This window comes from Oncorhynchus mykiss, chromosome 11, assembly GCF_013265735.2.
Source record: "Oncorhynchus mykiss isolate Arlee chromosome 11, USDA_OmykA_1.1, whole genome shotgun sequence".
Taxonomy (NCBI): Eukaryota; Metazoa; Chordata; class Actinopteri; order Salmoniformes; family Salmonidae; genus Oncorhynchus; species Oncorhynchus mykiss.
The window spans coordinates 60,856,037-60,927,180 of record NC_048575.1 but is presented as its reverse complement, the minus strand read 5'-3'; the positions used below and the strand labels follow the sequence as shown (position 1 = coordinate 60,927,180).

The following is a 71,144-nucleotide window of genomic DNA, read 5'->3' as shown; positions in this document are numbered from 1 at the left end:
CAGAGGATGAGGTTACAAATCCACCCAATCACCTGTGCCTACCTGAGAGAGAGAGACCACACTGTTGTCTTCATTGATGGATTCATCAACAATCAATCTGTTAGGTCTGGTCTTCTGCTTCAGAATCGCAGTGGAAAGATCATCATTTTTGGATCTGGGTGAAACAAACAAAAGCGATAAGACTGTCTGATATTTCACAGTTACTACATACACATGAGCTCCCAAGTGGCGCAGCGGTCTAAGGCTCTGCACCAGGGTGTCATATAGACACCCTAGTTCGAATCCAGGCTGTATCACAACCGTCCGTGACTGGGAGTCCCACAGGGCAGTGCACAATTGGCCCAGTGTCGTCTTGGTTTGTTCTTAACTGACTTGCCTAATGGTTAAAAATAAATCCTTGTCCTATTGGGAATATTGATTAACAACGTCATTAGCTAACTAGTGACGCTGGCTATAAATGCCGTCTTTGCAAAGCTAGCAAGTTAACATCGCGCAATCACTTGACTTGGCCAATATTGTACACTTTGTTTCATGATTAGCTAAATCCGAAATACTGTTCATTCATCGCCAGCTAATGTTTGCTAACTAGCTACTAGTAGCCAAGCTGCAGGTGACACAGCAAAAGGACACACCTTTTGAGATCCCAAGTAGTCAAGTTACGGCTATTTATTAGCTACACCAGCTAAAACCGAGGTGTAGCTAGTTTGGTAACGTTATTGCATATGCTAGATTGCTAATATGCCATATTCCTAAATGACCTAAACCGTCATTACACTTTGAATGATACGTTTATTAGCTAGCTACCTAAACGGGTAACGTTAGGCTAACATGTTAACGTTAGTTTAGCTAAGCCAGTAAGTAAGTGACATGGCCGGCATTTTCATCCAGCTTTGACAGTTAGCTAGCTACCCAACCACTTACGTTAGTTAACATCAGGTAGCTAGCGAGTTGGCTAACTAACTAACTAACACATTTACATGGTAATGTATTTAAAAAATGTGTCCTGCCTCTAATTCATCATCATGGGTCCTTGGATGAGTTTGTCAAGCCAGAGAGTCACAGGCTAGCTAGTTAGAAACATATGTTAACATTGGTTAGCAAACAGTGCCGGTAGGCCCAGCTAGCTACGTTTTGTCAGGTTAAGTTGCCTAACGTTAGCTAGCTAGATACAAACGCCTGTCAGTCATGTACGGTACTTTTGGACATTCCATTGACTGGTCCCAATTACAGTGTACAACGTTACGGGCTAACGTTAGCTAATACTTGGTTACCTAACTAGCTAGCTAAATTCACTCGTAGTAAGAGTCTTCCTTAAACCGTAATGTTAGTATGGCATGACATCCAATTTGCTAACTAGCTAGCTGAGGTAAAATACCAGAAGAGTCTAGTAGCTAAGCTAGCTAATTCGCTTGTATCTATTTATACTTACTCTCCTCCCGAGGCCATGGTGTTACTCCTCCTGAAATAGCTAATGTGTATAAATAAAAAGTTGCTACTGTAGCTATTTGTTAAGCTTTGTCCGCAAAGTAACTTCACAATGTTCTCTTGAGCTCTTCTTCTTTACATTTGTATTGGCGGATCGCATCCGTGTGGTGCACACACCACCACCTACAGTAGTGGAGTGTGAGGCCATTCAAGGCCTCTTCTTCGTCGATGCGGTTGGCATCCAATAAATGTTGCATTACCACCACCAACTAGACTGGGTTATAACACCCTTATGCTTTACTTGAAAAAAGGAAAATAAATTATCATTTAACCTATCCCTACACTCATTAAAAAAACACCACCCTACTCCACTATTTAAACCTATCTAGCTAGTCTTACCTCATGCCAACAGCCTGAAAGGACGGGACGCCACCAATCAACACTCTCTTTTGACCTCAAATCTCGTACACCCAAATACTTCTCTGCAGCTGCAACCATAACTTCAGTACAGTTGATAACCATTACTATGAATGCTAAAAAGCCAATCTTACTGAAGCATATATCACTCCTTGGCCTATTCCTCTAGTAGATCTGTATCAGTACACTCACATGAATCCTCTAAGGATCCCTCCCCTTGACAGATCTTCCTCAACTTTCTTCACTGCCTCAGCATATGACAACCTCTCCTCTACTCTAACCCTGGTAACCTCAACCTGCCTCTCTCGTGCCGCATTCAAGGCCTCCCTATTCATGTCTTCCTCTTATCTGGTTCTGTGTATGAGTTCATTACACATCGTAGAAAAATTGCCCTACCAACTAAACCTACACCCATTAAAAAACATCCCCACTATTCCACTACTTGGCCCTATCTGATCCTACACCAAGCCGGCAGCCTGGTAATGCGGGACACTATTGCTCAACACGCCTTGTAACTCCTCTGCAGAACAGTTGATAACCATGGCTATGAACGCTAAGAAGCCAACCTTACTGAAGTACAGTTATTTCTATCACTCTCTATTGGCTTCGGCCTACTGACAGGGATCCTCTTAGGCTCCCAGGCCCTGGACCCATCTACCTTTACTACTCTCTTCACTTCCTCAGCGTACGACACCGTATGTACTACTCTGATCTTGGCAAACTCAACCTGCCTTTCTCTCAACGGACACCTCTGGTCTCCAGCACCATGTTTTTTTTCTCACCTTTATTCAACCAGTTGGCCAGTTGAGAACAAGTTCTCATTTACAATTGCGACCTGGTCAAGATAAAGCAAAGCAGTGCGACAAAAATAACAACACAGAGTTACACATGGGATAAACAAACGTACAGTCAATAACACAATAGAAAAGGTCTATGTACAGTGTGTGCAAATGTAGTAAGATTAGGGAGGTAAGGCATTAAATAGGCCATAGAGGTGAAATAATTAATTTAGCATTAACACTGGAGTGATGTGCACATGATAGATGTCCATATGATGATGTGCAAGTAGAGATACTGGGGTGCAAAATAGCAAAAAAACAAAAAAACAATATGGGGATGAGGTAGTTGGGTGTGCTATTTACAGATGGGCTGTGTACAGGTACAGTGATCGGTAAGATGCTCTGACAGCTGATGCTTAAAGTTAGGGAGGTAGATATAAGTCTCCAGCTTCAGTGATTTTTGCAATTCGTTCCAGTCATTGGCAGCAGAGAACAGGAAGGAAAGGCGGCCAAATGAGGTGTTGGCTTTGGGGATGACCAGTGAAATATACCTGCTGGAGAGCGTGCTACTGGTGGGTGTTGCTATGGTGACCAGTGAGCTGAGATAAGGCGGAGCTTTACCGAGCAAAGACTTATAGATGACCTGGAGCCAGTGGGTTTGGCGACGAACATGTAGAGAGGGCAAGCCAACGAGAGCATACAGGTCGCAGTGGTGGGTAGTATATGGGGCTTTGGTGACAAAACGGATGGCACTGTGACAGACTACATCCAATTTGCTGAGTAGAGTGTTGGAGGCTATTTTGTAAATGACATCGCCAAAGTCAAGGATCGGTAGGAAAGTAAATTTTACGAGGTATGTTTGGCAGCATGAGTGAAGAAGGCTTTGTTGCGAAATAGGAGGCTGATTCTAGATTTAATTTTGGATTGGAGATGCTTAATGTGAGTCTGGAAAGAGAGTTTACAGTCTAACCAGACACCTAGGTATTTGTAGTTGTCCACATATTCTAGGACAGAACCGTCCAGAGTAGTGATGCTAGTTGGGCGGGTGCGGGTGTAACAGTATAGACTTTACGTCCGTCCCCTCGCCCCAACCTGGGCGCAAACCAGGGACGCTCTGCACACAGACAACAGTCACCCTCGAAGCATCGTTACCCATCGCTCCACAAAAGCTGCGGCTCTTGCAGAGCAAGGGGAACCACTACTTCCAAGGTCTCAGAGCAAGTGACGTCACCGATTGAAACGCCACTAGCGCTAACTAGCTAGCCATTTCACATCAGCTACACGGGCAGCAATCGGTTGAAGAGCATACATTTAATTTGCTTAGCAGTTAAAAGCAGTTGGAGGCCAGATGTCCAAAGAAGGGCCAGATGTTTACAGAAAGGTGTCTTCTGCGTAGAGGAGGATCAGAGATCACCAGCAGCAAGAGCGACATCATTGATATATACAGAGAAAAGAGTCGTCCCGAGAATTGAACCCTGTGGCACCCCCATAGAAACTGACAGAGGTCCGGACAACATGCCCTCCGATTTGACACACTGAACTCTCTCTGAGAAGTAGTTGGTGAACCAGGCGAGGCAGTCATTTGAGAAACCGAGGCTATTGAGTCTGCCGATAAGAATGAGATGATTGACAGAGTCGAAAGCCTTGGCCAGGTCGATGAAGACAGCTGCACAGTACTGTCTTTAATCGATGGCGGTTATGATATCGTTTAGGACCTTGAGCATGGCTGAGGTGCACCCATGACCAGGTCGGAAATCAGATTGCATAGCGGAGAAGGTACAGTAGGATTCAAAATGGTTTGTGATCTGTTTGTTAAATTGGCTTTAAAATATTTTAGAAAGGCAGGGCAGGATGGATATAGGTCTATAACAGTTTGGGTCTAGAGCTCTTAACCACTAGGCTACAATGTTCAGACTGTTCACAATATTGGGCTGTAGAGAAAAAAACGATTCTCTGTGTCGAGGTAAAAGTGGGGTTGGGATTACTCAGTGGGGCCTGTAGAATCTATATATGGTGTTATTTCATGGGGGAATGTGGTCTAAATACCTAGCAGCACTTTCTACTCCACCCACTTCATTGGTCCCAATGCAATATGTTGTATATGCCTATAAATGACATATTGGCTTTATAGAGAAAAAAATATTCAACGTCGGCTGTCTGGGAACTTGCCTTCCGTGGAGTACACACTTTTGAGCCAGACTGTGTAGTATGCTGAGGTGGGAGGGGACTGAAAGCAGGCTGGACAAGGATTGGCCAGGGAGCAGAGAGGTGGGGCAGACGAGAGGAGGTGGGGCCACAGCAGGCTGAGTGGCAGGTGGCATGTACAGAGCCTGGTACAGAGACAAGATCCCTCACACCTCAGTCAACTGCAGCATCAGACAGATGCCTTTATTCTGTGTGTGTGTGTGTGTCTGTGTGTTACTCACTGAGTGTATCAGGTGTAGAGCCTGGATCTCTGCTTGTGTGTTTCCCTGCTGTCTGTTAACCAGGAGGCTCTGGTGCAGTGCACACACACACACACCATGTCTGTCTCCAAAGCCTTCCTATAGCACAGCACTGACGGGATGACCCTACACATAAACACACGCACACACACCATTGGTCATCGTCCTCTCTCTCACCATGCATCTGAGAGGCTTGTGAGGTGTGTGTGTACCTTGCCACTGAGGCAGAGGCGTATGAGGTTGTGTATCTGGGCCAGCAGGTCTCTTGGGGCCAAGGGGGAGGGGTCTCTCTGAAGAACAGTCAGGGCCTCTGAACACCGCCCCTCAGACAGCAGCTCAGTACCTGGACAGGTAAGGGTTAACCTCTTTACCCTGGACAGGTTAAACTAACCAGCATGGAGAGCTCTAAATGGTCAGCCCTTGAGCGATGAAAGTGCAGATGTGAAGGAGGCCCTTCAGCTCCCTGGGGTGCACTACCACCGCTGGCCTGACTGCACTCATCTCCACATCCCCCTCTCCTGCCCTCTTCCGTACATCCCTCTCTCCTGCCCCCAGTCCCTCAGAGAGAGAAAGCACCTCTTCCTGCAGACAGAAGGAACCAGAAAAACAACATGAACATTTGTGATGAGATGTCAGTGTGTAACTGTCAAAGAGCTATTGTTTCATGACCTCATTCCTGATTACTTTACCATGACCTAATACTATAATCCTGTCCAGTTACATGCGAGGGGTGTCAAACACACACACAGTCTAGTGCAGAGCAGCAGGGTAAACATGAAGCCCAGGGACTTTAGAACTGTACCCCAGAACACTAGGGGGTCGTGAGGAGGGCAATCACAACCTACAGCCCCTAGAGCTGCACAAAGGTTGGGGGGTGAGGTGAGAGAGATGGGGGAAGGAGAGAGACTATTGAAAAGACAGTGTTTTCCTTTCTTCCTCTCCCTCATATTATTTGCATTACATCACTACTACAGCATCAAACCTAGTCATATCACGGTTAAGGTGTCTGGGGTTTCCTACCTCTCCCCAGGCTAGCGTTTTCCAGACCTGGTCCTTGGGACCCCCTAAATCATTGTGTAGGCCTGGGTACCAAGATGGTGTGATTCCAGACCACAATTCGGGCGTCCCCAGCACGAATGAAGCAGCCATGGACCAATGGTGAGGATCAATGGGTGTAACTTGATATATTAAAGATGAGTAGTAAAATGTCCCTAATTGCAGTCTGCAATTACACCCTTCTAATTTGTACAGAAGTATGGAGTTTGGATACTGAGTGTCCATGAGATGGCGCCAGATGAACACAGTGAAGAGAAATTTAGGAGAGTACCAACATAATTCCTCAAATTAGGATGAGGATGAGTTTAGAATTCCAGTTTATGTCATTGTGTGTGTCATGTGTACAGTTATTGCCATCTTTCTCTCTCTGTCTGTCTCTCTCTCTCTCTCTCTCACACACACACACACACACACACACAGGGATGAAACACCTCCCTCTGCAACTGGATCCTGGACTTCATAACGGGACCACCTAGGTGGTGAGGGTAGGCAACAACACATCCACCACGCTGACCCTCAACACTGGAGCCCCTCAGGGATGCGTGCTTAGTTCCCTCCTGTATTCCCTGTTCACCTGCGATTGCGTGGCCTCACACGACTCCAGCATCATCATTTGCAGACAACACAATAGTGGTAGGCTTGATCAGCGATGACGATGATAGCCTACAGGGAGAAGGTCAGAGACCTGGCAGTGTGGTGCCAGGATAACAACCTCTCCCTCGCCTCCCGGGTGGCGCAGTGGTTAAGGGCGCTGTACTGCAGCGCCAGCTGTGCCATCAGAGTCCCTGGGTTCGCGCCCAGGCTCTGTCGTAACCGACCGGGAGGTCCGTGGGGCGACGCACAATTGGCCTAGCATCGTCCGGGTTAGGGAGGGATTGGTCGGTAGGGATCTCCTTGTCTCATCGCGCACCAGCGACTCCTGTGGCGGGCCGGGCGCAGTGCGCGCTAGCCAAGGTTGCCAGGTGCACGGTGTAGCCTCCGACACATTGGTGCGGCTGGCTTCCGGGTTGGATGCGCGCTGTGTTAAGAAGCAGTACGGCTGGTTGGGTTGTGTATCGGAGGACGCATGACATTCAGCCTTCGTCTCTCCCGAGCCCGTACGGGAGTTGTAGCAATGAGACAAGATAGTAGCTACTACAACAATTGGATACCACGAAATGGGGGAGAAAATTGGGGTAAAATAAAAAAAAAACACAAAAAAAACAAACAAAAAAAACCTCTCCCTCAACGTCAGCAAGACAAAGGAGCTGATCGTGAACTACAGGAAATGGAGGGCCGAGCACCCCCCATCCAAAGACACGGGGTTGTTGTGGAACCGCTGTGGAAGAAGTGGAAGAGCTTCAAGTTCCTCTGTGTCCACATCGCTAAGGAACTATCATGGTCCACACACATCAACACAGTCGTGAATAGGGCACGACAACGCTTCTTCCCCCTTAAGAGACTGACAAGATTTGGCATGGGCCCTCAGATCCTCAAGGAGTCCTACAGCTGCACCATTGAGAGCCTCTTGCCTGGCTACATCACCGCTTGGCATCCGACTGCAAGGCACTACAGAGGGTAATGCGTAGGGCCCAGTACATCACTGCCCTCCAGGAACTCTATACCAGGTGGTGTCAGAGGAAGGCCCTAAAAATGGTCAAAGACCCCAGCCACCCAAGTCATAGACTGTTTTCTCTGCTACAGGTATGGCAAGAAGTACTGATGCACCAAGTCTGGAACCGACAGGTCCCTGAAAAGCTTTTACCCCCAAACTATACGACTGCTAAATAGTTAGTTAAACAGTTAACCAATATTTACCTGGAATATCTGTGTTGAACCTTTTTGCTCTAATCTCTTTTGACTCATCACATCCTCTGCTGTTGCTGTTTGTTACCTATCCCATTGCTTAGTCACTGTATCCTTACCTACCTCAATTACCTTGAACTCCTGCACATCGACTCAGTACTGGTACCCCATGTACAGTATGTCACAAAAGTGAGTACACCCCTCACATTTTTGTTACATTTTGAGTATATCTTTCATGTGACAACACTGAAGAAAGGACACTTTGCTACAATGTAAAGTAGTGAGTGTACAGCTTGTATAACAGTGTAAATTTGCTTTCCCCTCAAAATAACTCAACACACAGCCATTCATGTCTAAACCGCTGGCAACAAAAGTGAGTGAAAGTGAAAATGTCCAAATTGGGCCCGAAGTGTCAATATTTTGTGTGGCCACCATCATTTCAGTTCACCAGAGCTTCACAGGTTGCCACTGGAGTCCTCTTCCACTCCTCCATGACGACGTCACAGAGCTGGTGGATGTTAGAGACCTTGCACTCCTCCACCTTCCGTTTGAGGATGCCCCACAGATGCTCAATAGGGTTTAGGTCTGGAGACATGCTTGGCGAGTCCATCACCTTTACCCTCAGCTTCTTGTGCATAATCTTTAGAAGAGGCTTCCTTCTGGGACGACAGCCATGCAGACCAATTTGATGCATTGTACCTCTGCAGCAATGCTGGCAGCACTCATACGTCTATTTCCCAAAGACAACCTCTGGATATGATGTTGAGCACGTGCACTCAACTTCTTTGGTCGACCATGGCGAGGCCTGTTCTGAGTGGAACCTGTCCAGTTAAACCGCTGTATGGTCTTGGCCACCGTGCTGCAGCTTAGTTTCAGGGTCTTGGCAATCTTCTTATAGCCCAGGCCATCTTTATGTAGAGCAACAATTATTTGTTTCAGATCCTCAGAGAGTTCTTTGCCATGAGGTGCCATGTTGAACTTCCAGTGACCAGTCAGTATGAGGGAGTGTGAGAGCGATGACACCAAATTTAACACACCTGCTCCCCATTCACACCTGAGATCTTGTAAAACTAACGAGTCACATGACACCGGGGAGGGAAAATGGCTAATTGGGCCCAATTTGGACATTTTCACTTAGGGGTGTACTCACTTTTGTTGCCAGCTGTATAGACATTAATGGCTGTGTGTTGAGTTATTTTGAGGGGACAGCACATTTACACTGTTATACAAGCTGTACACTCACTACTTTACATAGTAGCAAAGTGTAATTTCTTCAGTGTTGTCACATGAAAAGATATACTCAAATATTAACAAAAATGTGAGGGGTGTACTCACTTTTGTGATATACTGTATATAGCCAAGTTATTAATACTCATTGTGTATTTATTCCTTCTGTTATTATTTTTCTATGTTTTCATAGTTTTTTATTTAATTGTTGGTAAGTAAAGTTAAGACTTTCACGGTTAGTCTACACCTGTTGTTTACGAAGCATGTGACAAATAACATTTGATTTGACAGACAGACAGACAGACAGACAGACATATACATACATACATACATACATACAGGTACAATGTAATACAATCTAAAAGCTTAATTGTATAGAAACTGACTCATCTTCGTGAGGCCTGCCAGTAGAGCTCTGTCTTCCCAAGGTCACTCTCTTCTCTCACCTCTCTTTCTCCTCCTCCTTTTCTCTCTCATTTTCTTTCTCCATCATCTCTCTCCTCCCTCCATGTCCATTAGGTCTCTTTCTTCCTCTCCCTCTCATCTTTACCTTCCCCTCTTTTCATCTCCCTCCTCCTCCCCTCTTCTCTTTCTCTCCCTCTTACATCAACACCTTCCCCTCCCTTCCTCAAACATCAAACTGAGTGACATTTCAAGAACTGAGAATACAGGACTGGCTCCACCCCTCCATTCTGGCTCAGTGATCTCCACTTGCAGTGGCCTCATATATAATGGATGTAGTGAGTAACTGGGACTAGGAGCGTGTTGAGTGTTTATTTCTGGTCTGAATGAGATGCTCTGTCTGTCTGACTGATATGTAATTAGAGAGTTTATGCCTCTGAGGAGGAGAAGGCCATGACAACGTGTGTGTGTGTGTGTTTACTGTCATGTATTCAAAACACTGGAAGACAGAGAGAATGAAGAGCTGCACATGAAAATATTATTCAAGGGCAGATAGGTCAACAAATGTCTATAAAAGATTGTGACAGATCAATATATTGTACTGTATGTGTATATTTATGAAGATATAAATGTGTATATTATATTAACAACTATAAAAAGCAGAGAAAGACTACAAACCTGCTCATTGTGCATCTTAAACAGCTCCCTGTCTGATGGTTGTGCTGACTCACTGTGCTGTGGTCAGTAATGATACCTAGGCCAGTGAGGAGAACTCTGAAGTCAGGGATGACTGTGCTATGTATAAACTGCTGAGAGTATGCAATACAAACTGATGAACTAATAAAGGTTAAAACCAAAATATTTATGTGTGTTGTCATTATTATATTACTCTAATACAAATGCAAAGAGATACTGTATTACTCTGGTGTGAATGATACGGAGGGCTGCTGTGATGGTCTTGACGTTGTCTGATGTTCTCACTTTGAGAGAGAAAAACTAGCTCGCTAAAATAGATAATTTACTGGTACAGTACAGAACTAAACGATGTAAATGCTATAGCTTCTATCATGTTCCTGTGTGTGTGTGTGTGTGTGTGTGTGTGTGTGTGTGTGTGTGTGTGTGTGTGTGTGTGTGTGTGTGTGTGTGTTTGTGTGTATAGATCCTAAAGGAGTTTGATCAATAGGTGCTGTAGGGACAGAATCATCCTCCTCAGACACATTCCTCCAAATCAGCTGACACACACTTACAAGGACTGAACTAAAATAGCAAGTGTGCTTGTGTGTGCGTACTTAATGCTCAGTCATCTCCACTTCCTTTAACAGGGCTATTGACAGAGGTATTTCTGGTCTCAACTATTGCATGGGAGCTGGGCCATTCACTTTTATTCTTTTGGAGCTGGGCCATTCACTTTTATTTCTGAGGATCATGATGAAAACAGATTATGACATTAAACCTCAAACACTCTTACGATGTGTAAAGCTGTCAGTGGGCCAGGTGTGTGTGTGTGTGTGTGTGTGTGTGTGTGTGTGTGTGTGTGTGTGTGTTTGTGTGTGTGTGTGAGCGAAAGAGAGAGAGCGAGAGAGACCCCCTTCCAGCATTTGGGAACATCTCGTACAACAAAATCTATGGGCTAAAAAACCTAGCAAAAAAACATTAGCTGACATGGACTAGTTGATCTTGACATTTCTGACAAGTTATGAATAACTTTCTACGGTATGTAATGACTGACATGCTAAAGTGGCTAAAATGTCAAATGTTCTGCTGATAAGCGGTGTGGTTACCGCTGCAGTGTGAGTCTGCAGATCCACTTCAACCTGTCACACCCTGATCTGTTTCACCTGTCAGGTGTCGCCCATCTTCCCCATTATCCCCAGTGTACTTATACCTGTGTGTTTGTCTGTTGCCAGTTCGTCTCGTTTGTCAAGCTTACCAGTGTTTGTCCTGTCAGCTCCTGTCTTTTTCCAACCTCTCTTTTTCTCTCCCTCCTGGTTTTTGACCCTTGCCTGTCTCGACCCTGAACCCGCCCACCTGACCACTCCGCCTGACCCTGACCCTGAGCCTGCCTGCCGTTTTGTACCTTTGCCTCTGTTCACTGTAATAAACATTGTTACTTCGATACGGTCTGCATCTGGGTCTTACCTTATCCTGATACAACCCACCTGGGACACACACCTGGCCAACTGACAGAACCACACACATTTACACACACTGTAATGTATTCACAGAGCACTGACAGAGAGAATGAAGAGCTCCACATGAAACTTCCAGCCTAGTCCAAACACAATAAAATAATTGAAACCTAAAATGGAAATGTTACAGCAGCTATATTTCTTGAAGTGAACATGGTGTTGTGGATATAATTATGTTGGTCTACTGTAACGAAGATTGCACAATCATATTGATGCATTGTGCACACTCAGACACCTAGCTTCAGACCACAGCTAGGATCTTGTCGGGACATTGGGCTTACACAGATGGATCCTTACACAGATGGATCCTTACACAGATGGATCCTTACACAGATGGATCCTTACACAGATGGATTCTTACACAGATGGATTCTTACACAGATGGATCCTTACCCAGATGGATCCTTACACAGATGGATCCTTACACAGATGGATTCTTACCCAGATGGATCCTTACCCAGATGGATCCTTACACAGATGGATCCTTACACAGATGGATTCTTACATAGGTGGATCCTTACACAGATGGATCCTTACACAGATGAGTCCTTACCCAGATGGATGCTTAAACTAGATATATAGTAGGAACCATCTGCATAAACCCAATGTCCCAACAAGATATTAGACATCATGTGTAAATCATGTAAGTGACTGACTAATGTCAATTGGACATTGGGTAAAAAGTATCATGCGCTGCATCATGCTGTTCTTCTGTAGTTAGTCTGTGTGAGGAAGGAGTGGTGCATGACGATAGCGAAGATGATGTATCCTTAAAGAGAGAGAGTGTCCATGCTGAGTTGTGAGTTCTCCTCCCGCGGTATAAAAGCTCACCTCTCTCCATCCTGCCGCAGTCTGCATTCGGTTTAGAGATGAGCTACCCACTGGACCACCTCTACGGCCACGGCTCCTACCGCAGGGCACCACAGGGCCTCTCTGCCCGGCCTGCCGCTTCCCTCTCCTCCTCCGGCTTCCACTCCCAGCCCTGGACGACCTCTCAGCGCCGCCGCCAGGCCTACAGCCAGACACCCTCCGCCGACAGCTTGGAGATCTTTAACGGCGACATGACTCGGAGGAACGAGAAGGAGATTCTGCAGACACTCAATGACCGTTTCGCCGGCTACATCGACAAGGTGCGGAACCTCGAGCTGATGAACTCGAATCTGGAGCAGGAAGCGGCTGCGCTGCGACAGAGCCAGACCGGGCGCGCTACCGTGGGAGAGCACTATGAGCGCGAGCTGGGGAACCTGAGGGGTCTGGTTCAGCAGCTGACCGGGGAGAAGGCATGCGCACTCTTGGAGCAAGACCACCTGGAAGAGGATATCCAGCATGTGCGGACCAGGCTCGAGGACGAGGCACGCAGCAGGGAGGAGCTGGAAGCCAAGGCACGCCTAATGAACAAGTATGTGGATGAGTCTGGGCTCGCACGGCTAGAGCTGGACAAGAAGCTGAGCGCGCTGCAGGAAGAAGCAGCGTTCCTGAAGAAGAACCACGAGGAGGAGGTGGCGGAGCTGCTAGCACAGATCCAGGGTGCACAGGTGAGCTTCGAGGCTCGAGACACAATCAAGGCGGACGTCACGAACGCCCTGCGGGAGATCCGCGCTCAGCTGGATGGACACGCGACCAAGAGCGCAACGCACGCGGAGGAATGGTTCAAAGGTGAGAGGCGCAACTTTATATCAATCTACCTTTACCTGGTTTTACTCAGCGATGTGTCAGTCAGTATGAGAAAGCCTGGTTAATAGAGTTTTAGGGCTCGGATGTTACGGTGCAGTTTGCTGTCCATGGTGCTGAACTTTGGAGGAGTTGGCTGGATCTCGTTTGTTTTATTATCAAATAGGCTCTTGGTACATAGTGGTGCATGGCCTATAGGCTATTATCAAACCTATTTGGGACATTGATTCGTTGTAAGGTCACCATTTGAAGCTAACTGTATTAGACTCGAGGCTATATATTCAGTTAAATCACTGCATAAACATCATCTAGTACGCACCAATGACTGTAATGACAGCTTGTGTTACCCAAGAGTAGTATCGAATTGAACCATTCATAGTTATGGAATTATAGGCTCTGATTGCATTTGGAAAAATAAAAGATGTGAATAATGTGGTGAAATAGCCTATTGGTTTATTTAATGGAGAGGAGAAAGTGTTCTGTCTGGTGTAAATTTGTGTCTGCTTACAGTCCTGTTTTGAAAGCCTTATTGGTGCTCTGTCTGATCATGCATTCCTGCCGCAGGCAACTATGAGTCAGCACTATTAGGTCCCTAGAAACACTGATGCCGCATTCTAGTGTCCTTGGAAATGTATCTTGCCCCCCCCCCCCCCAATCCCTACATCATAAAATATTAAATGTCTCTCAATCATTCCCGACGTGGCCCTGGTGAATGCACGCATTAACTCCATAATTAGATATATTTTGCAACTCAAAGTCACGTACCTTATCTCACCGTCCTACCTTTTCTTATAACTTGCAGTCTCTTGAGTGTCATGCCATGTTCCTACCACAAGGGGAGCGCTGCTCTGCAGAGTCAGACGCCGCAGGGTGAGATGACATGTATAGGGGGCGTCTGAGTACAGTGTGTATATAGCATGTTAATGTGACCATAGAAATAGAATCAATGGATTATATTTCTATTAATGTGACTGTGGGAGTTTGCCTGTGTTTGGTGATTATGTGTTTGAGGATGTTGTGGCCCTGTGTGTGTGGTTTCCAGTGAGTGTTGTGTATGTTTTCTAACCTTCATAACATTATATTATTTCCTGAGGGCTACTGCCTCTACCTGATAGAAGAGATCAGAGGGCCATAACAATAAGATCAGGGCTAATGCAGGCCTCCACCTCTAGCTCAGCCATCAGGGTCATGACCTGTCCCCATAGATCCACAAGCAATGCTATTGTGTCCTAACTATGTTATGTACCAGTGTTGGTGCTAGAATTAGGATTAGAGACCTTAGTTAAACTCTCTGAATGGATGGATAAATGTTGTGCATGGCTTGATTTGTACTAGTCCACCACCTCCCTGAGTCAACAGTCCTCCTACCAGTGACCATTCCCCCTCTTTGTAGCTCTGAAGCCGACTGTGATGGAGCTGTCCAGCTGACTCTGGCAGCATGTTGTTCAGTGTCCTGTAGCTGAGTCAGACCTCAGACAGACAGACAGACAGACAGGCACTGTCAAGGTTACTCCTGGAGGAGAGGATTTGTGTTCTCAATGACCGACCTCTGTGGTGGTCACGGATGAAAAGAGACAATGAGAGGATACAAGGAAAGGACACTATCTGAGAGTATAGGGTTGTTATAGCCCCTGTCTCTATGACCTCTAAAACCCTGTCTCTGACCCTGTTCCCCAACCTCACACCTCTCCCAAACCCCTGTAGTGCGTATGGAGCGGTTGGCAGATGCAGCTCACTCTAACACAGATGCGATCCGTGGTGCCCAGGATGAGATAGCAGAGTACAGACGGCAGCTGCAGAGCCGCACCATCGAACTGGAGACCCTCAGAGGAACCAAGGACTCCCTGGAGAGACAATGCATGGAGACTGAGGACAGACACCATGGAGATATCCACTCACTACAGGTACGTACACTCTTCTGCCAGTCTGGCTGTCTGTCTGGCTCTTCTCTTTCCCTGCACTTTGGCACGCATTTCTCACCAAAATGTGTGTGTGTAGGAGACTATTCGTCAGCTGGACGGTGAACTGAAGAGTACTAAGTGGGAGATGGCCAGCCAGCTGAGAGAATACCAGGAGCTGCTGAACGTCAAGATGGCTCTGGACATAGAGATAGCAGCCTACAGGTGGGTCAGAGGTTAAGGGTGGGATGTATTGTTTTGTTGGTGCACTCATGCAGACTCAGATCTCTAAATAAACCCTGCTCTTGTGAAAAAAACATGATTATCACAGAATAATTACTGATATGTTTTTGAACAGGAGACTGTATTGACACACACAATTCAGACTGTACTTCCTGTGTTCTTCCCCTAAACAGGAAGTTGCTGGAAGGGGAGGAGACTCGGTTCATACCTGGGCCAAGCCTGTACTCCTACTCCTCTGCCCACCTGAAGCTGAAGGGGGAGGAGCTCTCAGACACAGTCATACTGGAGGAACAGACGGATGAGACACAGGTCACTGAGGTGACAGAAGAAGCAGAAGATGAGGAAGAGGAAAAGGGAGAGGAGACAGAAAAGGAAGAAGAGGAGGAAGAGGAAGAGGGAGAAAAGGAGGAGGAAGAGGATGAGACCAAAGCTGAGGCAGAGGAGGGAGAAGGAAAGGGAGTTGAGGATAAGGGGGAAGAGGAAGAGGAGGCAGGTGAGGAGAAAGAGGATGAGAAGTCTAAGTCACCTGAAAAGGCTGCTTCTTCTCCATCCAAATCTCCCCAATCTCCCCCCAAAACCCCCCAGCCCAAATCACCTGCCCCCAAATCACCTGAATCAAAATCTCCCCTCCCAAAATCACCTGAATCAAAATCTCCCCTCCCCAAATCACCTGCCAAATCTCCCGCCCCCAAATCACCTGAATCCAAATCACCCCAAGCCAAATCTCCCCTCCCCAAATCCCCAGAGTCTAAGTCTCCCCCTCCCAAATCCCCTCTCCCAAAGTCTCCTGAACCCAAGTCCCCCATCCAGGAGAAGGCCAAGCCCCCTGCAGAAGACAAACTGGCCAAGCAGGAGAAGAAAGAGAAGGAACAACCCCAGCCTGTAAAGGAGGAAAAGAAACAAGAGCCAGAACCCAAGGAGAAGGAGAAATGTGAGAGCCAGCCTAAAGAGGAGAAGGTTGAGGAGAAGACAGACAAACCAGATCCCAAGGAGAGCAAGCCAGATGAGAATCCCAAGAAGACTGAGACCCCAACACCTGCCCCCCCTGCTGCCACCCCGGCAAAGCCTGCAGAGGAAAAGCCCGCCCCCGCCAAGGAGAGCCACAGCCCTGCTAAGAGAGAAGAGGAGAAACAAGCCAAAACAGATGACACACCCCAGGTAGAGGTGAAGCCTGCCCCCAAAGAATCACCACAGAAAACAGAGAGCACAAAGGAGAAGAAAGCAGAGCCCAAAGAGGAGGTGAAGAAGGAGGATAAGAAGGAGGACAAGAAGGAGGCCTCTAAAGCATCCGACAGTAAAGAGGCAAAGGATACGAAGGAGGTAGGGAAGGCAGAGAAGGCCAAGAAATCTTCTGGCCCTGAAGTCAAAGACGAGAAATCTTCTAGCACTGAAGTCAAAGACGAGAAATCTTCTAGCACTGAAGTCAAAGACGAGAAATCTTCTAGCACTGAAGTTAAAGACGAGAAATCTTCTAGCACTGAGGTCAAAGACGAGAAATCTTCTAGCACTGAGGTCAAAGACGAGAAATCTTCTAGCACTGAAGTCAAAGACGAGAAATCTTCTAGCACTGAGGTCAAAGACGAGAAAGCCAAGAAGTGAGTCACTAACACACTGCATATGAGCCAGGAGAAGAGAGAGAGATGCCAAAGAACTATCGGGAGGGGATGGGGGAAGGGAAGCTACTGAAGCCCTGAGCAGCCTTTGTAAAGGGAAGCCAAAGCATAGCAGAGCAGAGCAGGAGACAAACAGTAAACAAACAAAGCAATAGCTTTTCTCTAGTTACTATCCCCCGGGTACTCAACCCTGATATGATGCTTCTTCTAATCTATGACTGTAGTGAATGCAGAATGCTCTAAACTCTATCTGAATTGTGTCTATATGACTGCCCGTCAATAATAACAAGTGCATTAAAACAGCAGCATTGCCTTGGCTGGGAGCACAGTACAGGGCCATGCACCTTCTAAAGCCTTCAAGGGTAGCAATGTCAACAAATGTCTATAAAAGATTGTGACAGATCAATATATTGTACTGTATGTGTATATTTATGAAGATATAAATGTGTATATTATATTAACAACTATAAAAAGCAGAGAAAGACTACAAACCTGCTCATTGTGCATCTTAAACAGCTCCCTGTCTGATGGTTGTGCTGACTCACTGTGCTGTGGTCAGTAATGATACCTAGGCCAGTGAGGAGAACTCTGAAGTCAGGGATGACTGTGCTATGTATAAACTGCTGAGAGTATGCAATACAAACTGATGAACTAATAAAGGTTAAAACCAAAATATTTATGTGTGTTGTCATTATTATATTACTCTAATACAAATGCAAAGAGATACTGTATTACTCTGGTGTGAATGATACGGAGGGCTGCTGTGATGGTCTTGATCTGATGTGCTCACTTAGAGAGAGACAAATTAGCTCGCTAAAATAGATCCTTTCCTGGTACAATACTAAGATACTGAACTAAATGACGTAAATGCTGTAGCTTCTGTCATGTTCTTCTCATGTACATTTCAGCATACACACTACGAAGAAAGGAACAGTTCTGAACAGTACACTGTCTGAGTGCTAAGGTGGTATGAAGAGAAGCACAGTGGAGGTGAGGAAGATGAGGTGTGTGTGAGAGGGAGGAAGTTGAGGTGTGAGAGGGGTGTGGGTCTCCTAAAACACTGTGTGTGTGTGTGTTGTGCTGCATTGCGGCTGAGGGGTGCAGTGACTGGTGTTGCAGCACCCTCCCAACATCGCTCTCTCCTCCCCTCCACTCCCTGCTCTGACATCGTCTAACTTGGGCTCAAACATACATCCGGAGGTGGTCTGGAGAATAGAGCTACCTGAACAGAACTGTTCCCCTCTTCCACACAACATCCTAGACCTATAGAATACATCTGCCCCTTCACATCTCTCTCTTCTCCTTTGGTTAGGTCTCTCCTTATCTCACCTCTCCCTTCTTTTACCTCTCTCTCTCTCACACACACACTGTACCTGCTCTACAATGCCAGCCTGCTACAACAGTAACCATAAAGTAGAGATACTGCAGTAACCTACCCAGCCAGGGAAGAATCTACACACGCTAATCTGAATATCTATGCAATTGCTGCAAAAGATAGAGTGCAGTATGAGAAGTGCTTAAAAAAACACCCCCTTTATTTCTGAACAGAAAAAGGTCTATTGTTGACTTTGATATCAGTTTCTCTGTCATTTCCTTGATGTAACACAGTGGTCCATAATCATCATGGAAACAACACTAGTCAACTGCACTGGGGGACAGTGGTTGTGATATGCTGTGTAGTTGCTGACAGGTGTATAAAATTGAGAACACAACCATGCAATCTCCATAGACAAACATTGACAGTAGAATGGCCTTATTGAAGAGCTCAGTGACTTTCAACGTGGCACCGTCATAAGATGCCACCTTTCCAACAAGTTAGTTTGTCAAATTTCTGCCCCGGTCAAGTGCTGTTATTGTGAAGTGGAAACGTCTAGAAGCAACAACGGCTCAGCCGTGAAGTGGTAGGCCACACAAGCTCACAGAACAGGACAGCTCAGTGCTGAAACGCGTAAAATTGTCTGTCCTTTGTTGCAACACTCACTACCAAGTTCCAAACTGCCTCTGGAAGCAACATCAGCACAATAACTGTTCGTTGGGTTTCCATGGCCGAGCAGCCATACACAAGCCTAAGATCACCACACGCAATGCAGAGAGTTGGCTGGAGTGGTGTAAAGCTCACCGCCATTGAACACTGGAGCAGAGGAAGCGCATTCTCTGGAGTGATGAATCATGCTTCACCATCTGGCAGTCCAACGGACAAATCTGGGTTTGGAGGATGCCAGGAGAACGCTACCTGCCCCAATGCATAGTGCCAATTGTAAAGTTTGGTGGAGAATAAATAATGGTCTGGGGATGTTTTTCATGGTTCAGGCTAGGCCCCTAAGTTTCAGTGAAGGGAAATCTTAACGCTACAGCATACATTGACATTCTAGACGATTTTGTGCTTCCAACTTCGTAGCAACAGTTTGGGGAAGGCCCTTTCCTTTTTCAACACAATACCCCCGTGCACAAAGCAAGGCCAATACAGAAATGGTTAGTAGAGATCGGTGTGGAATAACTTGACAGGCCTGCAAAGAGCTCTGATCTCAACCCCATCGAACACCTTTGGGATGAATTGGAACGCCGACTGCGAGCCAGACCTAATCGCCCAACATCAGTGCCCGACCTCACTAACGCTCGTGGCTGAATGAAAGCAAGTCCCCACAGTAATGTTCCAACATTTAGTGGAAAGCCTTCCCAGAAGAGTGGAGGCTGTTATAGCAGAAAGGGGGAGGGGGGGACGGACCAACTCCATTTTAATGCCTCTGACAAACAGGTGTCCAGATACTTTTGGCCATGTGGTGAATCTCCCTGAATTCTGACAGGATATCATCACGCACGTTAAGTTTCTCCTTTAATTATTTCCTGATGATCATTCTCCTTGGTGTTGTAATGTGATCTCTTTATGTCTGATGGATGACTGGGTATCAACAGGAGACACAACCTGCAGCAAAAACATCCTCAGAACATCACTTCCCCTAATGATCACCATGGTATGGAACCCACAAAACACCTCGGCTACATCCTAACAGTGGCAAGCTTGTCCTGGACGAGAGAGCAGTACTGGGGCTCTGTGATGCTGAACTAATGTCAGATTACATCCAGAGCAATAATCAAGTAGTCCTGTATTATTCAACAGCTCTTGCCACACTGCAAGTACAGGATAGGGAACACATTTAATCATCTCTTACTGTAAATACACAGGAAACAATTAATCAGCTCTTATTACACTATAAATACAGAATAGGGAACACATTTCTAAGTGTGTGTGATAGTGTATACACTGTTTTTCCAGGACCCATAGGAATAAGTCATCTTTGAGAAGTGCTGAGCCATGATAATAAAGGACATAACAATGTGATCTGATGCAGAGAGAGAGAGAGAGAGAGAGGAGAAAGAAAAAGGGATGGCAGGGAGAGATGAGGAAATAAATATGTACTAGCTAAAAGAGAGATCATTCATAGTAGAATAAAAGTGAGCATAAATCAGTCAGCAGTGAAGAATAACATTAAAAAAGACAAAGAACTTGCAGATCCAAACAAGATCACTAGCTTTTTATTAACCAACCGACACACAGAATGTGTCAAACAGTGTGTTAAACAAGATATGGGGATATGAGGGCAGGGGGCATGACAGAGGGTAAATTCAGGAGTCCCTGGTGACTGAAGAAGCCTCGAGGTAGGGTAAGAGATCTGGTGTGAGGGGGTCAGGGGTGAAGGGAAAGGGGTAAAGGAGAGGTCAGCGGTGACTAAAGAAGCCCTGGGGGTGGTTGTACTTGAATGGCTTCAGACGGTTCGGACCCCTGAAACACAACCAGAGAGAAACACATTGTCAGAGATATTTTGAGAGAGATATTTTGGAGAGAGAGATATTTTGAGAGAGAGAGAGTCAAATCAAATTTTATTGGTCGCATACACATATTTAGCAGATATTATTGTGGGTGTAGCGAAATGCTTGTGTTCCTAGCTCCAACAGTGCAGTAATATCGAATACACGCACGCACACACACACTACCAGTCAAAAGTTTGGACACATACTCATTCAAGGGTTTTTCTTTATTTTTTTTCTACATTGTAGAATAATAGCGAAGACATCAAAACTCATCCCAAAACATCTCAATTTGGTTGAGGTCGGGTGATTGTGGAGGCCAGGTCATCTGATGCAGCAATCCCATCACTCTCATTCTTGGTCAAGTAGCCCTTACACAGCCTGGAGGTGTGTTGGGTCATTGTGCAGTTGAAAAACAAATAATAGTCCCACTAAGCACAAACCATGGAATGGTGTATCGCTGCAGAATGCTGTGGTAGCCATGCTGGTTAAGTGTGCATTGAATTCTAAATAAATCACAGACGGTGCTTTGCTGGTGAAACTATCACACATGCGGAGAGCACCCGTTCACCCACTCTGCATCTCACAAAGACACAGCAGTTGGAACCAAACATCTCAAACTTGGACTCAGACCAAAAGGACAGATTTCCACCGGTCTAAATGTCCATTGCGTGTGTTCCTTGGCCCAAGCATATTTTTTTTAATTTTACCTTTATGTAACCAGGTAAACTAGTTGATAACAAGTTCTCATTTGCAACTGCGACCTGGACAAGATAAAGCATTGCAGTTCGACACATACAACAACACAGAGTTACACATGGAATGAACAAAACATAGTCAATAATACAGTAGAAAAAAAAGAAAACAAAGTCTATATACAGTGAGTGCAAATAAGGTCAAATAAGGGAGTTAAGGCAATAAATAGGTCATGGTGGCAAAGTAATTACAATATGGCAATTAAACACTGGAATGGTAGATGTGAAAAAGATGGATGTGCAAGTAGAGATACTGTGGTGCAAAGGGAGCAAAATAAATAAATACAGTATGGGAATGAGGTAGATAGATGGGCTGTATACAGATGGGCAATGAACAGGTGCAGTGATCTGTGAGCTGCTCTGACAGCTGGTTCTTAAAGCTAGTGAGGGAGATGGGAATCTCCAGCTTCAGTGATTTTTGCAGTTCGTTCCAGTCAGTGGGTGTAGCCAGTGGGTTTGACAACGAGTATGAAGCGAGGGCCAGCCAACGAGAGCATACAGGTCGCAGTGGTAGGTAGTATATGGGGCTTTGGTGACAAAACGGATGGCAATGTGGACTACGTCCAGTTTGCTGAGTAGAGTGTTGGAGGCTATTCTATAGATGACGTCGCCGAAGTCAAGGATCAGTAGGATGGTCAGTTTTACGAGGATATGTTTGGCAGCATGAGTGAAGGAAGCTTTGTTGCGAAATAGGAAGCTAATTCTAGATTTCATTTTTGATTGGAGATGCTTAATTTGAGTCTGGAAGGAGAGTTTAGTCTAGCCAGACACCTAGGTATTTGTAGTTATCCACGTATTCTAAGTCAGAGCCGTCCAGAGTAGTGATGCTGGATGGGCGGGCAGGTGTGGGCAATGATTGGTTGAATAGCATGCATTTAGTTTTATTTGCGTTTAAGAGCAGTTGGAGGCCACGGAAGGAGAGTTGTATGGCATTGAAGCTCGTCTGGAGGTTAGTTAACACACAGTGTCCAAAGAAGGGCCAGAAGTATACAGAATGGTGTCGTCTGCGTAGAGGTGGATTAGAGAATGACCAGCAGCAAGAGCGACATCATTGATGTATACAGAGAAGAGAGTCGGCCCGAGAATTGAACCCTGTGGCACCCCCATAGAGACTGCCAGAGGTCCGGACAACAGGCCCTCCGATTTGACACACTGAGCTCTATCAGAAAAGTAGTTGGTGAACCAGGCGAGGCAATCATTTAAGAAACCAAGGCTGTTGAGTCTGCCAATAAGAATGTGGTGATTGACAAGAGTCGAAAGCCTTGGCAAGGTCGATGAATACAGCTGCACAGTAATGTCTCTTATCGATGGCGGTTATGATATCGTTAAGGACCTTGAGCGTGGCTGAGGTGCACCCATGACCAGCTCGGAAACCAGATTGCATAGCGGAGAAGGTACGATGTGATTCAAAATGGTCAGTAATCTGTTTGTTAACTTGGCTTTCGAAGACCTTAGAGATGCAGGGTAGGATATATATATAGGTCTGTAGCAGTTTGGGTCTAGAGTGTCACCCCCTTTGAAGAGGGGGATGACCACGGCAGCTTTCCAATCTTTGTGAATCTCAGACGATATTAAAGAGAGGTTGAACAGGCTAGTAATAGGGGTTGCAACAATTTCGGCAGATAATTTAAGAAAGAGAGGGTCCAGATTGTCTAGCCCGGCTGATTTGTAGGGGTCCAGATTTTGCAGGTCTTTCAGAACATCAGCTATCTAGATATGGGTGAAGGAGAAATGGTGGGGGCTTGGGTGGGTTGCTGTGGAGGGTGCCGGGCAGTTGACCGGGGTAGGGGTAGCCAGGTGGAAAGCATGGCCAGCCGTAGAGAAATGCTTATTGACATTATTTTTTTAGTTTGTACTGCAGGATGCATAGCTAGCTTTAGCTTTCCTAACTGCCTGTGTATCCTAACTTCCCTGAAAAGTTGCACATCACGGGGGCTATTCGATGCTAATGCAGAACGCCACAGGATTTTTTTGTGCTGGTCAAGGGCAGACAGGTCTGGAGTGAACCAAGGGCTATATCTATTCCTGGTTCTACATTTTTTTTTTTTACTTTTAAAGAATAACCAGGCATCCTCTACTGTCGGGATGAGGTCTATGTCGTTCCAGGATACCCCGGCCAGGTCGATTAGAAAGGCCTGCTCGCAGAAGTGTTTTAGGGAGCATTTGACAGTGGTGAGGGGTGGTCGTTTGCTCGCAGACCCATTACGGATTCAGGCAATGAGGCAGTGATCACTGAGATCTTGGTTGAAAACAGCAGAGGTGTATTTGGAGGGTGAGTTAGTTAGGATGATATCTCTGAGGGTGCCCGTGTTTACGGATTTGGGGTTATATCTGGTAGGTTCATTGATAAATTGTGTGAGATTGAGGGCATCAAGCTTAGATTGTAGGATGGCCGGGGTGTTAAGCATGTCCCAGTTTAGGTCACCTAGCAGCACGAGCTCAGAAGATAGATGGGGGGCAATCAAATCACATATGGTGTCGAGGGCACAGCTGGAGGCAGAGGGTGGTCTATAGCATGCAGCAACGGTGAGAGACTTGTTTCTAGAAAGGTACATTTTTAGAAGTAGAAGCTCAAATTGTTTGGGTACAGACCTGGATAGTAAGACAGCACTCTGCAGGTTATCTTTGCAGTAAATTGCAACACCGCCCCCTTTGGCAGTTCTATCTTGCCGGAAAATGTTATAGTTAGGAATGGAAATTTCAAGGTTTTTGGTGGTCTCCCTAAGCCAGGATTCAGACACGGCTAGGACATCCGGATTGGTGGAGTGTGCTAGGGCAGTGAATAAAACAAACTTGGGGAGGAGGCTTCTAATGTTAACATATATGAAACCAAGGCTTTTACGGTTGCAGAAATCAACAAATAAGAGAGACTGGGGGATGGGAGTGGAGGTAGACACTGCAGGGCCTGGATTAACCTCTACATCACCAGAGGAACAGAGGAGTAGGATAAGGGTACGGCAAAGGCTAACAGAACTGGACGCCTAGTACGTTCAGAACAGAGAGTAAAAGGGGCAGATTTCTGGGCACGGTAGAATATATTCAAGGCATAATGTACAGACAAAGGTATAGTAGGATGTGAATAGTGGGGGTAAACCTGTGCATATAGTGATAATGAAAGAGATAGTCTCTAGAAATAGCATTTAAACCAGGTGATGTCACTGCGTGTGTGGAGGGGTGGAACTAAATTGTTAGCCGAGGCATGTTGAGCAGTGCTAGAGGCTCTACAGTGAAATAAAACAATAGTTACAAACCAGAACAGCAATCGACACGGCATGGTGACGTTAGGGAAAGGCATGCGTAGCCGGATGATCATACAAGTCCAGTGCGTGGCTTCAGGCAGCTAGCAGCACGGGGCTAGCAGGCTAACAGAAAGGTCTTAGAGGGATGACGCGACGGAGGAAAGTCTGTTGTGGCCTCCGTGCAGTTACATCAGCGGACGGATCAGCAGGGCTCCGTGTGGTAAACCAGGCCAATTGGCAAAATATGTATAGTGGCCGAAGAAATATGTCCGAAGGGCCTCTTAAGCCAGCAGTCCAATGTGCTTTAGATAGCTAGCAGGCCGCAGATTAGCAACTGTGCGTTCAGGGGTCGTTAGCTGCTATAATTCCAGGTGGGAAAAAAATATATCCAGTGAGCAGAGTATTTGATACACTGCCGATTTTGCAGGTTTTCCTACTTACAAAGCATATAGAGAGAGGTCTGTAATTTTTATTATAGGTACACTTCAACTGTGAGAGACGGAATCTAAAACAAAAATCCAGAAAATCACATTGTATGATTTTTAAGTGTCACACCCTGGTCTTAGTATTTTGTGTTTTCTTTATTATTTTGATCAGGCCAGGGTGTGACATGGGTTAATTATGTGGTGTGTTTTTTCTTGTTTTTTTTTTGTAGGTATTGGGATTGTGGTATAGTGGGGTTATCTAGGAAAGTCTATGGTTGCCTGAAGTGGTTCTCAATCAGAGGCAGGTGTTTATCGTTGTCTCTGATTGGGAACCATATTTAGGCAGCCATATTCTTTGAGTGTTTCGTGGGTGATTGTTCCTGTCTCTGTGTTTGTTTGCACCAGATAGGCTGTTTAGGTTTTCACGTTACGTTTGTTGTTTTGTATTGTTCGTGTTTTCATCTTTATTAAAGATGTATACAAATAACCACTCTGCATTTTGGTCCTCCTCTCCTTCACAGAAAGAAAACCGGAACATTAAGTAATTAATTTGCATTTTATTGCATGACATAAGTATTTGATCACCTACCAACCAGTAAGAATTCCGGTTCTCACAGACCTGTTCGTTTTTCTTTAAGAAGCCCTCCTGTTCTCCACTCATTACCTGTATAAAAGACACCTGTCCACACTCTCCACAATGACCAAGACCAGGGAGCTGTGTAAGGACATCAGGGATAAAATTGTAGACCTGCACAAGGCTGGGGATGGGCTACAGGACAATAGGCAAGCAGCTTGGTGAGAAGGCAACAACTGTTGGCCCAATTATTAGAAAATGGAAGAAGTTCAAGATGACAGTCAATCACCCTCGGTCTGGGGCTCCATGCAAGATCTCACCTCGTGGGGCATCAATGATCATGAGGAAGGTGAGGAATCAGCCCAGAACTACACAGCAGGACCTGGTCAATGACCTGAAGAGAGCTGGGACCACAGTCTCAAAGGAAACCATTAGTAACACACTACACCGTCAAGGATTAAAATCCTGCAAAGCACGCAAGGTCCCCCTGCTCAAGCCAGCGCATGTCCAGGCCCGTCTGAAGTTTCCCAATGACCATCTGGATGATCCAGGAGGAACGGGAGAAGGTCATGTTGTCTGATGAGACAAAAATAGCTTTTTTGGTCTAAACTCCCCCCGCCAGGTTTGGAGTAAGAAGAAGGATGAGTACAACCCCAAGAACACCATCCCAACCGTGAAGCATGGAGGTGGAAACATTCTTTGGGGATGCTTTTCTGCAAAGGGGACAGGACGACTGCACCGTATTGAGGGGAGGATGGATGGGGCCATGTATCGCGAGATCTTGGCCAACAACCTCCTTCCCTCAGTAAGAGCATTGAAGATGGGTCGAGGCTGGGTCTTCCAGCATGACAACGACCCGAAACACACAGCCAGGACAACTAAGGAGTGGCTCCGTAAGAAGCACCGCAAGGTCCTGGAATGGCCTAGCCAGTCCTCCCACTCCTCTGTAGGGAGGAGAAATCCCTGCTGCAGTGTGTGCAAACCTGGTCAAGAACTACAGGAAATGTATGATCTCTGTAATTGCAAACAAAGGTTTCTGTAAGTATTAGGTTCTGCTTTTCTGATGTGTCAAATACTTATGTCATGCAATAAAATGCAAATTAATTACTTAAAAATCATGCAATGTGATTTTCTGGATTTTTGTTTTAGATTCCTTCTCTCACAGTTGAAATGTACCTATGATAAAAATGACAGACCTCTACATGCTTTGTAAGTAGAGAAACCTGCAAAATCGGCATATATCAAATTGTATCAAATTCTATCTCCCCATTATTGGTGTCTTTTAGTAGTGGTTTCTATGCAACAATATGACCATGAAGGTCTCCTCTGAACAGTTGATGTTGAGATATGTCTGTTACTTGAACTCTGTGAAGCATTTATTTGGGCTGCAATCTGAGGTGGAATTAACTCGAATGAACGTATCATCCTCTGCAGCAGAGGTAACTCTGGGTCTTCCTTTCCTTCCTTTTCTCATGAGAGCCAGTTTCATCATAGCGCTTGGTTTTTGCGACTGCGCTTGAAGAAACTTTCAAAGTCCTTGAAATTTTCCGATTTGACTGACCATGTCTTAAAGTAATGATGGACTATCGTTTCTCTGTTCTTGCCATAATATGGACTTGATGTTTTACCAAATAGGGCTGTCTTCCGTAAAACCATCCCTACCTTGTCACAACACAACTGATTGTCTGAAAAGCATTAAGGAAAGAAATTTCACAAATTAAATTTTAAAAAAGCACACATGTTAATAGAAATGCATTCCAGGTGACTAACTCATGAAGCTGGTTGAGAGAATGCCAAGAGTGTGCAAAGCTGTCATTTTATTTAACTAGGCAAGTCAATTGACAATAACGTCCTACCAAAAGGCCTCCTTCGTGGACGGGGGCTGAGATTAAATGTTTTTATAAATTAAATAAAAGTCATCAAGGCAAAGGATGGCTACTTTGAAGAATCTCAAATATATATTATATGTTGATTTGTTTAACACTTTTTTTAGTTACTTCATGATTCCATTTGTGTTATTTCATAGTTTTGATGTCTTCACTATTATTCTACAATGTAGAAAAAACCCTTGAATGAGTTGGTGCGTCCAAACTTTAGACTGGTACTGTGTGTGTGTGTGTATATATATACACATAGTGCATTTAGGTACGTATTCAGACCCCTACACTTTTTCCTCATTGTTACGTTACAGCCTTAAAATTGATTAAATTGTTATTTCCCCTCAATCTACACACAATACCTCATAATAACAAAGCAAAAACAGGTTAGAAATGTTTTGCTAATTTATAAAAAAACTACTGAAATGTCACATTTACACAAGTATTCAGACACTTTACTCAATAATTTGTTGAAGCACCTTTGGCAGCATTACAGCCCGAGTCTTCTTGGGTATGACGCTACAAGCTTGGCACACCTGTATTTGGGGAGTTTCTCATTGATCTCTGCAGATCCTCTGTCCGGTTGGATGGGGAATGTCGCTGCACTGCTATTTTCTAGTTTCTCCTGATATGTTCGACTGGTTTCAAGTCCGGGCTCTGGCTGGGCCACTTAAGGACATTCAGAGACTTGTCCCGAAGCCACTCCTGCGTTGTCCTGGCTGTGTGCTTAGGGTCGTTGTCCTGTTGGAAGGTGAACATTTGCCCCAGTCTGTCCTGAGCGCTCTAGAGCAGGTTTTCATCAAGGATCCCTCTGTACTTTGCTCTGTTCATCTTTCCTTTGATCCCGAGTAGTGTCCCAGTCCCTGCCGCTGAAAAACATCCCCACAGCATGATGCTGCCACCACGCTTCACCATAGGGATGGTGCCAGGTTTACTCCCGACGTGACGCATGGCATTCAAGCCAAAGAGTTCAATCTTGGTTTCACCAGACAATTTTGTCCTTTAGGTGCCTTTTGGCAAACTCCAAGCGGGCTGTCATGTTCCTTTTACTGAGGAGTTGCTTCCATCTGGCCACTCTACCATAAAGGCCTGATTGGTGGAGTGCTGCAGAGATGCTTGTCCTTCTGGAAGGTTCTCCAATTTCCATTAAGGAAGGAACTCCGGAGCACTGTCAGAGTGACCATCAGGTTCTTGGTCACCTCCCTGACCAAGGCCCTTTTCCCCGTTTGCCCAGTTATGCCGGGCGGCCAGCTCTAGGAAGAGTCTTGGTGGTTCCAAACTTCTTCCATTTTAAGAATGATGGAGGCCACTGTGTTCTTGGGGACCTTCAATGCTGCAGACACTTTTTGTACCCTTCCCCAGATCTTTGCCGACACAATCCTGTCTCGGAGCTCTACGGACAATTCCTTTGACCTCATGGCTTGGTTTTTGCTCTGACATACACTGTCAACTGTGGGACCTTATATAGACAGTTGTGTGCCTTTCCAAATCATATCCAATTAATTTAACAGGTGGACTCCAATCAAGTTGTAGAAACATCAAGGATGATCAACGGAAACAGGATGCACCCAAGCTTAAATTCGAGTCATATAGCATAGGGTCTGAAACCTTATTTACATATGTAATCTGTTTTTTATTTTTAATACATGTGAAAAATAAAAAAATACAAAACATTTTTTTTCGCTTTGTCATTATGGGGTATTGTGTGTCAATTGATCAAATAAAATTGTATTAGTCACATGCGCAGAATACAACAGGTGTAGACCTTACAGTGAAATGCTTACTTACGAGACCCTAACCGAGAGTACAGTTTCAAAAAATACAGATAGAAGATAAAATTAACAAGTAATTGGCCCCATTACTAAGGTCACCAACACATCTATTGGTCTCGTGGTGTTTCCAAGGAATTGGAGGTAGGCCATAATGACGGCCATCTTTAAATCGGGCGACCCTGCTGACGTGAGTAACTACAGGCCCATTAGTATACTACCTGTGGTGTCAAAGGTTGTTGAAAAGTGTGTAGCAGAACAACTAATTGCCCACCTCAACAGCCCCTTCACATTACACTCCATGCAGTTTGGCTTCAGAACGAAACACTCCACAGAAACGGCCAACTGCTTTCTTCTGGAAAATGTGAAGTCCAAGATGGACAAAAGGGACGTTGTTGGGACTGTGTTTCTGGACCTAAGGAAGGCTTACTGTTAACCATGAGATTCTATTTACAAAATTGTCCAAGATGAACTTTTCCCCCGATGCCTTGAGATGGATGAAATCATACCTTGAAGGCAGAACTCAGTGTGTCAGAGTGAGCAATGAGCTGTCGCCCACTCTTAACACTACTGTAATGGTCCAGGTTACAAAGTGGCTCACTTACTCGTGCTTGCATCTTAATGTGAAAAAAACTGTTTGCATGTTCTTCACAAAGAGGGCAACAGATGCTACTGAACCAGATGTCTATATGTCAGGGGAGAAGCTCCAGGTGGTATCTGATTTTAAGTACCTTGGCATCATACTCGATTCCAACCTCTCTTTTAAAAAGCATGTGAAAAAGGTCATTCAGATAACCAAATTCAACCTAGCTAATTTCCGATTTATACAAAATTGTTTGACTACAGAGGTAGCAAAACTGTACTTCAAATCTATGATACTCCCCCACTTAACATACTGCTTGACTAGTTGGGCCCAAGCTTGCTGTACAACATTAAAACCTATTCAGTCTCTCTACAAACAGGCTCTCAAAGTGCTTGATAGGAAGCCCAATAGCCATCATCACTGTTACATCCTCAGAAAGCATGAGCTCCTGAGTTTGGAAAATCTTGTGCAATACACCAATGCATGTCTTGTATTCAAGATCCTAAATGGCTCCCCTTCCACTCAGTATTTTTGTTAAACAGAAAACCCAAATATATGGCAGCAGATCCAAAAGGTCTGCCATGAGAGGTGACTGTATAGTTCCCTTAAGGAAAAGCACCTTTAGTAAATCAATTTTCTCTGTGAGAGCTTCCCATGTCTGGAATACACTGCCATCAGACACACATAACTGCACCACCTATCACACTTTCACAAAATGTATGAATACATGGCTAAAGGTCAATCAGATGTGTGATCATAATCCCTAGCTGTGTATTGCCACTTTCCATGTTGTCTGTAGCTTGTGAGGTGTGGAAACAATTTTGTCTTGCTGCTTTTTGTTCTACGTTGCTCTGTCTGTATGTTACGTCTTGCTTGTCCTATGTTGCTCTGTCTGTATGCTATGTCTTGCTTGTCCTATGTTGCGCTGCGTGTGCTCACTGCTCAATGATTGTCTATATTGTAATTGTTTTTAATAACCTGCCCAGGGACTGCGGTTGAAAATTAGCCGGCTGGCTAAAACCGGCACTTTTACTGAAACGTTGATTAATGTGCACTGTCCCTGTAAAAATAAAATAAAACTCAAACTCAAGTAATTAAAGAGGAGCAGTAAAAAATACAATATATACAGGGGGAGCCGGTACAGAGTCAATGTGCGTGGGCACCGGTTAGTTGAGGTAGTATGTACATGTAGGTAGAGTTAATTAATTAAAGTGACTATGCATAGATGACAACAGAGAGCGGCAGTGGTGTGGAGAGGGGAGGGGGCAATGCGAGTAGTCTGGGTAGACATTTGACTAGATGTTCAGGCGTCTTATGGCTTGGGAGTAGAAGCTGTTTAGAAGCCTCTTGGACCTAGACTTGGCTCCGGTACTGCTTGCCATGTGGTAGCAGAGAGAACAGTTTATGACTAGGGTGGCTGGAGTCATTGACAATTTTTAGGGCCTTCCTCTGACACCGCCTGGTATAGAGGTCCTGGATGGCAGGAAGCTTGGACCCAGTGATGTACTGGGCCGTTCGCACTACCCTCTGTAGTGTCTTGCGTTCAGAGGCCGAGCAGTTGCCATACCAGGCAGTGATGCAACCAGTGCTCTCGATGGTGCAGTTGTAGAACCTTTTGAGGATCTGAGGACCCATGCCAAATATTTTCAGTCTCCTGAGGGGGAATAGGTTTTGTTGTGCCCGCTTCACAACTGTCATGGTGTGCTTGGACCATGTTAGTTTGTTAGTGATGTGGACACCAAGGAACATGAAACTCTCGACCTGCTCCACTGCAGCCCAGTCGATGAGAATGGGGGCATGCTCTGTCCTCTTTTTCCTGTAGTCCACAATCATCTCCTTTGTCTTGATCACATTGAGGGAGAGGTTGTTGACCTCTTCCCTGTAGGCTGTCTCGTTGTTGTCGGTGATCAGGCCTACCACTGTTGTGTCATCGGCAAATATAATAATGTGTTGGAGTCATGCCTAGCCGTGCAGTCATGAGTGAACAGGGAGTACAGAAGGGGGCTGATCACGCACCCCTGAAGGGCCCCTGTGTTGAGGATCAGCGTTGCAGATGTGTTGTTACCTACCCTTACCACCTGGGGGTGGCCCCTCAGGAAGTCCAGGATCCAGTTGCAGAGGGAGGTGTTAAGTCCCAGGGTGCTTAGCTTATTGATGAGCTTTGAGGGCACTATGGTGTTGAGCTGTCGTCTATGAATAGCATTCTCACATAGGTGTTCCTTTTGTCCAGGTAGGAAAGGGCAGTGTGGAGTGCAATAGAGACTGCATCATCTGTGGATCTGTAGGGGTGGTATGCAAATTGATATGGGTTTAGGGTGTCAGATAAGGTGGAGGTGATATGATCCTTATCTAACCTCTCAAGGCACTTCATGATGACATGGTCAATGGTCATTTAGCTCAGTTAACTTTACTTTCTTGAGTACAGGAACAATGATGGACATCTTGAAGCAAGTGGGGACAGCAGACTGGTATAGGGAGAGATTGAATATGTCCGTAAACACTCGAGCCAGCTGGTCTGCACATGCTCCGAGGACACGGCTAGGGATGCTGCCTGGGCCGGTAGCCAAGCAAGGGTTAACACGCTTACTCACATCGGCCACGAAGAACGAGAGCTCCCAGTCCTCGAGAGTGGCCCGTGTCGGCAGCACTGTGTTATCCTCAAAGCGGGCAAAGGTGTTGTTTAGCTTGTTCGGGAGCAAGATGTCAGTGTCCGCGACGTGGCTGGTTTTATCTTTATAATCGCAGATTGTCTGGAGCCCCTGCCACATACATCTCGTGTGTGAGCCATTGAATTGTGACTCCACTTTGTCTCTGTACTGACGTTTTGCCTGTTTGACTGCGTTGCGGAGGGCATAACTGGACTGTTTCTATTTAGCCATATTCCCAGTCACCTTGCTGTGGTTAAATGCGGTGGTTCACACTTTCAGGTTTGCGCAATTGCTGCCATCTATCCACGGTTTTTGGTTTGAATAGTTATTAATTGTCACATTTGGTACAACATCCCCTTTATACTTCATGATGAACTTAGTCACCATGTGTCAGCGTATAGGTCAATGTTATTCTCAGAGGCAACCTAGAGCATTTCCCAGTCCTGGTGATCAAAACAATCTTGAAGCATGGATTCCGATTGGTCAGACCAGCATTGAATAGACCGTGGAACAGGTACTTCTTGTTTGAGTTTCTGCCTATAGGAAGGGGGGAGCAGAATGGAGTCGTGATCTGATATGCCGAAGTAAGGGCGGGGAGGGCCTTGTAGCCATCCTGGAAGGAAGAGAAACAATGTTTCAGAGTTTTTGAAGCGCGAGTATATGTCGATAAAACTTAGGTAGCGTTTTCCTCAGATTTGCTTTATTAAAGTTCCCAGCTACAATAAATGTGGTCTCAGGATATGCGGTTTCCAGTTTGCACAAAGTCCAGCGTAGTTCCTTGAGAGCCGTCGTGGTACCGGCTTGAGGGGGAATAGACATGGCTGTGACGATTACCTCCTAAGACAATTATCTTAGGAGGTAATGCGATCAACATTTGATTGTGAGGTATTCTACGTCGGGTGAAAAAAAGAACTTGAGTTCCTGTATGTTACCACAATCTCGCCATGAGTAGGTAATCATGAAGCATACACCCCCACTTTTCTTCTTCCATGAGAGTTCTTTATTCCTATCTGCGCGATGTACTGAGAACCCAGCTGGCTATATGGAAGGGGACAGTATATCCAGAGAGAGCCATGATTCTGTGAAACAGAGTATGTTACAGTCCTTGAAGTCTCTCTAGAAGGAGATCCTCACCCTGAGCTTGTCTACTTTATTGTCCAGCTGACTGAACATTACTCAGAAGCGGTGGATGGTGTGCCCGCCTCCACTCCAAATACCTCTTCTCCACTGGCGGCGTCTTGGAGCAGCCACTTGGATAAGTTAAATTGCTTTGGGGGGTACCAACAAAGGATCCAATTCTGGTTGAAACGCTGGCGAGTTACTGCCGCTCTGATATCCAAAAGTTATTTCTGGCTGTATGTAATAATGCAAAAAACATTCTGGGCTAATAATGTGAGAACAACAACAAAAATGGCCATGTCGACCGACGCCAACTTTGTGTGTGTACGTGTACCTGACAGTGCGTAGACACATCTTCTCTCTGGGGAACTCCCGTGGTCCCTCCACACTGTCGTCCTGTCCATCAGTTTCCAGGTACACATCCAGACAGACACCCAGACGAGCTACCTGATTGGTCAGCAGCTGGTGGCCTGGGCGGGGCCCCTGGAGCTCTGATTTGAAAACGTTCACCTCACTCTCCATGGCCTGGGGGAGGGGTTAGACGTGTCAATCACAGCCGGTGAGTGTCTAACCACTAACACCAAAGGGCATAACAGCATATAGATTTGCCCTCCCCTGTGATAGCGTCTCGTATTCACAGCGTGTGATGGGTGTGTATACTCACTCGAAGGTTGTCGTCAGTACGTCCACTGCGCTCCCCCTTCCAGCTGATTGAGACAGCGAAGAGAGGAGAAATGACTGGGTAACGGGGGTTCAACACCACCGCAGCCTGAAGACGAGCTGGAAGGGAAAAATATCATTTATTTCCCTGACTTTTCTAAAGAATTTGTCCAAACAAAACAGACAGGCCTCCAATTCTTCAGGAATGTCTTAATATATTACGTAGTGAATCATCACTTTAACCCCTGGTAATTACCTGTTCCTCTCTCCAACACGGCCATGAAGAAGAGGTCAGTTTCCCGAGCCAGACCTGCTTCTGACACATGCTGCGTGAACACCAGATTCTATAGAGCGAGAGCGAACACAAAGAATAGTAAACTATATGGTTTATTTAATTAAACCACAATGCCTTTTATAGCCACACCATCTACACAGCAGCTACAATGAGAGTCAGAAATTGTTATATTGAGTGTGAGGTTGAGTTGTAGTCAAAGTTGTGTACTTCCTGTGTACTCCTCGGTTGTGTTGACAGCAAACAAAATGTGAGGAAGTGTTTTGTGTGTTCGTACCGTGTACTCCTGGTGTGTGATGGTAGTCCAGCGAGCCAGGCGAGAGAGAACCTTAGCAGGGAACAGGTGCTTGCACTCACTGGACACTGGAACAATACTGTGCTCTGAAAAACACACACGCATATAATACCGTAAACATGTATTTTATTGTCTGTGTGCGTGTACCCAGTAATGAGAAATGTGAAGAGGACTGTTTGTGCAGGGCCAGGCATGTGTATACCTAGTGAGGAGAACTGTTTGTGCAGGGCCAGGCGTGTGTATACCTAGTGAGGAGAACTGTTTGTGCAGGGCCATGCGTGACAGGACTCGTCCTCTCAGCAGCTTCATGGTGCTTTCCATGTGACTGGCACTCAGAGAACTGCCTGCATGCAAACCCTGAAACACACACGGTAGGCTTAAAACACACACACACGGAGAGAAAGAAGCACACCATAGCAGCAGACACTTCATTAAATGCAATGGGAGGGCCACTCACACACCTCTGGGGCATCACTGGGGAACTTCAGTCCTCCCAGACTCTGCACCCACAGGTAGGGATGACCCATTTCTGCCACGTAATCTCCAAATGAACTGATCCTACAATAACACAAAATATATCAATTACTACTGATCCTACAATTAAACAATATCTGTACTGATACTGAAGCAACTGTACACACTGTGTATATACAGTGCCTTGCGAAAGTATTCGGCCCCCTTGAACTTTGCGACCTTTTGCCACATTTCAGGCTTCAAACATAAAGATATAAAACTGTATTTTTTTGTGAAGAATCTACAACAAGTGGGACACAATCATGAAGTGGAACGACATTTATTGGATATTTCAAACTTTTTTAACAAATCAAAAACAGAAAAATTGGGCGTGCAAAATTATTCAGCCCCTTTACTTTCAGTGCAGCAAACTCTCTCCAGAAGTTTAGTGAGGATCTCTGAATGATCCAATGTTGACCTAAATGACTAATGATGATAAATACAATCCACCTGTGTGTAATCAAGTCTCCGTATAAATGCACCTGCACTGTGATAGTCTCAGAGGTCCGTTAAAAGCGCAGAGAGCATCATGAAGAACAAGGAACACACCAGGCAGGTTCCGAGATACTGTTGTGAAGAAGTTTAAAGCCGGATTTGGATACAAAAAGATTTCCCAAGCTTTAAACATCCCAAGGAGCACTGTGCAAGCGATAATATTGAAATGGAAGGAGTATCAGACCACTGCAAATCTACCAAGACCTGGCCGTCCCTCAACTTTCAGCTCATACAAGGAGAAGACTGATCAGAGATGCAGCCAAGAGGCCCATGATCACTCTGGATGAACTGCAGAGATCTACAGCTGAGGTGGGAGACTCTGTCCATAGGACAACAATCAGTCGTATATTGCACAAATCTGGCCTTTATGGAAGAGTGGCAAGAAGAAAGACATTTCTTAAAGATATCCATAAAAAGTGTCGTTTAAAGTTTGCCACAAGCCACCTGGGAGACACACCAAACATGTGGAAGAAGGTGCTCTGGTCAGATGAAACCAAAATTGAACTTTTTGGCAACAATGCAAAACGTTATGTTTGGCGTAAAAGCAACACAGCTGAACACACCATCCCCACTGTCAAACATGGTGGTGGCAGCATCATGGTTTGGGCCTGCTTTTCTTCAGCAGGGACAGGGAAGATGGTTAAAATTGATGGGAAGATGGATGGAGCCAAATACAGGACCATTCTGGAAGAAAACCTGATGGAGTCTGCAAAAGACCTGAGACTGGGAGGGAGATTTGTCTTCCAACAAGACAATGATCCAAAACATAAAGCAAAATCTACAATGGAATGGTTCAAAAATAGACATATCCAGGTGTTAGAATGGCCAAGTCAAAGTCCAGACCTGAATCCAATCGAGAATCTGTGGAAAGAACTGAAAACTGCTGTTCACAAATGCTCTCCATCCATCCAACCTCACTGAGCTCGAGCTGTTTTGCAAGGAGGAATGGGAAAAAATGTCAGTCTCTCGATGTATAAAACTGATAGAGACATACCCCAAGCGACTTACAGCTGTAATCGCAGCAAAAGGTGGCGCTACAAAGTATTAACTTAAGGGGGCTGAATAATTTTGCACGTCCAATTTTTCAGTTTTTGATTTGTTAAAAAAGCTTGAAATATCCAATAAATGTCGTTCCACTTCATGATTGTGTCCCACTTGTTGTTGATTCTTCACAAAAAAATACAGTTTTATATCTTTATGTTTGAAGCCTGAAATGTGGCAAAAGGTCGCAAAGTTCAAGGGGGCCGAATACTTTCGCAAGGCACTGTAGGTGTTGGGCTTTAGGACAGCATCCTTACCCCACTTTATCAAACTGGTAGCGGTTAGAGGGGTTGGGCGTTTCGCACCCCTGGTCGTTGGCATACAGGCAGTTGAGCAGCGTGCCAGAGTTTAACAGCTCCCTGGCAGAAAATAGAATCATTACAAGACAGACAGACAGACACGCACTCCCCAAACACACGCAAGCACACACACGCACCCGGCGCTGATGGCTCCAGTGAGATCTGTGGCGGTGGAGACTTTGGCCTTGACAGTCATGATGTTCAGGTTCATCAGGTAGTAGAAGAACAGATGCAGCACACTGCCGTCTAGACACAGAGGGACAGGGGTTCACTTAGTATGATGCGATAGGCTACGTGGCTAATGAATGGCCAGGATAAGGAAGACGCATAGCTGTTGAACTAGCTTTCATTATAGTAGCGTAAGGGTAGGCTTGCAAGTTTCTGAATATAAATGTCACTGGATTATCTCATCTCTCGTTCCATGATGGGCATATAGCCTACATGGAGGGTATTTTAAGCACATCCAAAATAATAACATGAGCTGGCTAAAATAATGTACAATCGCCTACATAGATAAAAAGGGGATGCCCGCTCACTGTTTTGCTGCCGCCAAACTTTGGTGATTAAGACTCATTTCAAAGTGGACTCATGAGTCAAACTCTTCATCAACAGTCTTGACTACTTGACGAATGAATTGGACAGGGAAAAAAAACAGCTTTCATTGAGTCACACGAGTTTGTGTTTCTAAATACGAGGTTTATGGGCACAAAAAGCACATCTCTTGTTCCATGTGTATATGTGTAACGGATGTGAAACGCTAGCTTAGTTAGCGGTGGTGCGCGCTAAATAGTGTTTCAATCGGTGACGTCACTTGCCCTGAGACCTTGAAGTAGTAGTTCCCCTTGCTCTGCAAGGGCCGCGGCTTTTGTGGAGCAATGGGTAACGATGCTTCGAGGGTGACTTGTTGATGTGTGCAGAGGCTCCCTGTTTCGAGCCCAGGTATGGGCGAGGGGACGGTTTAAAATTATACTGTTACATTGATGCTGTTGACCCGGATCACTGGTTGCTGCGGAAAAGGAGGGGGTCAAAAGGGGGGTGAGTGTAACGGATGTGAAACGGCTAGCTTAGTTAGCGGTGGTGCGCGCTAAATATGGTTTCAATCGGTGACGTCACTTGCCCTGAGACCTTGAAGTAGTAGTTCCCCTTGCTCTGCAAGGGCCGCGGCTTTTGTGGAGCGATGGGTAACGATGCTTCGAGGGTGACTGTTGTTGATGTGTGCAGAGGCTCCCTGGTTCGCGCCCGGGTATGGGCGAGGGGAAGGTCTAAGATTATACTGTTACATATGGGCACTGTGCTTCACGGTTAGATAGGCTGCACTTCCAATGTTAAAATCCATGCCATAACCCATGTTAAAATCCATGCCATAACCAACAGTGTTAGCGCTAAGACCAGCTTTCGGTTGGTCTTAAATAGCCCTACCAGCGCATAATTCGGCGCACGTTTTCAAGGACACACTTCAGATATTGCCACCCCTCCCACTTCAGCGCAAGTGAGCTCATATACGACAGGTAAATAACCAATCCTGGCGCTAGGGTTTGAAAATAGAAGAGCGCTGGCTTCATAGCAACCAAAAACAGAGTTCACAAGTACTATATAGGATGAAGTGAGGCATTATCTTGCTGACAGGGGAAGGAGGGGAGGAAGAGAGGAACTGGGGAATGGAGAAGAGGAGGAAGGGAGGGAGAGACGGTAAAGAGGAGGAGGGATGAGGTGAGAGGGGAGGGGGATGTTCTGCATTGCAGGCGTAACTCTATCCACTGGCAAGCAAGCAGGGAGGAGCGGATGGTATGTGTGTGTGGAGCTGGCAGCGATGTTGCGCTGCAGGCAGGGAGGAGAGGACGGTATGTGTGTGTGGTGCTGGTAGCAATGTTGCACTGCAGGCAGGGAGGAGAGGACGGTATGTGTGTGTGTGTGTGTGTGTGGAGCTGGCAGCACTGTAGCGCTGCAGCACTCACACCTTATTTTAAGCACATTTACATCAGCCTCCTCTCACGCTCTCTGTTGTCCTCTAAACCAGTGGTTCCCAACCAGGAGTACTAGGACCCATGGGGGGTACTGGGCCTATCCACAGGGGGTATTTTAGAAGACTCGTGAGACCATAGGCTTCAGTTGGTGGTACAGTAACTGAAAAAGGTTGGGAACCACTGCTCTAAACCATGAAGCAGCTTTTGGCGGTTTGAAGCAGCAAAAGCTGCGTATGTGTTTGTGTATATTTGTGAGAGTGTGTGTCTGGGTGTCCGTTTCTCAGGGTGCATTGGGTTCTGTCTGACTGCAGAGCCAGGAGAGACGAGGCGACATTGCGTAACCTTAGTAGTGATGTTATTGTTGATTACACTAAATTAACAATTCTTGTTCAATCTATGCACTTAACCATCACCATATACACTGCACCACAAAATCCTTATCACCACCATTAATATCCATTTCTAACAGTCATATACAGTTGAAGTTGGAAGTATACATACACTTAGTCATTAAAACTTGGTTTTCAACCACTCCACAAATTGATTGTTAACAAACTATAGTTTTGGCAAGTCGGTTAGGACATCTACTTTGTGCATGACAAGAAGCTTCTGATAGTCTAATTTACGTCAATTGGAGGTGTATCTGTGGATGTATTTCAAGGCCTACCTTCAAACAGTGCCTCTTTACTTGACATCATGGGAAAATTAAATTAAATCAGCCAAGACCTCAGAAAAAAAAATGTAGATTCATCCTTGGGAGTAATTGGTTCATCCTTGGGAGTAATTTCCAAATGCCTGAAGGTACCACGTTCATCTAAACAAACAATAGTATGCAAGTATAAACACCATGGGACCACATAGCCGTCATACCGCTCAGGAAGGAGACGCATTCTGTCTCCTAGAGATGAACGTACTTTGGTGCGAAAAGTGCAAATCAATCCCAGAACAACAGCAAAGGACCGTGTGAAGATGCTGGAGGAAACAGGTACAAAAGTATCTATATCCACAGTAAAACGAGTCCTATATCGACATAACCTGAAAGGCTGCTCAGCAAGGAAGAAGCCACTGCTCCAAAACCACCATAAAAAAGCCAGACTACAGTTTGCAACTGCACATGGGGACAAAGACTGTACTTTTTGGAGAAATGTCCTCTGGTCTGATGAAACAAAAATAGAACTGTTTGGCCATAATGACCATCGTTATGTTTGGAGGAAAAAGGGGGAGCAACATCTCAAGACATCAGTTAAAGCTTGGTCGCAATGTCCAAATGGACATTAACCACAAACATACTTCCAAAGTTGTGGCAAAATGACTTAAGGACAACTAAGTCAAGGTATTGGAATGGACATCACAAAGCCTTGACCTCAATCCTACAGAAAGTTTGTGGGCAGAACTGAAAAAGCATGTGCGAGCAAGGAGGCCTACAAACCTGACTCAGTTACACCAGCTCTGTCAGTAGGAATGGGCCAAAATTCACCCAACTTATTGTGGGAAGCTTGTGGAAGGACACCTGAAACTTTTGACTCAAGTTGAACAATTTAAAAGGCAATGCTACCAAATACACTCAATTAGTATGTAAACTTCTGACCCACTGGGAATGTGATGAAATAAATAAAAGCTTAAATAAATCACTCTACTATTATTCTGACATTTCACATTTTTAAAATAAAGTGGTGATCCTAACTGACCTAAGACAGGGAATTTTTACTAGGATTAATATGTTAGGAATTGCGAAAAACTGAGTTTAAATCCATTTGGCTAAGGTGTATGTAAACTTCCGACTTCAACTGTAGCTCGGAATGATGTCATTTCTCCCCTTTACTGTCCCAGAGAGACTAAGAAGCAGTGACAGCGTCCTGCTGCCTGTCACACAGGAACCGTGTGTGTGTCACTGAGGAGCAGTGACGGAGTACTGCAGTCTTTCACAGAGATAAAAAAAAAACAGCACTATCTGTGAGAGGCTGACACACAGAAACTACTGGAATAGAAAGTGTGTGTGTGTGTACCTTTGCATCTGAGGTCTAGGCAGAGGGATAGAGGGTGTCTCTTCAGCATTTCACGTCTCTTATCATCCAGCTGTCCACCTGTAGTAGGTCTCCTCCTCTTCTACACACACACAGAGAATTACCATTACTATGTAATCACACTGTCATGTTCTACTGCTCATTAATCAGATGTACTGATGTCTACACTAACTTAACCAAACATTCCAAAAATGGAGTTGCACCCCTCCCTCTTTGCCCTCAGAACAGCCTCAATTTGTTGGAGCATAGACTCTACGAGGTGTGGAAAGCTTTCCACAGGGATGCTGGCCCATGTTGACTTCAATGCTTCCCACAGTTGTGTCAAGTTGGCTGGATGTCCTTTGGGTGGTGGACCATTCTTGATACACACGGGAAACTGTTGAGCGTGAAAAACCCAGGAGCGTTGTACTTCTTGACACAAACCGGTGCACCTGTCACCTACTACCATACCCCGTTTAGAGGCACTTAAATATTTTGTCTTTCCCATTCACCCTCTGAATGGCACACATACACAATCCAGGTCTCAATTGTCTCAACGGTTAAAAACCCTTCTTTAAAAATCGGTCTCCTACCCTTCATCTACACTGATTGAAATGGATTTAACAAGTGACATCAACAAGGGATCATAGCTTTCACCTGAATTAACCTATTTTCTATACTCAGTGTGTAAATATATAGATATATATTTGACCTTATATGGTGCACTACTTTAGACCAGAGCGCTGGTAAAGCGCATTAGAATGTATTCTGATCCTTTACTTTTTCCACATTGTTAGGTTGCAGCCTTATTCTAAAATACACACAATATCCCATAATGTAAAGCAAAAACAGTACAAAATAATTGTGTTAATTTATACAAAAATGTAAACTTAAATATTAAATTTACATAAGTATTCAGACCCTTTACTCAGTACTTTGTTGAAGCACCTTTGGCAGTGATTACAGCTTTGCGTCTTCTTGGGTATGACTCTACAAGCTTGGCACACCTGTATTTGGGGAGTTTCTCCCATCATTCTCAGTAGATCCTCTCAAGCTGTGTCAGGTTGGATGAGGAAAGTTGCTGCACAGCTATTTTCAGGTTTCCTCCAGAGATGTTCCATTTAAGGTTTAAGTCTGGGTTCTGGCTGGGCCACTCAAGGACATTCGACGACTTGTCCTGAAGCCACTCCTGAGTTGTCTTGGCTGTGTGCTTAAGGTTGTTGTCCTGTTGGAAGGTGAACCTTCACCCCAGTCTGAGGTCCTGGGTTCTCTGGAGCAGGTTTTCATCAAGGATCTCTCTGTACGATGCGCGGTTCATCTTTCCCTCGTTCCTGACTGGCCTCCCAGTACTTTCCACTGAAAACATCACCTCAGCATTATTCTGCCACCACCATGCTTCACCATAGGGATCGTGCCAGGTTTCCTCCAGATGTGACGCTTGGCATTCAAGCCAAAGAGTTGAATCTTGGTTACATCAGACCAGAGAATCTTGTTTCTCATGATCTGAGAGTCTTTAGGTGCATTTTGACAAACTCCAAGTGGGCTGTCATGTGCCTTTTAATGAGGAGTGGCTTCCATCTGGCCATTCTACCATAAAGGCCTGATTGTTGGAGTGCTGCAGAGAGGGTTGTCCTTCTGGAAAGTTCTCCAATCTCCACAGAGGAACTCTGCAGCTCTGTCAGTGACCATCGGGTTCTTGGTCACCTCCCTGACCAAGGCCCTTCTCCCCCGATTGCTCAGTGTAGCCGGGCGGCCAGCTCTTGGAAGAGTCTTGGTGTCTCCATCATTTTTCATTTAAGAACGAAAGAGGCCATTCAATGCTGCAACATTTTTTGGTACCCTTCTCCAGATATGTGCCTCGACACAATCTTGTCTCAGCGCTTTCCTGGCAATTCCATCAACCTCATGGCTTGGTTTTTGCTCTGACATGCACTGTCTACTGTGTGACTTTTTATAGACAGGTGTGTGCCTTTCCAAATCATGTCCAATCAATTGAATTTACCACAGGTGGACTCCAATCAAGTTGTAGAAACATCTCAAGGATGATCAATAGAAACAGGATGGACCGGAGCTCAAATTCGAGTCACATGGGTCTGAATAGTTATGAAAATAAGGTATAAAAAAAAAGTGTTTAATAAATTTGCACCAATTTTTAAAAAAAACTTTTCGCTTTCATTATTGGGTAGTGTGTGTAGATTACTGAGGATTTTTTGTTTAATCTATTTTAGAATAAACGTAACAAAAAGTGGAAAAAGTGAAGGGGTCTGAATACTTTCCGAAGGCACACATATATACATACGTACGTACGTGCGTATATACACACTTTTGGGGGAACTCAGTCTGGCTTTCAACTTCCTTATGAAAGTTGTAATAGTAGAATGCACAAGTTGCAATTTTGAAATTGGGTAGTTCATCATCAGTTGCATACCTTAGAGAACCATTTATAACTAGTCAGAAATGTCCAGATCAACTAGCCCATGTCAGATAATGTTTTTTAGCTAGGTTTTTTGTGGTAATGTTAGAGTCACTCAAATGTCACAAGAATACACATTAGACATGGCAAAATGTTTAGAATTGCAAGATTATTATTATTATTTTTAAAATTGTAAACAGTTTGTGTCATGAACAGTGCTTGTTTCCATAGAAATAGACATCGCAGGATGTTCATCAATGCTGGAAGGGGGGCCTGAGTGAAAAAGTTTGGGAACCCTTGATATAGGGAATAGGGTGCCACTTGGGAAGCAATCTATAAGTGATCATCTGTTATTAAGATGATAGGAGGAGTATTCAATAGAGACAATCAGATCATACATATTTCACAGAGAAAGAGAAGGCCTAGCTGGCGGGAAGGGAGGGAGGGAAGAGGGGTGAAAAGGAGTTTCAGCTGAGGTGTGGCAGAGCAGCAGTAATGTGTCCAGGCAACCACAGACAGTTGCTTTCAGCAGAAATATGAATCAATCAATAAATAATAACAATAGGCAATTTAAAATGTGTGTACGTAGGAGGGTTGGGTGTAGGAGAGGTGAACTCGTTGACCCTGACACGTGTGTGTGTGTGTGTGTGTGTGTGTGTGTGTGGTATTACAGGGGCCTCTAGTGGCAGCATGGTGTGGCATACTCTCACACTCACCGTTTTCTCCTGTTCCTCCTCTGCATCAGAATCCCCAGAATCATCATCTAGAGGAGAGACAATCAAATGACACACACTTAGATACACACAGTCAAAATACACATACACGTTTCTCTATTTAAATCACTGCCCTGTCGAACACTCACACGCACACATAATATAGGGTGATTAACATGCAGCCAGGCAGGTGTGCTGCAGTCTTACCCTGGGAGTCCTCTGGAGGTTTAGACAGAGCTTTGGCCTCGTCCACGTCTCCACTGATGGACACACTCAGGCTCTTATCTGAAACACACACAAACACAAAACGCATAAAAACCGCATGTCCTCATCAAAATGGATAATGTGACAATTTAAAAAAATGTCTGGCACACAGTCGCGTTCACATATGTAAGTGAACACACACAAACGCTCACCGCAGGCCTGTCCGTAAGCACTGGCCTGTACCAGTAGGACATAGAGAGAGGTGGGAAGGTGGCGGGCGATCTCGGTCTGTCTCTGGGTCTGTTCAAATGGCATGGAGAGATACTCCTGGACTGGGAGGGATGCCTGGGGAAGGGGACAGGATTAGGCTTCAGGCCTGGAAGGTCACAGGAGTGTGAGTTACAAAGAGTGTATGTTACCTGCATGATAGCGTTGAGTCCAGGCTGTAGAGAACTCAGGTGTTCCTTCTTCACCTCAATGCCTTTCTGGATCTTCTCCTTACTGGAGAGAGACTCCTTGTACTGCTCAGCCAGCCTACACACACACAACAGTGGGAGCTCATGTACTGCTCAGCCAGCCTACACACACACAACAGTGGGAGCTCATGTACTGCTCAGCTAATCTACAGAGCAAGAAAGGTTTCTCAGTGTGTGCGGCACCTCTTCCTTTGCTCCAGTTCCCAGTCCAGCCTGGCCAGCGTGAGTTGGTGGGTGTCGTCCTTGGTGAGGGGGGTGCGGGATACCTCAGGGGGGGCCTCCTGGTAGAACTCATCTACACTCACAAGATCTATCTCCTCATGCTTTGACCTGGACACACACACACACACGCGCAGAGGACAACATCAACTTGAAAATGAAAATATACTATTAACGTTAGACCTTGTGCCTCAAAACTCTTAAGCTTCTCGTTCCTGGACAAATGCAAATTAGAACCCCATCTCCCCCTGGTACTGACTTGAACTCCAGACACTTGCTAATCTCCTTCTGCAGGTGCATGACCTCATAGAGCAGGTTCTGGAGCTGCAGGTGCAACACATCTACTCTCTGCTTGCCCTGGAGGAGGGAGAGCGGTGAGGAGAGTCAATAACTGCTTTTGCCATGTGTGTGTGTAGAGGGAACTGTGAGTGTGAAAGAGAGATAGAGATATATATATATATATATATATATATATACATATGTGTGTGTACCTCATGCGTCTGGTCTCTCCCCCTCTTCAGTCTCATGTGAGCCAGGCGGTTGAGTTTCTTCAGACTCATAAAGTGGATACAGCTCTGCATCCTCTTCTGTTCTACCTCAGCACACTGGAGGGAAGGGCAGACAACATGGGGGTTAGAGCAAAAACGTTCTTTTAACACCGAGGAGCGTCTGTGTCAAGGTTTCCCATCAGGAAAATTTGCCGCCAAACAAGCAACTGGGAAGATTTACATTTATCGGACAATTGAGAAATTTACCTGTCATCCATGTGCATTGGGTGCGTAACCCATTAGACCGTCCACCCACGCAGCGCTACTTTTTGTCAAGTAATGCCTCAATGTGACAGACAGCATCATTGTGTTTTGGTACACCAGAAGTACATTCATTTCCAATGGAATGCTGCGTTTGCCTTGCAGCATTGTGTTGCATTGCATAAGTTGGATTTATCTAATGTATGCATCAAATTGTATGCGTAGACTTGACAGAAATAGTAGCAAAATGTGAATGTTGAACTTTATTGGCACACATATCCAGTATAAATGTTGGAATAAATAATGAAATAAGTTTGACTGGCCAAACCCTCCTCGAACCCGGACGATGCTGGGCCAATTGTGCGCCGTTTCATGGGTCACCCGGTCGCGGCTGGCTGCGACAGTCTGGGATCGAACCCGGGTCTGTGGGGACGCCTCTAGCACTGCGATGCAGTGCCTTAGACCGCTGCGGCCACTATGGAGGCCGTGCCATGTCAATTTTTACATGGCGGGAGATCATTCCTGCCAGAATAACGTACTGTTTGCAAAAATCCAACATCCTGTGTTTTCAGAGTCATTACAGAGTTTGACAGGTGCTGTTCGCAGTTAGAGCCAAAAAATAAGAACTGATTAGAATACAATTATGCTTAAAACAAAGTACAGCGCACATATTTCATATGAATGGCCTACATTTAAAACGTTTTGGAGAAGGCAAGTTCACTTTCTCATCCATAAATTAGTGCAAGTGCGCTGTTCAGCAGCTCATGTCAGTGGGATTGGGGGGTGGCTTTTCATTCTACTGTGGATCGCTAAAATAACTATTATGATCACACTTACTCAAATTAAATATTATGTGGACACCTACACATTCGGCAGACAAGTGTGATATATCAGTTTAGTCCTCACAACCAGAATAAAAACTACTCAATTGAATGAAAGAAAAAAATGAATCCCTTTCCAAACATCCTTGCTTTCTCTCTTAGCAGATGACCAACATCCATTTAGGGAATTCATCTTTCAGAACATTCACACCTAGCCTACTGGTCAATAAGCACACAGTCGTCTGGACACTTTCCTACATGTGCAGGTCAGTCAGATTCAGTATTTTCATATTGAAAAAATGCAACTGGTAATAGGCTAAAGTCAGACTTCACATATTGGTGCCAATCACTAGTAGCCTAAAACTCCTCCAATTGATGGAGAAATTCGGAGTGCTGCTGACAAGTTCGAGGGGATCGGCCAGAACCAGCCTCAATGCCTTGCTAAAGGCAATTCCTATCCAACATATTCTGTCTGAGTCTACATTAATAAAATATCATAGGCCTAGTTCTACTATTGATAATTAGATTATATGGCCAATTGAAGAAAATTTAGAAGCCTTTACAACAGGCCTACAAGCCCTCAGATTGCGGACAATCTGAGCACTGATGGAGGGATTGTGCAATCCTGGTGTAACTCAGGCAGTCGTTGTTGCCATCCTGTACCTGTCCCACAGGTGTGATGTTCGGATGTACCGATCCTGTGCAGGTGTTGTTACACATGGTTTACCACTACGAGGACGATCAGCTATCCATCCTGTCTCCCTGTAGCGCTGTCTTAGGCGTCTCACAGTACAGACATTGCAATTTATTGCCCTGGCCACATCTGTAGTCCTCATGCCTCCTTGCAGCATGCCTAAGGCACGTTCACACAGATGAGCAGGGACCCTGGACATCTTTCTTTTGGGTGTTTTTCAGAGTCAGTAGAAAGGCCTCTTTAGTGTCCTAAGTTTTCACAACTGTGACCTTAATTGCCTACCGTCTGTAAAACAAGCATGGAAAACAGTGTTTAAACTCGTTACAATGAAGATCTGTGAATTTATTTGGATTTTTACAAATTATCTTTGAAAGACAGGGTCCTGAAAAAGGGATGTTTCTTTTTTTTGCTGAGTTTATAAACCTGTTCTGAAAGGCCCCAGAGTCTGCAACACCACTAAACAAGGGACAATATGAAGACCAATGAGCTCTCCAAACAGGTCAAACAGGTCACAAGTTGTGAAGTACAGATCAGGGTTGGGTTATAAAATAATATCTGAAACTTTGAACATCCCATGGAGCACCATTAAATCCGTTATTTAAAAAATGGAAAGAATATGGCACCACAACAAACCTGCCAAGAGAGGGCCACCCACCAAAACTCACAGACCAGGCAAGGAGGGCATTAATCAGAGAGGCAACAAAGAGACCAAAAATAACCCTGAAGGAGCTGCAAAGCTCCACAGCGGAGATTGGAGTATCTGTCAATAGGACCACTTTAAGCCGTACACTCCACAGAGCCGGGCTTTACGGAAGAGTGGCCAGAAAAAAGCCATTGCTTAAAGAAAAAAAATAAGCAAACACATTTGGTGTTCGCCAAAAGGCATGTGGGAGACTCCACAAACATATGGAAGAAGGTACTCTGGTCAGATGAGACTAATATTGAGCTTTTTGGTCATCAAAGAAAACGCTATGTCTGGCGCAAATCCAACACCTCTCATCAACCCGAGAACACCATCAGTGAAGCATGGTGGTGGCAGCATCATGCTGTGGGGATGTTTATTTTTTAAAATCGGCAGGGACTGGGAAACTGGTCAGACGAAGGAATGATGGATGGCTCAAAATACAGGGAAATTCTTGAAGGAAATCTGTTTCAGTCTTCCAGAGATTTGAGACTGGGACGGAGGTTCACCTTCCTGCAGGACAATGACCCTAAGCATACTGTTAAAGCAACACTTGAGTTGTTTAAGGGGAAACATTTAAAGGTCTTGAAATAGCCCAGTCAAAGCCCAGACCTCAATCCAATTAAGAATCTGTGGCATGACAAATATTGCTGTACACCAGCGGAACCCATCCAACTTGAAGCAGCTGGAGCAGTTTTGCCTTGAAGAATGGGCAAAAATCCCAGTGGATAGATGTGCCAAGCTTACAGAGACATACCCCAAGAGACTTGCAGCTGTAATTGCTGCAAAAGGTAGCTCTACTAAGTATTGACTTGCAAGGGTGAATAGTTATGCACACTCAAGTACTGTTTTTTTTGTCTTATTTCTTGTTTGTTTCACAATAAAAAATATTTTGCATCTTCAAAGTGTTAGTGTGTAAATCAAATGATACAAACCCCCCTCAAAAAATAGGAAAAATGCCGGGGGGGGGGGGGGGGGTGAATACTTTCGCAAGCCATTGTATCTATTTTACAACAAGCCTACTTAACACCCATCTTAAACTAAACACATTTGGCATATTTAAAGAACTGGTTTATATTAATCAATAGGCCTACGACAACAACGACATACAATAATAATGCAAAAACAAATTATTATAAATACAAATGTTTTTATAAATAAAAGTTCCTACCTGAATACAGCTGCACAGTAGCCTGCATTTGGCCCCGCTAAAGAGGACATGCCCCTTCTACGCTATTCAACATAGAGAGTATGCCTAACTTTCGCTTTACATCAATGAAAAAGGCCTCCCTCTTCGCAATCAACAGTAGCATAGGCCAAGGCTCCTCTCTCTCTTACCTCAGCAGCAGGTGCACGCACGTAAGGCAGTTGGCAATGCCAAGGAGTGAGAGAATGGTGCTTAAGCGCAAGATCCAGGGGTATAATATGCAGCTCCAGACAATATGGCCGGCTACATTTTTTAAATGTATTTGCTTTTATTACATTTTATCGGCCAAAAGCCGGCAATTACCAGCTAACAAAAACCCTGGTGTGTGTATGTTTCTTACCCCATCCTTGGCGCCGTTGGCTTTCAGCTCCTGGATATCGTTCATCAGTTGGGCCAGAGCTTCACAGGTTAGTTTATACTGCTGGTAGTCCTCCTCTGGGTCCCTGCCATCCAGCTCCACCTCCTCACTATACACACGTACATCCTGAATACACACACACACACCAAAGTAGTCAATTTCAGTAATGCTCCCTCCTCTCTGCAGTTCCCATCTTGACCCCCACCCCCCTCCCTTCCTCCACTGTACCTGCTGTCCACCCCTCTCCTCTCCAGTGCTCACCTGGTCCCCCTCTCCACGGCCACGTTTCACCTCCGGTGTGCCCATCTCGCTGCGGAGAACCTTCGACTTGCGCTTCTTCAGGGCGTCAGACATGGCTGGTCAACGTCAGACTAGTCTAGGACACTATAGGAGGTTTTTGGTATGGAAACAGACCGGTAAAAAATACAATGCCACTCTAAATAATATTTACATATCTTACATTACTCATATCACATGTATAAACTGTATTTTATACCATCTATTGCACCTTCCCTATGCAGCTTGGCCATCGCTTATCCATTTACTTATGTACATATTCTCATTCACCCCTTTAGATTTGTAAGTATTAGGTTGTTGTGGGGAATTGTTAGATTACTTGTTAGATATTACTGCACTGTCGGAACTAGAAGCACAAGCATTTCACTACACTCGCATTAACTATCTGTTAACCATATGTATGTGACAAATAACATTATTTTATTTGTTACTAATGCATTTCACATAAATAGCTATTTACCAAAGTTCAACAAATGTTAAATCATAAGTGACCATACGATTGTTCTAAAAACAAAGTCAACGTCAGTAACTGAGAGGATCTAGCTAGGTAGATGTGCTGAGCGATTACTGCTATTTGAGATTGGTTCGTTTTCCGTTAGATTTGAGCCAAAAATAGCAAACATTCAATTGCCAAAACATTGAAAATATTCCATTGTCTCTGTCAGGTCCACAATGGGTAAACATCAATACAAAAAAAGGAAATTACTATGAAATAATACAATATTTCAGTTGTGTATATTACTTATGACTTTATTATTTTGAATTCCTTAAAGTCTTCATCTCAGCTCAGGCAGTTGCAGCCAGACAACCATCTAACGTTATTTCTGTACTGTCTTTAGTCATCCAATTTAGCTAGGCTTGACAGCCTAAGTATGCTGTACTCGTTTTTCAAAGTAGATAAGGCATACTTTCACGAACTGAGTCTATCCTTCTCATCGTTGTGTTCATTCCTCTCTCATGCGGTCAGTGTGTATCAAACCTAATGTAGCAGGCATAAACGTGTATTACAAGGAACCCAAACCGGCTGCACACGTGCATGAATTTATTTTGTCCCCACCCACACCAAACACGATCACGACACGCAGGATAAAATATCAAAACAAACTCTGAACCAATTACATTAATTTGGGGACAGGTCAAAAAGCATTAAACATTTATGGCAATTTAGCTAGCTAGCTTGCACTTGCTAGCGAATTTGTCCTATTTTGCTAGCTTGCTGTTGCTAGCTAATTTGTCCTGAGATATAAACATTGAATTGTTATTTACCCTGATATGCCCAAAGGTCCTCTACTCCAACAATTAATCCACACATAAAACGGTCAACCGAATCGTTTCTAGTCATCTCTCCTCCTTCCAGGCCTTTTCCTTCTCTTGACTTTATATTGCGATTGGCAACTTTCATAAATTAGGTGCATTACTGCCACTGACCTCATTCGTCTTCAGTCACCTACGTGGGTATAACCAATGAGATGGCACGCGGGTACCTGCTTCTACAAACCAATGAGGAGATGGGAGAGGCAGGACTTGCAGCACGATCTGCGTCAGAAATAGAACTGATTTCTATTTTAGCCCTTGGCAACGCAGACGCTCGTTAACGCGTGCGAGCAGTGTGGTCAGCCTATTACACGAACCCAAACAGGCTGCGTGCGTGCATAAATGTATTTTGTCCCCCCACAACAAATGCGATCACGACACGCAGGTTAAAATATCAAAACAAACTCTGAACCAATTACATTAATTTGGGGACAGGTCAAAAAGCATTAAACAAAGTTGCCAACTTGCTGTTGCTAGTTAATTTGTCTTGGGATATAAACATTGAGTTATTTTATCTGGAAATGCACAAGGTCCTCTACTCCAACAATTAATCCACACATAAAATGGTCAACCGAATCATTTCTAGTCATCTCTACTCCTTCCAGGCTTTTTCATCTTTGGACTTATATGGTGATTGACATCTAAACTTTCATAGTATTACGACGACTAGCAATTACGACGAATTGCAATGCTCGCGCAAGCGAATGGTGTAGTTGAGCTATTAGTCTGTGCGAGCCGGAAAGAACAGGTGCAATGGATTATGGTCATTGTAGTTAATAACTACGTTTATTCTCTGAACTTGGTCAGAAAGGAAAAGAGGCAAAGCGAGAGGTTTCACTTGCCAAAATCTGTCCAAAATAATCCCAATGCATTTCTATGGGTTTATTTTGGAGCTAAACTTGTCGCCTGCCTTCCCAAATTTGGAATGACCCCTTCCCAACGACGATTGTTAGGGCGGAGACATGAGCATCTCGTCATTATAAAAAGCTCTCTGACTAGGTTGAATAGTTCCTTAATGAAAACTACAATTCCCTTCAGCCCAGCGTCCCACACAGTTCTTGCCTTGATTTCTCTCGTGGATGATTTGATTTCGTTCTAGAAAACAACGCTGGGCTCACAAAAAAAAAACTAAAACTGAATGGAATTCAAGTAATTGAACCGATGTTGGTCAATAAGTTGTTTAATACCCCCACCGAAATGGTGGTTAATCGCCAGAACTACTAGCCACGATGTAGGTACGAAACTTGGTGATGCTTTCAAATTATGTAGGAAACGCCATGCACATTTATGTTCAACAATTCCAAACTGTCCCTCTACAAGTCAGAATGTTCAATAAACTTCATTTGAACTCTGCTAATTGTCTGTGGTGTTGGGTCCTTCAGTTGGTCTGAATTTGAGACAAAATATCCACAGGACAGTGTTCTTAACCCGTCTTCAAAACATGGGTCTATGTGTGGCAATCAAGATTTGTTTTCTTCTGACCAAAGGCAGCTGCTGAACACAAGACAGAAGAAAACACCTGCCTGTAACCAAAGTGTTTAGGGGCTTACATGCTTTTGCCAGGTGATTTAAATTTCAACGGTAGTAGGGGCGCTCTAATAAGTAGGGTAAACAATACTTTCCTGTTGATATTTTGTCCCAAAAAAAATTGAGTGGATGAAGGTACAACATCACAGCTAGCGCCTAGACCCCTAGTTACCTCTAGGTGTCCACGCAGTGAGCCTAGCCGAAACATATTCTACCAGTTGTTATCGCTGTTGGTCCTTTCGAAGGTAAGAATGCGATACTATATATCCACAGGAAAGTATAATTAAGTCACCTTATCAAAGTGCTGGAAGTGCTTTCATATTTCTATCACCTGAAGCATGTGCAGAACTCGGCAAGTATGGTGTGGCCGATGTGAAATGGCTAGCTAGTTAGTGGTGGTGCGCGCTAATAGTATTTCAGTTGGTGACGTCACTCGCTCTGAGACCTAGAAGTAGTTGTTCCCCTCTGCAAGGGCCGTGGCTTTTGTGGCGCGATGGGTAACGATGCTTCGTGAGTGACTGTAGTTGATGTGTGCAGAGGGTCCCAGGTTGGGGCGAGGAGGGGGACGGAAGCTATACTGTTACATATGCACGCATGTATTGTCATCGTGTGTACATGCTTCAGGTGACAGCAATCTGAATGTACTATCAGCACTATGAATAGTTGATTTGATTATATTTCCCTGTTGATATATTGTCTCATTCCTACCTGCAAAAGGACCAGCCGCATGGACAACCGGTAAAGTAAGTTTAAATATCAGTTTATTCAACACTCTGGCTTGTAGAGGTCCTGAGAGTAAACTTCCCTGATTCAATTGCACATTTCTGCCAGGTGTAGAATTCAATGCAATGTTGGGTTTCCAGGCAACCCACAGGGTAATATACTATTGGAAGGTAAGGGTGCTCTCAAGCGGCTAGACGTTCTTTACCATTCGGCCAGCAGCTTTGCCAGCAATGCTGCTTAGAGGACACATAACTGCACTCTATATTCCTCTGTAAACTGGTCATCTCTGTATACCTGTCGAAAGACCCACTGGCTGATGCTTATTTATAAAACCCTCTTAGGCCCCCCCCATCTGAGATACCTACTGCAGCCCTCATCCTCCATATACAACACCAGTCAGATTCTGTTAAAGGTCCCCAAAGCACACACATCCATGGGTCACTCCTCTTTTCAGTTCGCTCCTGCTAACGACTGGAACGAGCTGCAAAAAAACACTTCAACTGGACAGTTTTCTCCATCTCTTCATTCAATGACTCAATCATGGAAACTGACAGTTGTGGCTGCTTCGTGTGATGTGTTGGCTCTACCTTCTTGCCTTTGTGCTGCTGTTGTCCGTGCCAAATAACGTTTGTATGTTGTTATGTGGTGTTGCAGCCATGCTATGTTGTCTTAGATCTCTCTTGACGTGTGTTTTGTCCTATATTTTTAATCCCAGCTCCCGCAGGAGGCCTTTTGGTAGGCCGTCGTCATTGTAAATAAGAATGTTTTCCTTACTGACTTGCCTAGTTAAAGTCCAGCATTGACGTTGTCGTGCTGAAAAACTTACTTCCTGATGTTGCGGTGTGAATTTAGCCAGCAGTAAACAACAGCCTCACGCGGTGTGCAACATCAAGAATATCTGACAATTGTGAAAATTTGTTTTATATAAGGAAGTACGCATATTTCCCTTTTTTTCCAACGACAAGTCATTAAATCAAGTTAATGAGGAAAAACGACGCATTTCCAGACTAAATGGAGGATGTTTTATGTACGAGCCGGTCGATGGGGGACACCAGTGTATTGCTGGCTGAGCACATTGACAAACGACGTAGAATAAAATACATAATAGCTCCATCTTGCGGCCGGTTGGGCTACCGCACAATTGAGTTCAAATGTAATTTTATTCTACATTCTGGCTTTTTTTTATATCAAGTATTGGTATAACAGTCAGATTTATTAGGCAAGCCAGGTTGGAGCTTAGTGTCAAGCGAGCCAGCTAAAGTTAGCAAATGCACAAACTAGGTAGCTATCAAAGTAGCAATAACACATTTTACAGGCAACACACATACTCACCAAAACACGAAAAACGAAATCAGAATTCATTTAACCATAAATCTCGTGCACAAGTTGTTCTAAAGACACTTTGTTTCCAGTTCCAAAGCAAAGCACTATGGGTAACGACCTTCTTCGTTGGTGGCGACAACAGCAGGTAGTTTAGCGAGGAGAAATGCATACCGCTTCTTAGGGTACTGGAGGCCCGAACCTCAGAGAGTACAGTATCTCGACTGTCTCGGTCTGTTCTCGTCTACAATGAACAAAAATATAAATGCAATTTCAACGATTTTACTGAGTTACAGTTCATAGATGGAAATCAGTCAATTGAAATGAACTCATTAGGCCCTAATCTATGGTTTCACATGACTGGGCAGGGGCACAGCCATGGGTGGGCCTGGGAGGGCATGGGCCCACTCACTGGGGAGCCAGGCCCAGCCAATCAGAATAAGTTTTTCCCCACAAAATGGCTTTATTACAGACATAAATACTGAGTTTCATCAGCTGTTGGGTCTCAGATACTGCAATTGAAGAAGCCAGACGTGGAGGTCCTGGGCTGGCGTGGTTACACTTGGTCTGCAGTTGTGAGGCCACCACAAATTAGAAATGCTGACTAACAGGGATGTTAGCGTTTCACAAAATAAGCTTTTTGTGCATATGGAAAATTTCAGACATATTTTATTTCAGCTCATGAAACATGGGACAAACACTTTACATGTTGTGTTTATATTTTTGTTTAGTAAAAAATATAATTTGCACCACAGTGGTAGGTATACACAAGGGTTTCAGTCAGCAAAAATACTTATCTGGAATTATCAGTTAACTATTTAAACTCCCACTCTTGGCTTGCAGCGGTGAGTCTACAATAAATAAAAGGAGTCTAAAATAGAAAGTCCAAAAATCGTTTATTCATGGTTCCAATGACATATTCAGTGACCTCTCCTCCCCAATGGCACCCTCCATCACTTGGCCATATCGATGAGACTCTGTAGGGACGTAGGGACCCAGGTCTTCTCTTCCGATGTAGATGATGATGTGTCCGAAGGTGTACAGCTGTTTGGCAACCAGCGGCATGAAGACAATGTTGTTCTCCTCAGCCTTGGTCTGGATAAGGTCGTTGGTGGACAGGCTGGCACCGATGCCACACTGTGCCACGCTTGCAGCATCCCGACGCTCTTGCTAAGCCTCGTACTGGAAGTCCTTACGATGCTCTGTGTGTGTGAGATACGCTATGTTCTCACGTGTACCGGGCTGCATGTACCCCCCCACCTACAGAAGGAGAATGAGAAGGGTGAGTATCATACTGTAGACCCCTGGAAGAGTAGTAGATGCTTTTGCAGCAGCTAATGGGGATCCTAATAAATACTAACCTATACAAAGGTCAGTTCTCAGTTCATGTTGTCTGGTGCTGTGTGTGTGTGTGTGTGTGTTTGTAATACTAACCTAGGCTAGAGGAGACAGTGCGGTTCATGATGTCCAGAGCTTCATTGTCTCAGGATGGTAATTTGGTGGTTGAAGATATCCCTCTAGTGGTGTGGGGGCTGTGCTTTGGCAATTGGGTGGGGTTATATCCTGCCTGTTTGGCCCTGTCCGGGGGTATCGTCGGACGGGGCCACAGTGTCTCCTGACCCCTCCAGCCTCCAGTATTTATGCTGTAGTAGTTTGTGTCGGGGGGCTAGGGTCAGTCTGTTATATCTGGAGTATTTCTCCTGTCTTATCCGGTGTCCTGTGTGAATTTAAGTATGCTCTCTCTAATTCTCTCTTTCTTCCTCTTGGAGGACCTGAGCCTTAGGACCATGCCTCGGGACTACCTGGCCTGATGACTCCTTGCTGTCCCCAGTCCACCTGGCCGTGCTGCTGCTCCAGTTTCAACTGTTCTGCCTGCGGCCATAGAACCCTGACCTGTTCACAGGACATGCTACCTGTCCCAGACCTGCTGTTTTCAACTCTCTAGAGACAGCAGGAGCGGTAGAGCTACTCTGAATGATCGGCTATGAAAAGTCAACTGACATTTACTCCTGAGGTGCTGACTTGCTGCACCCTCGACAACCACTGTGATTATTATTATTTGAACCTGCTGGTCATCTATGAACATTTGAACATCTTGGCCATGTTCTGTTATAATCTCCACCCGGCACAGCCAGAAGAGGACTGGCCACCCCTCATAGCCTGGTTCCTCTCTGGGTTTCTTCCTAGGTTCTGGCCTTTCTAGGGTGTTTTTCCTAGCCACCGTGCTTCTACACTTGCATTGCTTGCTGTTTTAGGCTGGGTTTCTGTACAGCACTTTGTGACATCAGCTGATGTAAGAAGGGCTTTATAAATTAATTTATAAATTCATTCATTGGTTGAACAAACTTTTCCTTTGAGTGGATGAGCCAGAACAGCATCACTGAACATGGACTTCCAGCCCAGGTACCACCTAGTAATCTCCTCATAGTTAGGACTGTTACTGAGCCACGAACACAGCACCTACAAAAAACAGTTATCTGCATTTACCCTACTATTTTAGGTCTAAGCAACAGCAACGGTAATCATAAATGAGTAAGTCAATGTGCTTTCTCACACACATACACTACTGGTCAAAAGTTTTAAAAAACTCATTCAAGTGTTTTTCTTTATTTGTACTATTTTCTACATTGTAGAATACTATGAAATAACACATATGGAATCATGTAGTAACCAAAAGTGTATAACAAATCAACATTTTATATTTGAGATTCTTCAAATAGCCACCCTTTTCCTTGATGACAGCTTTGTACACTCTTGGCATTCTCTCAACCAGCTTCACCTGTAATGCTTTTCTAACAGTCTTGAAGGAGTTCCCACATATGCTGAGCACTTGTTGGCTCCTTTTCCTTCACTCTGCGGGCCGACTCATCCCAAAGCATCTCAATTTGGTTGAGGTTGGGTGATTGTGGAGGCCAGGTCATTTGATGCAGCACTCCATCACTCTGCTTCTTGGTAAATTGCCCTTACACAGCCTGGAGGTGGGTCATTGTCCTGTTGAAAAACAAATGAAAGTCCCACTAAGCCCAAACCAGATGGGATGGCGTATCACTGCAGAATGATGTGGTAGCCATGCTGGTTAAGTCTGCCTTGAATTCCAAATAAATCCCAGTGTCACCATCAAAGCACCCCCACACCATAACACCACCTTCTCCATGCTTTACGGTGGGAAATACACACATGCAGAGATCATCCGTTCACCCACACCGCATCTCACTCCAGACCAAAGGACACATTCACACTGGTCTAATGTCCATTGCTCGTGTTTCTTGGTCAAAGCAAGTCTCTTCTTATTGGTGTCCTTGAGTAGTGGTTTCTTTGCAGCAATTTGACCATGAAGGCCTGATTCCTCTGAACAGTTGATGTGTCTTTTACTTGAAACTCTGAAGCATTTATTTGGGCTGCAATTTCTGAGGTTGGTAACTCTAATGAACTTATCCTCTGCAGCAGAGGTCATTCTGGGTTTTCCTTTCCTGTGGTGGTCCTCATGACAGTCAGTTTCATCATAGCACTTGATGTTTTTTGCGACTGCACTTGAAGAAACTTTCAAAGTTCTTAAAATGTTCTGTAACTTCATGTCTTAAAGTAATGATGGACTGTCGTTTCTCTTCGCTTATTTGAGCTGTTCTTGCCATAATATGGACTTGGTCTTTTACCAAATAGGGCTCTCTTCTGTATACCCCCCCATCTTATCACAACACAACTGAATGGCTCAAATGCATCAAGAAGGAAAGAAATTCCACAAATTAAGGCACACCTGTTAATTGAAATGCATTCCAGGTGACTACCTCATGAAGCTGGTTGAGAGAATTCCAAGAGTGTGCAAAGCTGTCAAGGCAAAAGGTGAAAATTTGAAATATATTTTGATTTGTTTCACACTTATTTGGTTACTACATGATTCCATATGTGTTATTTCATAGTTTTGATGTTTTCACTATTATTCTACAATGTAGAAAATAGTAAAAATAAGGAAAAACCCTTGAATGAGTAGGTGTTCTAAAACTTTTGACCTGTATTGTACATACCTGTAGCCACTTGGGGAAGTAGTGTTTGTCCAGCAGTGTTACGAGGCATGAGGGAGACAGCATGCCCTCCCAGTCTAACATCCAATTGAACGTCTTCATCTGCTGCTGGTGTGGATTTATTAACAGGTCCCCCAGACACAGAGCTATAAGAGGGGAGGCAGAGCATGAAGTATGAACTACTGTTCTACTAAGTAATATCTGTCTGCTTCCTTTTCACTTTATATAGTGCACTACTTATGACCAGAGCTGGTCAAAACCAGTGCACTTGCATTTTAATGTGGGTGTGTGTGATAATGTACAGTGCGGCAAAAAAGTATTTAGTCAGCCACCAATTGTGCAAGTTCTCCCACTTAAAAAGGTGAGAGAGGCCTGTAATTTTCATCATAGGTACACTTCAACTATGACAGACAAAATGAGAAAAAAAATCCAGAAAATCATTGTAGGATTTTTAATGAATTTATTTGCAAATTATGGTGGAAAATAAGTATTCGGTCACCTACAAACAAGCAAGATTTCTGGCTCTCACAGACCTGTAACTTGTTCTTTAAGAGGCTCCTCTGTCCTCCACTCATTACCTGTATTAATGGCACCTGTTTGAACTTGTTATCAGTATAAAAGACACCTGTCCACAACCTCAAACAGTCACACTTCAAACTCCACTATGGCCAAGACCAAAGAGCTGTCAAAGGACACCAGAAACAAAATTGTAGAACTGCACCAGGCTGGAAAGACTGCATCTGCAATAGGTAAGCAGCTTGGTTTGAAGAAATCAACTGTGGGAGCAATTATTAGGAAATGGAAGACATACAAGACCACTGATAATCTCCCTCGATCTGGGGCTCCACGCAAGATCTCACCCCCGTGGGGTCAAAATGATCACAAGAACGGTGAGCAAAAATCCCAGAACCACACGGGGGGACCTAGTGAATGACCTGCAGAGAGCTGGGATCAAAGTAACAAAGCCTACCATCAGTAACACACTACGCATCCAGGGACTCAAATCCTGCAGTGCCAGACGTGTCCCCCTGCTTGAGCCAGTACATGTCCAGGCCCGTCTGAAGTTTGCTAGAGAGCATTTGGATGATCCAGAAGAAGATTGGGAGAATGTCATATGGTCAGATGAAACCAAAATATAACTTTTTGGTAAAAACTCAACTCGTCGTGTTTGGAGGACAAAGAATGCTGAGTTGCATCCAAAGAACACCATACCTACTGTGAAGCATGGGGGTGAGAACATCATGCTTTGGGGCTGTTTTTCTGCAAAGGGACCAGGACGACTGATCCGTGTAAAGGAAAGAATGAATGGGGCCATGTATCGTGAGATTGAGTGAAAACCTCCTTCCATCAGCAAGGGCATTGAAGATGAAATGTGGCTGGGTCTTTCAGCATGACAATGATCCCAAACACACCGCCTGGGCAACGAAGGAGTGGCTTCGTAAGAAGCATTTCAAGATCCTGGAGTAGCCTAGCCAGTCTCCAGATCTCAACCCCATAGAAAATCTTTGGAGGGAGTTGAAACTCTGTGTTGCCCAGCAACAGCCCCAAAACATCACTGCTCTAGAGGAGATCTGCATGGAGGAATGGGCCAAAATACCAGCAACAGTGTGTGAAAACCTTGTGAAGACTTACAGAAAACGTTTGACCTCTGTCATTGCCAACAAAAGGTATATAACAAAGTATTGAGAAACTTTTGTTATTGACCAAATACTTATTTTCCACCATAATTTGCTAATAAATTCATAAAAAATCCTACAATGTGGTTTTCTGAATTTTTTTCCCTCATTTTGTCTGTCATAGTTGAAGTGTACCTATGATGAAAATTACAGGCCTCTCATCTTTTTAAGTGGGAAAAATTGCTGGTGGCTTTGGTGGCTGACTAAATACATTGGTGGCTGACTAAATACTTTTTTGCCCCACTGTATATATTTGTTGTATTTACAGTGTGCGTTTGTAAAAGAGACCTAGGTCTCAATATCTTCCCTGTTAAAATAAAAGGTTAAATAAAATAAAAAATACAGGGAAGATGGTGCCATTTACCTTTCTGAGGCAATCAGGGCAGTGTCATTCAGCTGGCTCTAGGGGACAAGGTTAGTGTGTGTACCTAGTTTAGGGATGATGTTTTTGACCATGAAGGCCTCCCAGGCACCAGGCGTGAACACATCTCTCCATGGTTGGAGGATGAGGCGGGCAGAGCCGTCACTTGGGTGCCAGCGCTGCAGTGCATTGGCCAGTTTACTGCGGATTGACGGGTACAGAGGCTCCAGCCGTGATTGGAGCAGAGGCAGCCAAGTGTGGATGGGCACACTGTCCGTCAGGGGGTTCCAGCTACCCACCTATCATAGAGAAGGTGTAGGGTTAGTGGAGATCGAAACCGTGTGTTCATGATGTTTAGGGTTCTGGATAGAAAAGAGCAGACACTCTGAGCTACCCTACCAAGACCAAGCTACTCCTACTTTAAGGTTCTCAAAAGTTTAGCCAAGGCAGCTTGGCACCATGTCATGAGTCTTCATATTTGTATCACTGATATAGTGCTGATGTTTGTCTGTGGGATTGTACCTCTCTCTGGAGCCTGGGGAAGATGAGTTGTTCCAGGAGGTGGTTTAGTATCCAGAGGGGCCCAGACCTCCACACAGTCCACCATACGAGGCTGCCACCCCGATACACATACTCGCAGCACCGGGATCCACACCTCCCACAGCAGCCTGTAAAAAAAACACACACACACACACACACACACACACACACACACACACACACACACACACACACACACACACACACACACACACACACACACACACACACACACACACACACACACACACACACACACACACACACACACACACACACACACACACACACACACACACACACACACACACACAGATATTTTTGCCACTTGCCTGCTGGGGACACACAAACACCTCTTAGGTGTGACATGGTATTGACTTACCTGTGGTAGGGGTCCATGTGTGCTTCAGGGGCGTTGGCGTGGTGTAGCTGACCTGACTCCAGGATGGCTCGCCACTGACCCACCTCCTCCAGACCATATGAACTATCCTACAGACAAACAGCAGGAGTCAGTGTAGGAAACTAGGAGTACATGTGAGTGTTTCTAGCACTTGGTGGTGCCTCCACAACTGAAGGTGGAGCAAGCAAGGGAGTGTGTGTGTACCTTGAGAGGGTCCCATGTGTATAGTTTCTCTCTGATAAGTGGATGTACTACAGCCGCAGCCAGATAACCCAAACCTAGAGTCTAATACTCCTCACAGAACTCACTCTGTAGGGTCGCAAAGATACCAGCACACTCCTAGAGCGAAAGAGAGAGAGAAAAGGGTATACAAGGTTCAATACTGTGACCACTGTTATTCTCCATCTTCAACAATGACCTGCCCTGAGAGAGCACAAATACTCGGTTAGCCAATGTGCGGAAGCACTGGTTGGTCGGCCCAATTGAGGTAGTATGTACATGAATGTATAGTTAAAGTGACAATGCATATATGATAAACAGAGAGTAGCAGCAGCATAAAAAGAGGGGTTGGGGGGAGCACACAATGCAAATAGTCCGGGTGGCCATTTGATTACCTGTTCAGGAGTCTTATGTCTTGGGGGTAAAAACTGTTGAGAAGCCTTTTTGTCCTAGACTTGGCACTCCGGTACCGCTTGTCATGTGGTAGTAGAGAGAACAGTCTGCGGCTGGGGTCTTTGACCATTTTTAGGGCATTCCTCTGACACGTACTGCTTACAGCCTCTGGATGGCGTCTCATTCCGACCCCAGCCTCGTCTGCAGACTGGAGCTCTCGTGGCTCAGAATCACCACCACGTCACGCTCATACTGCAGACGCCGCGAGGACTACAGCCAACTGGAGAGACGGGAATATTTAGTTAGTTTATACGAGTTTCTGAGTTCTCGGGAAATAGGGTTTTAGTAATGGGTGAGATGTGTGGTAATGGGTTAAAGGTTCTTGTTTCATAAAGGGTCAGGGGTTAGAGGTCACCTGTAGTATGTCTTGTTCCTTCAGGTCGATCAGTAGTTGCAGGTTGTGTTCCAGCTCTGGCAGGGCAAATCCAGACGTCTTCTGCTCATGTGCGGCTACGCTCTTTGGAGCCTCTGGTACACTGAGTTTGTTAGTCATCTGACTGTAGCTATAATACACCTGCTGTTCCCTGTCTATCATATCTATCACCTAGACAGAGAGAGGGAGATAAAAACAGCAATTCACATGTTGTCGTGGAATATTGACTCAGAAATATAACACTCTTACTGGAACTTGTGAATTCAAATGAGACTTTAATACAAGTAGCAAAACCGTGCTGATCCATGGAACAACCAACTTTCTAAGCACGGAGCTCTGCCTTTATAGCTTTGCAGCCTCACATACAGCATATGGATACACCCCATATGTAGATTAAATAACTCCCCTTGTCCTTTCGCCACCATTATCTTTCAGTCTGAGTTCTTGCTTGTTCACGCCCAGAAACGCCCACATCTGCTTCGGGTTAGATTATAATGGTGGCGGGACCCCTTACGTAACACAAAACGAATACATTTGATTGTATATGCATGTGTTTCACTCTTTGGTTATTCTGCCGTCATCCTGTCCTCATGTTCCCTGACATCAATGTCAGATGCATGTGCATTAGTTAATGTAACCATATACATTGGCTACTGGGATCTTTAACCTGAGCTTTCCCCAGAATCAGCTAATGTACTTGGTGACATCATTTTTATCTTAGTCAATCGATTTTTTTCTCCAACAAAATCTGTTTCTGGATGCTTAAATGACCAACTATGCATGTGTGTTTGTGCGCGTGTTCCCCCTAACCTTGACCTGAGCCAGTTTTCCAGCGGGTGTCTGTGTGGTCCGTCCAGCTTGCCATTAGCCTTCAGCTGTTCTACAGTCCTGTAGGAAGACTTTGTTTTTTTCTTCCCTCCCCCACCCACAGGATCCCTACGCCACTGACTTGGTCCCTCTGGAACTCCTAGGGGGGTAAAAGGGTGTGTGTGGGGGGGGGGGGGGGTGAAGGTATGGTAAGGCATACATCATTAACCCAGATACAAATCTATGCGTAAACCATGAGTGGGATCATTTCCACGTGTGAGATTTATCAATATGAATGTTTGCTTGAGAGTGTGTGTAATTGGTAGGGGTGCTGCGATTTTTTTTCCAGCTCTGAAGACTTCTATATCAGTCGGCTAATATAGGACTGGTAAATGCCCAGTGCACTACTTTTGTGAAAAAAATGTAACTAAATGTATGAGTGTTTACCAGCATTTTCTAATTGAGCCTGATAAATATCTGCACCAAACAGTTAATCTGATAATACTTGTGGAATATAGAAATACTTGCTTTATATGTTTTCCAGTTTCTTGAAAAACTTTACAAATGCAACTTATTTCTATGTGAAAACTGAAACAATCTATTTGTTCCTTTTCCATTCAAGTAGACACAGTGTTTTCATACTGATCCCCCATGGAATCTGAACCCACAACCCTGGCATTGCAAGCGCCATGCTCTACCAACTGAGCCACATCATCACATCACAAACCACTTGATGTCTCAGCGTACTCAATTACTGTATTGTACATTGTTTTTCTACATGGTGATAGGAAGTCTACAGGTACAAACTTAGATGACCAGCCTATGTACACCACAGTAATGTACATTTACATTAAGTGGTTTGTAAGGATGGTAAATTAACACTGCACATGTTGTTTGATAAAGAAAAATATTACATTTGATGTGGATGTTTTTTGTCTTTGTTCATAGCTTTTTGCCCAGGCTACAGACTTCTATATTGGTCTACTAATACTAGTAAAGGCCCAGTGCACTACTTTTGTGATTACATTTGATATATATTTGAATTCTGATTTTTCAGGGGGTGCTGCAACTCCCCTACTTCTCGCGGCTATGGATGTGAAACAGAGGTAACAAGTGGTCCAGCGACGTAAGGGAGCACCCCACTGAGGGAAGCCTCACACGGCCCGGCAGATACCAGGACATGCCGACACCAGTGGAGGCTGCTGAGGGGAGGACGGCTCATAAAATGGCTGGAACGGAGCAAACGGAATGGCATCAAACACCTGGAAACAATCTGTTTGATGTATTTAATCAAATAAAAGGTGCCACCAACACGGACAGGACCAAACAACAATGTAAGAAGAACACTATTAAAACCCAGGACTATCCTGACTGTTCCCTTAGCCTAGCATGTCATTCCCTGTTATAATGTATTGTACAAGTTGGACAGTAGGCCTATCTAGTCAAGGCAGTTGACACAAAATGATAAACCGTTGCTCACGTCCCTCTTTCTCTCCCAGTAGGGCTGGACTGAGTTGTGCAGACTTCTGGTTGGAGTGTAGAGGTCAGTTGAAGAACTCTAATGAATTATGTTGTGCCCCGTCCAGTCCCTTCGCCCAGTCCCCTTACTTTCAGCCTCTACTCATATAGCTAAACCTGAAAGGATTAGATAAGTGTAAACACTATTAGATAAGTGTAAACACTATGATAAGAGTTCCTTTCTTTGTCAGAGCAACTGACGGCTGTGGTAAAGACAGACTCCCCAGAGGCTGGAGCGGACCCAGCAGCAGGCTGTGGCCCAGGGCCTGAGGGATGGGAACTGGCTCCTGAAGCCCCAACGGCCCACCAGAGTCTGTGTATTATGATATAGGCTCCTTTTCCTGTGTAACAGCTCATTACCAGCTTGTCATGCTTTTACTGCTGTTGGAATCACTACAGACACACACGCTCTCTCTCAAAAGACACAGCTTCACAGTTTATCCTGGCCCACTCTAGATCCCCATGGAGCAGTGTGATGTGCAATGACACTGTATTCCATACTATACTGTCTGTCATGCAAACTGTATTCCTGTCTAGATCTCAATGGAGCTGTGCAGTGTACGACCCTTTGTTCTCCTAAGGGGAGTTGGCGGTACTGAGACAGCTTGACTTCACCGTGCTGACTGAAAATGAGGTAGGTTTGTTGTGTGTGGGGAAGTAATACAGAAGACAATGTGGGTCTCTGCAGATGGACTAATGAAGTACTGTTGTATTCATGTGGGATGTAATCTGGAGGGGAAGCGAGCTGTGTCGAGGCCAACTCTTTTCTACCTGATGCATTGGGGGAAGGTTCTGTAAAACTGCCTGATGTGTAAAAACCAGAGTAGAGAAACACTGCCTTTACTGACTATGACAGGAAACAGCTTTGCTGGTATACAGGACAGGTCTGTGTGTGTGCGCACACGCACATGTGAAACCTTGCCTTTAAACAATTGCCTTTTCCTTCAGGATGTTTCATAGAGAACTCAAGATACACAGTAGAAATCAAGTGAGATTCATATGATCCACTGTCTCTGGAGGTGTTTGACTCTTAACCTCCCTCGGTCAGGCTGTGTGTGTGTATACATATATATAAGGAGTGGCAATTCCCATGCCCAGCCAGACGTCTTCAATTACACTGCCACATCACTTTCAATCCCAGCAGCCTAAAAAAACTCCCACAATCAACCTTGGCTGAGGTGCCAGAACCCCATTATCAACACTGCCCCGATCATACAGAGGGAACCACAGTGCTGAGAGGGAGGGGTGGAGGATGAATTATTGAGTGGACGATGGAGAGACAATGATGAAGTAGTCTATGGTTTCCAGTCCATTAAAATAGGATTGTGGGATACTGGACATCCTGTTCGCTAAGTTGGATTTCTATAGACTCTCAGGCTGCTGTGTGTGAGTGCTGTATAACTTGTGTTTATTCATCTGTGGAATAATATATATACACACACATACATACATACATATATATACACACACCATTTGGAAAGTATTCAGACCTCTTCCCTTTTCCACATTGTTACTTTGCTTCCAGTTTCCCTTGATCAACCTTGAGATGTTTCTACAACTTGGAGTCCCCCTTTGGTATATTCAATTGATTTTACATGATTTGGAGAAGCACACGCCTGTCTATATAAAGGTCCCACAGTTGACAGTGCAAAAACCAATTCATGAGGTCGAAGGAATTGTCCGTAGAGGTCCGAGACAGGATTGTGTCGAGGCACAGATCTGGGGAAGGGTACCAAGAAATGTCCGCAGCATTGAAGATCACCAAGAACACAGCCTCCATCATTCTTAAATGGAAGAAGTTTGGAACCACCAAGACTCTTCCTAGAGCTGGCCGCCCGGCCAAACTAAGCAATCGGGAGAGAAGGGCCTTGGTCAGGGGGGTGACCAAGAACCCGATGGTCACTGACAGAGCTCCTCTGTGGAGATGGGAGAACATTCTAGAAGGACAACCATCTCTGCAGCACTCCACCAATCAGGCCTTTATGGTAGAATGGCCAGATGGAAGCCACTCCTCAGTAAAAGGCACATGACAGCCTGCTTGCAGTTTGCCATAAGGCAACTAAAAGACTCTCAGACCACGAGAAACAAGATTCTCTGTTCTGATGAAACCAAGATTGAACTCTTTGGCCTGAATGCCAAGTGTCACGTCTGGAGGAAACCAGGCACTATCCCTATGGTGAAGCATGGTGGCAGCATCATGTTGTGGGGATGTTTTTCAGGGGCAGGGCCTGGGGGACTAGTCAGGATTGAGGGAAAGATGAATGGAGCAAAATACTTGATGAATACCCAAGAAGACTTGAGGCTGTAAATCACTGCTTCAACAAAGTATGAAGTAAAGGGTCTGAATACTTATGTAAGTGTGATTTTGCAAACATTTAAAAAACAATGGTTTTGCTTTGTCATTATGGGGTATTGTGTGTGGATTGATGTGTATTTAAAAAAAAAATCCATTTGAGAATAAGGCTGTAACGTAACAAAAAGTGGAAAAGGTAAAGGGGTCTGAATACTTTCTGAATTTTTTTAATTCATATTTTGGTTCAGTTGTAAGAATTATAAACTATAAAAATAGAGTCGCACACTCCATATATAAATTACTGGGAGTTTATGGAGTGCACGACTCTTATTATAGTTTATTTGCCATTAGTCAGCACCTCCACATAAAATAATTTTTCTTGGTGTGCGCCAGCTCATGTTTTTTATTCAGTTGTATGAATTAACATTCAATTATATGCCATCTGTGACTAAATCAGATAACAGCAGTAAGATTTTTTTGAAATGGTTTATTTAAGAGTCAATGAAGTTACATGTTTCATAAACCCTGATGGCACAGTGATGCCAAAACGTTGGTGATAAAGACCAAATAAGTTTAGCCCTTTCCCAATATCAGTAAACCACCCAGATAAAAGAGAACGGTACACTTCTATATTCTTTCTCCTCGTTTTCCCCTTTCATCCTCCACAGCCATCTGCTCTCAGGATTCTGATCCAGCTGAATCAACATCCCCTTTAATATGCTACTGCCTTGTCTGTCCTATGGCTTCTCTTTGGTTATTTGTTCTGTTAATCCCTTTAAAAAAAAAACCTCCCTCTGACAGATGTTCCGTTAGCTAGCATCTCACCCTCTGCTGTGGTCAGGGTTAGTTTTGCTTGGACGATGGATAGAGGCATTCCCGTTCATAACGCCCTCTTGTTGTTCTGATTGGTCATCACTGGTGATCTGTTCACATCTGACCCGGGCTTATCATTGACTATCTCCATCTCACTGTCTGATTTGTTTCCGTCAGATTCCAAACCTCCATTTTGTGTCAGACTCTCCTCTATACTGGCTCAGTTTCCTCAGTAACCATCAATTCTGCCTCTCCATCCTCTGTCCCCTGTGTGCTGCTCAGCCTCTGGGGCAGCTCGGTCTTCATCTCCCTCACTGGATTATCCAAAAGCTCCACTCTCTACTACTGAGCCCACCTCTACGTTCTCCTCAATGGGCTCCAGTTGATGGCAGTCCACTGTCTGTTGGCTGGGTTCTCATTGTGACCTGCCTCTACTGAGAGCACCTCGCTGGTGATCTCCTGGACTGCCACAGCCTCCTCTCCTTTAGATGTCCCCTCTGCTTCTTCTTCGTTCACTGTTTCTGTGCGTGTGTTGTCTGGTTTGGCGTTAACTGCCTCTCTCTGTTCCATCAGCTTCTGTTTGAAATCCAGGAGCCTGTCACTAAGAGACCAGAACGAGCCCATGTTTAGATTCATGTCTACTAATACACATGGGCACACACACGGTGGGATGGTAGGGGTGTGGTGCTTCTCTTCCGTGTTACCTGTGGCTTGGTGTCCTAATGCCTGTGACCAGGGCCAGCTGCTCCAGAGTGGTCTCAGCTGAGGGAGAAAGAGACTGACCCTGTGGAATGAGGAGACAGACAGAAGAGGTGTTAATGGTCACCTCTTCCAGACCTTATTTAATACACAAAAAGAGAATAGTCTGTTATTACCTCAGCTGTGAGCGGGTCCCCGCCTTTCCTTATAGAGCGCTCCACATGCACTGCCTGCTGGGTAATGGAGTGCAGAAATTCGTAGCTGTAGAGTCTCTGGGGGTGGTCCTCACCATACTGAGAGAAACAACAGGGTCACACACAAACAGATAGTGTGAAAGGTACTGACCAGGCTGGTGAAAGCAGACAGAGCCTCTATTTCATGGTTCATGGCAGAACGATAGTCTCCCACTCCGCACATCCATTGGGCCAACAGATGCTGACTGAAGAAAGGGGAGGCGAAGTGATTGAATAGTTAGTTGGTTGATAGGTAAATTGTGAGAATGAGTTGAATGATAGATACCTGAAAGCGGTGTGCACATCGGTGGGGCCAAAGAAGGAAGTTTTGATTTTGAGCGCGCTCTGTAGGAACTGCCCTGCCTGTTCATTTGGCAAAACCGAATCCTGTCCAGTATAACCCACACCTACAGCATTCGGAGAGTAGCAGACTTACATCTAGTGTAGCAGTGTAGGCGTGGTCTTCTCCATGAACTGTGAGCGTCAGGAGACGTGCTCTGAACAGACACCTCTGAGCTAGAGTAGACTCTCCTCCAGCAAACACATACACTGCCAACAGAGCCTACAGGACACACACCTCATTCACTTAGCTAGGGATTACTCAGATTACAAATAAATAAGGTAAACAAAGGCTAACTTGTTTATTGGTGTTTTGATTTCCTCCAACTTGTGGGTGGTGGTGAGTAGTGGATGACAATGAGTAGTGGATGACAATGTGGTACTTACGTATTGTTGGCAGTGTTGGGGTGGTCAAAGCCCAGGACCCTCTCACTGATGACCACAGGCTTGAGCTGGACACTGCGGGCCTGGTAGTTGTGGGTGGGGGTGGGGGTAGAGAGGCACAGGATAATAGTTACAAAGCCCTACAAGCCTACGCCTTAAACTTGAGGCCATAATTGGAGGTGTGTGGGTGTGTGTACTAGAGGTTGACCGATTAAATCGGCATGGCCGATTAATTAGGGCCGATTTCAAGTTTTCATAACAAATCGGTAATCGGTATTTTTGGACACCGATTATGGCCGATTACATTACATGAGGAAACTGCATGGCAGGCTGGCCACCTGTTAAGCTAGTGCAGCAAGGAGCCAAGGTAATTTGCTAGCTAGAATTAAATTTATCTTATAAAAAAAAAAATCAATCTTTACATAATCACTAGTTAACTTAGTAATATCATCAACTATGTGTAGTTAACTAGTTTGTCCTGCGTTGCATATAATCAATGCTGTGCCTGTTATGGTGAGTGAATGAGGACCCAAAAGCGAACTAACTTAAACAGAGCTTCTTTAATAACCAAACATAGGTAGGCTCAGATAGACCGGCAGATTCCGACAGGACAGGACAAGGTTACAGCAAACATGACGATAGTCTGGCTCAGGCATGAAACACAACAAACAAGAATCCGACAAGGACAGGAACAGAAACAGAGAGAGATATAGGGACCTAATCAGAGGGAAAAAGGGAACAGGTGGGAAACGGGGTGAATGGGTAGTTAGAGGAGACAAGGAACAGCTGGGGG

At 44.8% G+C, this 71,144-nt stretch overlaps 3 protein-coding genes, 1 long non-coding RNA gene and 1 pseudogene across 12 annotated transcripts in view; 1 reads left to right on the top strand and 4 right to left on the bottom strand.

The window, feature by feature from the left end:
• tera (Transitional endoplasmic reticulum ATPase) overlaps nucleotides 1-1,627 on the bottom strand; it is an 11,527-nt gene extending 9,900 nt beyond the window's left edge. Inside the window, exons 1-2 of one of the 2 annotated variants that reach the window (XM_021619879.2) lie at nucleotides 1,430-1,627; nucleotides 43-154 (exon numbers count right to left, since the gene is read on the bottom strand). In XM_021619879.2, the coding sequence (XP_021475554.1) occupies nucleotides 43-154; nucleotides 1,430-1,446 (129 nt within the window). In that variant the 5' untranslated portion in view covers nucleotides 1,447-1,627. 2 annotated transcript variants of the gene reach the window in all.
• Nucleotides 1,628-12,562: 10,935 nt separating this feature from the next.
• LOC110536145 (neurofilament medium polypeptide) lies at nucleotides 12,563-17,824 on the top strand. 3 transcript variants are annotated; one of them, XM_036936016.1, is made up of 5 exons: nucleotides 12,563-13,380; nucleotides 15,100-15,299; nucleotides 15,394-15,518; nucleotides 15,710-16,912; nucleotides 16,943-17,824. In XM_036936016.1, the coding sequence occupies exons 1-5, from the start codon at nucleotides 12,594-12,596 to the stop codon at nucleotides 17,133-17,135; spliced, it is 2,508 nt and encodes an 835-aa protein (XP_036791911.1). In that variant the 5' UTR covers nucleotides 12,563-12,593; the 3' UTR covers nucleotides 17,136-17,824. The 3 variants fall into 3 exon arrangements, with proteins under 3 accessions (XP_036791911.1, XP_036791912.1, XP_021477400.2); XM_036936017.1 differs by having other exon boundaries at nucleotides 12,565-13,380; nucleotides 15,710-16,099; nucleotides 16,187-17,824; XM_021621725.2 differs by having other exon boundaries at nucleotides 12,565-13,380; nucleotides 15,710-17,824.
• A 2,830-nt stretch (nucleotides 17,825-20,654) lies between these two features.
• LOC110536144 (THO complex subunit 5 homolog) lies at nucleotides 20,655-55,392 on the bottom strand. Of its 6 annotated transcripts, none has more exons than XM_036936010.1 (20): nucleotides 55,237-55,392; nucleotides 50,272-50,427; nucleotides 50,026-50,169; nucleotides 46,024-46,137; nucleotides 45,792-45,889; nucleotides 45,497-45,643; nucleotides 45,257-45,371; nucleotides 45,050-45,182; nucleotides 44,841-44,918; nucleotides 44,637-44,683; nucleotides 41,511-41,610; nucleotides 37,678-37,786; nucleotides 37,499-37,600; nucleotides 35,654-35,750; nucleotides 35,438-35,549; nucleotides 35,175-35,278; nucleotides 34,862-34,949; nucleotides 34,610-34,725; nucleotides 34,280-34,470; nucleotides 20,655-20,930 (listed from the first exon to the last, which is right to left on the bottom strand). In XM_036936010.1, the coding sequence occupies exons 2-20, from the start codon at nucleotides 50,395-50,397 to the stop codon at nucleotides 20,867-20,869; spliced, it is 2,085 nt and encodes a 694-aa protein (XP_036791905.1). In that variant the 5' UTR covers nucleotides 50,398-50,427; nucleotides 55,237-55,392; the 3' UTR covers nucleotides 20,655-20,866. The 6 variants fall into 6 exon arrangements, with proteins under 6 accessions (XP_036791905.1, XP_036791908.1, XP_036791906.1 ...); XM_036936013.1 differs by having other exon boundaries at nucleotides 50,305-50,427; XM_036936011.1 differs by having other exon boundaries at nucleotides 50,272-50,428; nucleotides 55,245-55,380.
• Nucleotides 55,393-55,896: 504 nt separating this feature from the next.
• Nucleotides 55,897-62,754, bottom strand: LOC110535082 (annotated as a pseudogene).
• Nucleotides 62,755-68,355: 5,601 nt separating this feature from the next.
• On the bottom strand, nucleotides 68,356-70,011 carry LOC110536143. Its single transcript, XR_002475371.2, has 4 exons — nucleotides 69,915-70,011; nucleotides 69,572-69,688; nucleotides 69,401-69,480; nucleotides 68,356-69,297 (listed from the first exon to the last, which is right to left on the bottom strand). It is a non-coding gene; the product is annotated as an uncharacterized LOC110536143 (long non-coding RNA).
• Between the last annotated feature and the right edge of the window lie 1,133 nt (nucleotides 70,012-71,144).

Bases quoted from the DNA above. Each gene is read 5' to 3' on its own strand.
- LOC110536145 (XM_021621725.2), top strand. From the start codon at position 12,594: ATGAGCTACCCACTGGACCACCTCTACGGCCACGGCTCCTACCGCAGG. The intron at 13,381-15,099 runs GTGAGAGGCGCA...AAACCCCTGTAG, and splicing joins CGCGGAGGAATGGTTCAAAG to TGCGTATGGAGCGGTTGGCA. The intron at 15,300-15,393 runs GTACGTACACTC...GTGTGTGTGTAG, and splicing joins GAGATATCCACTCACTACAG to GAGACTATTCGTCAGCTGGA.
- LOC110536144 (XM_036936010.1), bottom strand. From the start codon at position 50,397: ATGTCTGACGCCCTGAAGAAGCGCAAGTCGAAGGTTCTCCGCAGCGAG. The intron at 50,170-50,271 runs GTACAGTGGAGG...GTGTGTATTCAG, and splicing joins AGGAGAGGGGTGGACAGCAG to GATGTACGTGTGTATAGTGA. The intron at 45,644-45,791 runs GTCAGTACCAGG...GTGTGTGTCCAG, and splicing joins AGCAAGTGTCTGGAGTTCAA to GTCAAAGCATGAGGAGATAG.